General features: G+C 36.0%; 2 protein-coding genes across 3 annotated transcripts; both read left to right on the top strand.

The window, feature by feature from the left end:
• Positions 1-17235: 17235 nt before the first annotated feature.
• Positions 17236-28532, top strand: LOC139976028 (uncharacterized). Its single transcript, XM_071984418.1, has 15 exons — positions 17236-17472; positions 18565-18663; positions 19172-19252; positions 25254-25334; positions 25504-25584; positions 25755-25835; positions 25988-26068; positions 26238-26318; positions 26488-26568; positions 26738-26818; positions 26988-27068; positions 27238-27572; positions 27973-28053; positions 28206-28286; positions 28454-28532. Exons 1-12 carry the CDS (start codon positions 17397-17399, stop codon positions 27345-27347), a joined length of 1014 nt encoding a protein of 337 aa, XP_071840519.1. The 5' UTR covers positions 17236-17396; the 3' UTR covers positions 27348-27572; positions 27973-28053; positions 28206-28286; positions 28454-28532.
• A 619-nt stretch (positions 28533-29151) lies between these two features.
• LOC139976016 (uncharacterized) lies at positions 29152-37687 on the top strand. 2 transcript variants are annotated; one of them, XM_071984406.1, is made up of 12 exons: positions 29152-29284; positions 29684-29761; positions 29935-30015; positions 31346-31462; positions 31711-31875; positions 32092-32241; positions 32541-32657; positions 32908-33069; positions 33393-33467; positions 34280-34564; positions 35349-35482; positions 37004-37687. In XM_071984406.1, exons 1-12 carry the CDS (start codon positions 29167-29169, stop codon positions 37049-37051), a joined length of 1530 nt encoding a protein of 509 aa, XP_071840507.1. In that variant the 5' UTR covers positions 29152-29166; the 3' UTR covers positions 37052-37687. The 2 variants fall into 2 exon arrangements, with proteins under 2 accessions (XP_071840507.1, XP_071840500.1); XM_071984399.1 differs by having other exon boundaries at positions 32905-33069.
• The last annotated feature ends 13651 nt before the right edge of the window (positions 37688-51338 follow it).

Raw genomic sequence — 51338 nt, 5'->3', positions numbered from 1 at the left:
AAATTAATAAGACCTTTTTGCTAAATGAAAACTACCGTATGCCAGATATCAAATTAAAACAAGACGATAAGATTTTATTCCCATAATAAGGCTAAAGCAGGATCAAACTGACTATTATGGCCTTTCCTGGACAGTGAGTAAAAACTCACCAAACTTAGTGTACAGTAAGCTAAGTCCAAGCATTTTAGCCTATCTAGCCCAGCTTGTGCCAATTAGAGTAAATATCAATTCCTGACTTCACCAACATCCATAGTGCCACATCAGATCAGATTGTACAACATGTAGAATGATAATCCATAGTTGGTTTCATGGTTTCCTCCTCCTCTCCCATTAAATGGGCATTACATTAATACAAATTGTTACCTTTATAACATTATTTGTCATGCAGACCATTCAAGCTGCAGGAGGAAGCAGTACCCACGTACAGTTACAAATGTAAGCGGCATATATCCCTACGGTGCGGGATTTGCTGAAAAGAAAACTTGATGCTGAGCAGGTATTCGGTGTTTAGTTTGTGCTTACATGAAAAATGTTCCTTGTGAACTAAATGTGCAAGAACAAGTAATACTTTCTTTTCAAATATTTGTAAAGCACATGTCTCTCAAGATATACTTGCTAATAGAATTTTTAAATGTATTACAAAAATTGTTGGTGTTCTCTGTCATTTTCAGTTGGGTGTATCAAGAGAACCTACCAGTTTTATTTTTAAATCGATATATGGAAAGGCTAATTACCTTGTTTCAACTTATTTTTCTGATAGAAAACGTACAAAGCTTGTTAAAAAAGGGTCTTCATCTTGTACAATAGTTGTTTATGATGTATTTTACTTGATCTACTTTTCGCACATTCCATCGCTTTTCTAGCCCCAACTGGTTTCCAAAGGGAGAAAATTATCATAAATTTTAATATATTGTATAATTTCTTTTTGAGTTGTATGTTTCATTTCCATGCTCCAACTTGCTGCCTTCCATTACAATGTAAATTCTTGGAGATCACACGCTACCTCGAAGGAGGGGAAAGAAAGGTACGATATCAAGTCCTCAGTGATGCAACTTACGGTAGTTAGCTTATATCTATTATCCTTTGATCTGGCTTCATTGACAGAACTCTTTGTTTGCAGAACAGTGATCCCTTTTTGTATGCTATCCATATTATGACTGTGTTTAGTGTAAAAAGAATGTTACAATCGTGATATTTAAATCAAATCTTGCTTGCTTCACATTGTTTTACATTTAGTTTGAATATGTTAGAAGGTATCAGGTGTAATATCACAGTTGCATGACTCAGCTACCATTATTACTCATGAGTGGACAGAGTGTAAAATGTTTTTGCTTGAAGTAGCTCATAATCATCACAATAATTAAAGAACAAATTTCGTAGTTGGAATATATGTAGGTCTAGCCAGTTTTATGTGTGTATGTGTTTTATCACGAAGGAGTGGTTGTAAACCATGATCAATTGTTCTCATGTACTTGCTGGAAATCACATTTTGCTTTACACTCTAAAAACACTTGGGTTAAAATTGACCCAAATTGGGTCACTTTTTGACCCAAATGAAAGTCAGGAGGGAACCTAACACATTTGGGTCAAACTGACCCAGAAAATAAGGTCAGAATAAGTGACCCAATTTATGGGTTGAAAATTTGACCCAGAAATATTGGTAAATATTGACCCAGGCAAGGGTTATGATGGAAAATCAACCAAATTTGGGTCAGCTTGACTCTTATAGGAAAAAATACATAGATACAAAAGGCTTCATTTGACAGAGCAATTTATTGATATAACTCCTTCAAAGAAAGTGAACTGAAATGTAAAATTGCAACAAAACTGAATGTTTCATTAACATGGTACCATAGTACAAGATCTAAAGGAAGGAATTGTTTGTAGCATTACCAATGATTTAATATTTTTTTTACCCCATTGCAATTTTTACATAAACAATTTCAACATTTTATTAGACTTGTTTGGATAAAATACAATTTGCTGAATGTATGAACGAACACTTTCTAGCTAGACATGTGTGTGTCTTCATAGTGATAGTTATCAGCTAAAGCATAGACTAGCTCGCATGGGGAGGTATTTGCCTTACTTAAGATGTAATAACAAAAGAAGAAAATGACAATCAAAACATGGTTGCCACATTTTTAAAAGATGGGGTGATGGATGGTCAGGCTTGAAAATGTTCACTAAATTAGGCCTCGTAAAGAAAGATTCCCCCCCCCCCCCTTTTAACACTTATCCATGGCTTTCATTAAACGGCGGCAAGCCTATAAGTAATGAGTCCAAATATTATGTGTAATATTTATACTGCTGTTGTACATAACCCAGCACAGGTAAATATTATGTAAATATGTGTAGAATGGATACGCAGATTTCTGCATTCCAAGAGCCGTTCAATTGAAAATAGTCCAAGAAATTTATTTAGAGCAGATAACTGGGACTGGGACAATCCATATAATTTCCTTCTAAAATTTCATGACAGCAAAACAATTTGTGAGCTGCAACTTTGGAACTGGAATTTATGAGATGAAAACAAATATGATCATACAGGCTGAAAACGTTTTGCCAATTCTTCTTAGAATACAAAAATATCTTTGCTTTGTATATGAGGCAAGTATGCCTTGGTCCCATAAACGTGATTCAACTAACAGTTGAGATTTCAACTAAAATCACACAACTTCAGATGATCATAAAGGTTGCTCGGCATTGAACAAAATTGTGTCCAAATTCTTTCAACTGTTATGTAAAAAGGAATTGTAATGGACAGTTGAATCGATTGACAAGTTAATTCTAGTGTTGCACTGTGCGACTATTGTTTCAACTTTGTTGAAAGTTCTTGTTGAAGCATGAATATGGGACCCAGGTATGAAAATTTTCAGCCCTACTTCATTTTGATTTTCAAATATGTCTTCAATGACACAACTGATAATGAAATTTTCCCAGGTACATCAATGTCGTATACAACAGTCTGGAGGAACTGCCGGGAGTTGTATCATTGCCACTGATAATCCATATCAAAAACATGAAAACACTTAAAACATAAATCAATGGCATTAATCAGCGACTCCTGTGGAATGGCTTCTCTCTCTATGATTATGTAAGTTTGTTCCGGGCTAACCCTGCTGCTTCCAATAGCTAGAACGAATGGTTGCTTTTGTTTCACCCCTTCAAGGTAGTGTAGAAAATTGGTTCCAATCTGAAATGAAAAAGAAAAGGTTATGGAAGCAAACTTCTTAGATTTATTCGAATACTGCCTTCCATATAGAAAGGATCATATATTGTAGTACTCCCCAGAAGGTGGGGTATTGATAGAAGCAATCTTTGTTTTGATTAAGGATGTGCAATATTTAGCATTCACAACTTCAGTGATGAATAGTGCCACAATTTCATAGAGGGTTGTAGAGATGCCAGGTATTTTATGCATTGTACTGAAAACAAGTTTTTTTTTTACTAATTCAGATATAAAGAATTGTCGGGCCTCTGTAAGTTAATTTGAGGCTCATCGAGGAACCCTGGACAATTGATTTTGGATGAACACAGTGTTCAAAAGTTAACAAGACAATTATACTATCCCAGCATACTGCCTGGAATACCGCAATGTCCTATCCGATCGGTGTGAATTAGATTGTACACTCTTCCACTGCACACTCAACATATTCTGCATTCACATTTATATACATGTATTCATATATCATGTGTATACTGGACTGAGGAATCATTGTTACAACTCTACCTGTAATGAATTTGGTTTAGGGTTTGTACAATGCAACCTGGTGCAGTTGTCTGTGTGAGAACTTGCTAGTGGGTAATGTTTTCACAATTTCTGCGGGTGGTGAGGTTCTTCGGGCATTTGATTGGCACAGCTGCAGAGCATTAGTGACCGATGCTTTGATAGTCCCCTTCCACCATTCCCCTTGGGAAAGTGGCTGAATGCATCGTTCATGTCTTTCAGATGGGAACATAAAATGGTGGTTCTAGGAGCAGGGTGGGATTGTAATTGATGAATGTCTTGTCTCACCAATCGATGTACACTGCTCGAGAACAGAAGGCAAGCTCTTTGCCTGTTTCATCCATAATTGTATCGTCTGTCAATTTTCCTAGATGAACCTGTAACCGACGATGATCTGATAAAAGGAATTTTTCTACTTCAAATTTAGCTTTCAGCTCACCTTTTGCAAATCCACAAATGAAGTTAGGGCATCTTCAATTGTAGCCCGTTTTCCTTTGCCAATTAGTAAGATGCATGGAATGCACTGCAGTGCAATGTTGCATACTTCATCATCTGTAAAGAGGGAAAATAAGAACCTTGGGGAAAGATTCACAGACTTAACACTCATAGAGTCACTGATTATGCCTGTGTTATAAGCTAACACATTTGTGGTAATATATGATGATATATCAGTTACAAAAAGGCTTTCAGTGGAACATTATGCATTATATAGTGTGGATAGGATCTCTGACGGCTCTACAAATCCACCAATTTCTCAACAGCATCTCTGATTGTGATCCAAAGTTGGGTGGATGCCAGGCCAATGAATGTTCGTCGATGAAGCAAGACAATATTACCAGAATTCTGATGCGAGAATAGAAAACATTTGTAGCTTATAACAAATCCGATGTCATCTATGTTGAATGTGCAGGGTTGTGCCCATGCCAGACCTAAGACACTGTGTACTGACACATGGCAATCAAGCATAATACTTGACACTATTCTGTTATCTGACTGGCCACCTTAATCCCCTGACTGACCCCCTCCTCCAAATACACACCATTTTCATTATTTCCCCTGACTGAGTTGAAGCTCAGCCGGGGCCCAGTGACACATCACTGGCAGTGTCACATGAAAACAGTTCACATGCATTTTACCTGGGTTAAGTTATTGCACCTTAGTTACCTGATAGTTGACTGCTGTCTTGATCAATCCCCAGGTGTCAAGACCAACCATTTTGCTTGTCAGCATAATGCAGTAGGTTCCTAGCGAGTGCAGGTGTCCATAACAGGAACAATTTGTCCCCACACTTTGGCTTGATGACTTCAAAGTCAAGATTAATCTGAAAAAGGATGAAATATGTGACAAATCTGCACAGAAAGCATTTTTTTGTGCCCAGACTTGGACTGTGAAGATTTTTTCCTGTATAATTTTTTACACAATGATGATAAAAGGTATATACAATATACAGTATTGCTATGGAAAAGATTTACACATTGTTAGTGTGGGTGAAAACAACTTATCACAGATAAAAGCTTTCAAATTGGGAAATTTTGGTAGCCCATCGGACTACTGCTACTAAGTGTTCTGACAGTTGTGGTAGTCCAACGTATATTTGGTTGTCTAGGGCTACACTCTGCTACAGCCTACTGAACTACCACATATTTCGAACCCTGACGATTATGCCAGGCCCTATATAGATTGAGGTTTGTCTGGTGCTGGCATCATAATCTGAATATTTTCAATGAATGTTGAAGCAATTTAGCTGAAAAGTGCACAGTTACAGGCACCCCGTGCTACTTACAGTACTTGTTACAACACCCCCCCCCCCGCCCCTGCTTAACTGTACATACTTAATTTGTAGAATTTATATACAAGTATTTATCGTAGGGTATCATAAGGTGCCCGAATACTGCATATACACCTAGGCTACCTAACAATACGTTCCAATATTACCGTATAACAACGTGCTCAAAAAGCAATATGAACAAATAAGATCTGCTAGGGCTACTTATTTTTAACCATAATATATGCAAAACAGGCTGTTTTTTCACATCTTGACCAAATAGACCTAGCATAGGCCTATAACATTCTAGGCTAGGCCTAAATGTTATTTTGTATGATAATTCAAAATTTTCATTGCCAAGAAATTTTCAAATGAAATTGTTGTAAATTTATTCCAAGTTCTGCCTCTTTTTTGGTCTTCTTTGCCTTTCGTTCGGAAGTCAGATAGACTACAGTATGTTAGTACACTTACTGCTTAATCAGATGTAACATTAGCTATTTAACTAGGACTAGGCCTAAGCTATTTTTGTTATTTAGGCCTAACCCTAAAATTCTGGTAAAAACTCTTGTTCACAGGTGCTTGTTCCATATCTAACGTTAGACCTATAACACTATACGCAGTAGGGCCTAGGCCTAACGTTAGGCTAAATGCTTCACACTACAGTAGCTGCCCCTATGTGTACAAAAAAAAAACACCCCATTAGCCTGTCCAAATCTAGCCGTCATCCTCATGATCGCAAATAGGCCTAGCCTAGGGGCCTAATCATATTTACTCAGCAAACTTGGCACAACAATGCTTAATTATGCATCGTCAACAATGCTTACTTATGCAGAACTTTGTGCATCGTCATATTTATTTTAAATATACAGTTCGGCAAATGTAAGAATATGGAATAATGTTTGGTCTCCGTGCAAGTCCATGGGTCTATCCACGGGCGATCCTAACGGTAGTAATAGGCCTAGGCCCTATAGGATATATTGACATCTTACTTCTTAGTCCTATCGAAAACTTTGCATTTTTTGTACGTAGGCTAACTGGCAGCGACTAGGCTAAACGGGTCCGTTTAACAACTTGGACAGAACTTTCTGTAAATTAGCTCCATATTTTACAATTTCAACCATTAGGGGCCTAATATTCATATCAGGATTGTGGATTTGTATACCGGATACTAAAGCCTAGTAGAGGTTTCGTACATATATACATAATCTCAATATTTTAAAGAAACTACTTAGCCTAACCAGATAGTGTAATGTTTACAGGCCATGCCTACGTTAGGCCTAGCCTATGTTATGGCTTAACGTTAGGCCGTAGGCTAGTACGACTACGAATTCAGTCACCGACTTAGCCTTACGTTATGTCTTCGTATGCTACGTCAGCACTTCTTGAAATTTAATTACATATAAAAAAGAAATTTGCACATGATACCATACCTTGGAATGAATAAGCCCATTCCATCAAGCCCCATTCTTCTAATTTATCTTTCACAAACGAATCCATCTGTGCTTCTGATCATGTTCGCTCTGTCAGCAAACTTGTCCTACAGCCAAGTTGTCTATGGCGCGCGCGCAGGGCCAATATTATCAGACGGTCAATGTGTGTTCGTTAATTGGCTGATCTGAAATGATGCACTCATATTCCTATAATGTTGACCAATCATAGTGCAATATTATTTTGACTCATTGTTGAAAGTCAATTTCGGACTTAGCATTAGGTCAGCTTAGTGTATGGTACAACCCAAATTGGGTTATAAGACCATCGACCCTGCGTTTGGGTCATGAATATGACCCAGGTGTTTTAAGAGTGTATAACTTATGCAGCATTGCATTCTTCTTTCTGACTATGTAAAACTGTTTTGAATGAAATGGTGGATGTTCTGCTTCAGTCATGCTCAAAATGAGAGAAACTCTGACAAGATATTGGGCAAGTTTCTGAGCCTCCATCCCTAGCCATTGCTTACTTCCATCCAGATACGGAAGATTTTGTACAGCAATATAAGAGTCTTTCTTGATGAAAGCTACTACGGAAAAGTGGGATATGGGAGTTACTGTCTTGTGTATTACTGTGACTGTGTAATTCTGTGTAGCATGTGGACAATTTGGTGAATGAAGGACTTTTCATTGTGGGCAAAGCAGTTTTTAAACATAGCCACTTGTCAATTTGCTCGATATTGTAGCACAGGGGGTTTGTTTGAATGTACATTGTTAGTATCAGAGTTTGCAAACATTTGTCATTCATTTTAATTTGGCAGTTCAGAATGGTCCTATGATGGAACCTTGCGGCACGCTGCATTTGTATTTATTTATTATCTGCGAATGATTGTAAGAGGTAAAATGCGCTATTTCAGACAACGTAGCCCCTTAACATGCGATCCATGCCAGGACAGGTGCTCTTCAATTTTTATCTTTTTGCTATCAAGAGCTTCGCACAAGTCGTATTTAACATCTGACAGAGAAAATATTTTGCTTATATTGCTTATTTAATAACAATTTACTAAATAATTTAGGAGAAACATCACATCACAAACTGGTGGATAGTTTTCGTAGGAGGTAGGAACCACATTTTGTAATTTTTTGTTGTTGTTGTAATTTTGAGCTGATCTGAAACAACAATGACTTTCGTTCTTTCCCAAACATGGGTGAAATATTAGGCCTAGTCAGATTGACTTGCTATATATTACTTATTTTTTTGCTATGTTCTATTTTGCTATTGTTTAGACATATGTCTACCATACCTTACATTGAACATAGGAGTGAGGAACTTTAGAGTTTCTTACACTGTTGTTACACATATGGTTTGGCCACTCTGATTTAGTTGTAAGAAGTAAAAATCACTACACTAAATTACTTTGTCTATCGTTAAGATCAGACTTGCATTTCTTTCCAGTGACACATTTAATAAGATCAGGATTGGCTGATCTTTGCAACTAATAAAGTTAAGAAGAAACCTACAAAAAGGTAAGTTTAATTTTTTTAATTCATATACTAATATCTGTCATTAACTTTCTTATAATCAAAATGTCTTTTGATGAAAGTTTTAGGGAAAAGAAATAACAACAACACGTTGTCAGTTAAACATAGACTCATATGGTCGTTTGGATGGAATGGTATACAAGGTTTTCATTTAGTTGATGTATTTAGGGAGAGGAATCAAAAGAAGTATCTTATCACGTGGTTTTCTAATATTAATGATGGGCTTAGTTGTACCCTGATACATAATGTTTTGTTTTCCTTTAAAAGTTACGTATAATTAATACTTCACAATTGGATGCATTCATAATGTGAAAGTACCATGGGTATTGGTATTTTATAAATTTCACATCCCCTTTAGACAAACTAATAACCCTATACAAACCAAGGTCAAATCAATAGACTGAAAAAAGAAAAAGAAAAAAATATATTTGTCAGTGTGCAACTATGACATCACACCTGTTTGCTTCAAGTTCACTTTTGGTAGAGTATCAGATAATTTCAACTGTCAATAGGAATTCAATGCAAATTTCACCAGAATGCATAGATTATGTTGCTCTTTAACATATAAAAGAAATTTTGACCTGAATTATTCTTTTAAATTGTCCATGTATGCAGATGATACAACTATTTTTCTGAACAGTGACGGTTGTGTTTTAGAGAGAGTTGTTGAGATCCTAATCGAACTTAAAACAAGCTTCTGGTCCGAAGGTCAACTTCGGAAAGTCAAACATTCTTCCTATCGGTGCTCATAATCAGAATGTTCATGGTCAGAGTGCTTATATTATTCCCTTTATAGATGGTCCTATTAAGGTTCTTGGTATAAAACTTACAAGTAATAGAAGTGACCTTTTCCCCTTAAATTATTTACCAAAACTGTCACGTTTGAAACATATCCTGAATATGTGGTCTCCCCGTGATCTGAATCCCTATGGCAAAATTGTTCTTATAAAAAGTTTTGCTTTCTTTGTCACAACTTGTTTTCCTCTTCTCTGTTCTGCCTAACCCACCAGATTCTTTTCTAAAGGAATTAAACAGTGTACTGTCTGACTTTATTTGGAAAGGAAATGGCGGTAAGATATAAAACGGAAAATGTTAATGCAGCCACAGGAAGAAAGCGGCTTAAATATGATCAACGTGCACGATTTTATGAAAAGTATGAAAATCACTTGGATTAAAAGATACACAGATCATAATTTTGGCCATTGGAAAGTCCTTTTCGACTTCTTTTTGAAACACGTTGGTAAGGATTTTCTTTTTAGCTGTAATTTCAAGGGAAATGATATTTCTAAGAAGGTTAAACACGAGTTTATTCGCAACTGCTGTTGTGCCTGGCGCGATCTCACTTATGAAACCCCGTTGGCGAATTACGGTGATCAGATTATCTGGAACAACAGTTTATTAAGATTAATAATGAAGTAGTTTGGTACAGGAAGGGTTTTAATTCAAATGTGCTCTATGTCCGGAATTTGTATGACATGTCTGGCAGGCCTTTGTCTTATACTGCTTTTATTGCCAAATTTAATTGTCCAGGCTTACCCTTTACAAAGCTGAATGGGATTATACATTCTATCCCACGTACGTGGGTACCATCCAGATATTAATTGCAGCTGCCAAAGCAACCATGTAGTCAGCAGGTAATGTTAGCGCAATTGTTTCTTGTAGCAAGATTAGAGATACTTAATTAAGAAGCTTTCAGTACAAGTTTATCCATCGTATCATTGCTACAAATAGTTTTCTTAGTAAAATTAACATAATTGACGACCAAGTTGCACTTTTTGTGGCGAGTCTACTGAAACTTTAGACCACCTTTACTAATCTGGCGCTGTAGCGCATTTGGAGATATTTGGAATAAAATATATCTTGAAATCTTTAATTCAAAAGTTGTAGTTGAGTACGAACACGTGTGTTTTGGTAATGAGGTTATGATTAAGAGAACAAATGAAATGGTATAGCCTGACAATTTTTTATGCCAAATATTATATTTACCTTTGCAGAATTAACAAAAGCGTTCCAAGTTATGATATTTTCAAGCATAAGCTTTCATTTTTCTTGAGTATTGAAATGTATATACTTGTCAATAACAAAAAGCACAAAGAAATTAAACTGCTAAGAGATTCTTTGCATTATTGATAAAGGAAAGGTCCTTTTTGGTGTCATGAAACGAACATTTGTTTCTTTTTAACTTAATGTTATTATTATTATTATTATTTTTTCCATCTCATTTATTCACGATTATTAAACATGTATATGGTACATCGATTATATTTAGAGTTCTGATAACGACATAGGTATGTCATTTGAATGATACAAAGGAATTATTAACATAATGCAAAAATTGATTCTGAATTGAGTATTTCTTCTTCTCCTCTTATACCGAAATTTATGTATACACATCCAGAAAAACAAACCTTCAGTGAATACGAAACTCACGCTTACACACGTGCAAAAGGTACATAAACACATACAAATACCCACACATGCACATACAAAGGTACAAATACAGAGACACACATGCATACAAACACGTACGTACGAACATAAACACCCACACACAAGTAAAACAAAGCACAGTGAGGAATAAACCAGCGAAAAACAGCAGAGATTGTCAATGCTACTACATCAATGTAACAGTAAGGTCAATGAAAAGCAGAGGTAAAGTCAAGAGTTGCAAAGTTCATTGATTGAATGAGAAAACAAGTCCTTAATGCCATGTATTTTCTACGAGCAGAGCTAGTAGAGTTTCGCTTCGAGGCAATGTGCTTCTAAACGTTAAGAATGAATTTCATTTTATAGAAGAAATTGTCACAGTCAGGCTTAACATTGTTTTGTTTACAGTTGAAGATAAAGTATGTGATGTGAAGGATAACAAAATTCAATGGGTCGTAACCTGTTACCAGTTTACCGAAGAAAATATCTTATTTTGAGCAGATAGACTGTCTACCAAATAATTTCTGTTTGGAATCTAAAAGGAAATTAGACGTCACATGACAGGACCAGAATAAATGCTCAATAGTTTCCTCTTCAGTATTACAAAATGTACTGAGCGGAGAAGCCGATATTTTCATTAAATTTAAAAGCAGTTTGGTTCCTAAGATGCGGTGTAAGAATCTGAATTGGAAATATTGTATTTTTGCTTCAGAAAGCGTACGGGGAGGCACCTAAGATATAACTAACCAATCGTCATGAGAGAAGTCAAAGTAATGCTCCATTTACAGCAGGCTTTAGGTGGGAGTGAAATACAGTCTATAAGGCGAGGATAGTCCACTTGTGACAATTTACAATTGCTAGACAATTTACAATTGCTAGACGGACGAAGAGGTGAGAAAGATTATCATGTCTGGCAATTCCAAGACGAGCAGCTTAGACCCAATACCTACATCTCTATTAAAGGAAATACTAGACTGTATACTTCCCATACTCACTCGCCTAGTGAATATATCTCTTGGGTCATCATGTGTTCCTCTGTCGCTTAAGTCTGCCTCTGTTACACCAATTGTTAAGAAACCCACGCTCGATCGCGGGGATTACAAGAACTACCGACCGGTCAGCAATTTTCCTTACGTGTCTAAGCTAGTTGAGAAAGTGGTTGTGAGGCAACTATATGAACATATGGAGCGGAATGACTTGTATGTCACTATCTTGTATGAACAAAATCAGTCAGCATACAGGAAGCATCACAGTACTGAGACTGCACTTGTTAAAATAACCAATGACTTACAATGTGCCTTGGACAGAAATCATTGCGTGTTCTTAGTGATGCTTGATCAAAGTGCAGCGTTTGACACTATAAATCAAGATCTGTTACTACAACATATTACTGAATCGTTTACAGTCACAAGTACCGCCCATTCTTGGCTTGTGTCTTATTTGAAACAACGTACCCAGTGAGTTGAAATAAATGTCAAGTCTTCAGCTAGTAAGGACTTCTGTATTGGGCCCATACATGTATCCATTGTATACATCTCCAATGTTCGCAATTGTAGAGAAACACGGAATTAACATATATGCTGACGACACACAGTTATATGTTTCATGTGATCCAAAGGATGCGGATACTGTGCTACGTCGACTGGAGAGTGCGATCTCAGAAATACGAGAATGGATGACAGACAACCATCTAAAATTGAATGATGCTAAAACCGAATTTATAATTATCTGTAAAAGAAGTACAAAGAAGCTTCTGTCAAACATCACAAAAATTACGATAGGAACTACAAAGATTGCTGCAAGTGTATCAGCCCGTAACAGAGGAGCTGTTTTAGACTCAGAATTAGGCATGATTCCCATTATTAACAGTGTTGTTAGGACGTGCTACTAGCATCTCCGCCAGATATCACATATCCGCCCATTCCTGACTCGTGATGCCACTGCTACATTGGTCAACGCTATCATCACGTCCCGTCTGGATTATGTAAATAGCCTGCTGTTTGGACTCCCCATCTCTACAACTCGCAAGCTGGAAATGGTTAAAAAAAATGCTGCTCGTATAGTGTGTAAGAAAAGAAAAAGAGACCATGTCACACCACTACTGGAATCACTGCATTGGCTACCAATAGATTTTCGAGTGAAGTTTAAAATTAACCTAGACTCTCTTACAAAGCTCTGCACGGTCTCGCACCCTACTACCTGTCTTGTCTCCTTACACCGTACAAACCTAGCAGAACCATACGGTCATCATCACAAGAATTGCTCAAGAAGAAGAGAGCAAGATACAAGACCGGCGACAGAGCCTTCTCAGTCAGCGCTCCCAGATTATGGAATTCCTTACCGAACTCTGTGCGTGTATGCAGTTCTCTTACCACTTTTAAAACTGCTTTGAAAACATATTATTTTAGAGTGACTCGCTGACTAGCTTTTACTGTGTAATAGACTGTGTTTTAACTTTTATTATGCATAGATTTGGAACTACTTACTTAATTCTTAACATTTTTTTATAATTTATTTTTGGTATTTATTTACTACGTTTAGGGTTCTATTTTTTATCGTTTAGTATTGATTGTTTATTACTATCTGTTTTAGGCATTTACAAAAATTGTCTTACTGTACTATAGTTTCTCATACTTATTTATACTTAAACATAGACTATGATTTAATCTATTTTACTTTAACATACTTCTGAAATTGTTTCGGACTATATGCGTTTTAGTTTTTAGTATCGTTTAGTACGTGTGTTTTTCATTTTGTTGCTTTTGGCCTTTACATTTTTCTTGCCTTATTGGTTCTATATATTTAATATTTTGGTTTTTGTTACTATTTGTTTTTAGGTTTTACATTTGTAAAGCGCTTTGAGCAGCTTTGCTGATTATGCGCTATATAAATTTTACTTAATATTGACAGGGTGATCTTGTTGTTCCTCGACACCGTTTTCTAAACTGCTCATAGTTTAAGCGAAAGAGATCGTCACCATTGTGAGTAAAGTTGATACAGAGATACCTAATGGGAGCGTTAGTAATCAAAATATTAAATTCACTGACATGAGCTGGATTATTTGAAATGAAAAGACCCAGGGAAAGAAACTTGGACTTGTTGAAATTAATTTTGAGACCTGATGCTATTCAAAAATTCTCTAAGGTATTCAGCACCTTAACAGTGCTGTTGCGGGTACCCTCTAAGAAGATAGGGGTCGGCATACTGCAGTACTTTAATTTCCCGGCCAAATATTTTGATCACCAAGCTTGATTGAGTCAAAAATATTTGTTCTAGCTAAAATATCTGCACATAGAATAAAGAGGTACGGGCTAAGGGGACAACCTTGCCTTACTCCTCTCTGAATAGAGAAGAAACCTGTCGAATTACCATTTTTTAGAAAACAGGAAAAACTGCAAGTATAGAGTGAGAGTGTTTTGACCCACCATCGAAAACTGTTCCCAAAGTTGAAATAAATAAGAGTGTAGTCAATAAAATTCCAATCGATACAATCAAAAGCTTTTTCAAAATCAATAAAAAACAGAAGACCCGGAATGTTATTTGTGGTAATGTGATCGATCAGGTCCAGCACAAAAAGAATGTTTTCCACAATAAACTTATTTTCGTAAAACCAGTCTGGTTATCCCCAACAGTATTGTCGACGACCCGTTTTAACCGGTTAGCCAATACTGTTGCTCCTATCTTGTAGTCAATTTTAAGGAGACTAATAGGTCTATATAGTTCTAGACTTACAACTAGTAACTTATTACACAATCTCTTTTTTCTTGATACTGTCACAGAAAAATACAAAATATATATTAAATTAATTTTGACATATATATCTTCACATTGCAGCAACTTCCGATACATTTACTTGACAAGTTCCGATTTATCTAAAAACATCAAATAATTCTAGTAATTGACCTACTGTAACATACTCCTTCTTTTCTGTCCGTCTTTTCCATTGGATATGTTTAAGGAAACAAATTAAATGCATGTGTAATAACAAGAAAAGGCTCATACGAAATATCCCATCGATTCCAAAATTATCCATAGAGCGAATTGCATTCTTTCAAGTCGTACAGTGACAGTTGTATTTTGTATTAAGAAATATCATTTAATGGAGGATTAATTGGAAGTAAATCCCCTCATCATGCAGTCTTAGTTAACTGAGATGCAAAAAAATCACAACAAAGGAACGGCTGACAAGATCGAGGAAGCCTAAAATTGTTCTTTCCATTTACAAGCTACAGTGTAATGAAAATCCACCTAACTTTTTTCTTTCAAATGTTGGTTATTCAGGGCATGTCCTGACCGTTCTAATGCTTTATCTATATACATAGTTTGTAGAATAGCCGTCATCAAATGCCACAATCTATTCATAGTGTCTTTTTTTTTGGCCTGGAACCATGGCCATCCCAATGTACATGTATGACTATGAACGTACAAATGTTGGTTATTCAGGGCATGTTCTGACCGTTTAAATGCTCTATCTACATAGTTTGTAGTATAGCCGTCATCAAATGACACAATCTCTTCATAGTGTCCTTTTTTGGCCTGGAACCATGGCCTACCCAATGTACATGTATGACTATGAACGTACACAGTAATAGCCTAGTAGTAGTACAAGTCAATGAAACACAGTTGTTTAGCTAACGTAGCATAACTAGTACCAACGCATGTTACGTCGATCGAGCAGGAAACAATTTATGTCGAAATGGTAATCAGTGCAGATTGTCTATTGCAAAAGCTTGATAATCAAGTTTGGGAGGAACTCATAACTCAACGTATTGCAAAAGATTAGAGAAAGCGATGAGACCTACATATCGAGTTAATACTGTATCGTTTGGTACGTACCAGTACAAATTCTCCAAACGATTGGGTATTGCGTCATTGCCATCTCCTTCAGCTTCGTCTCTATCAACTCATATTCATATGTTTCTGGCTCAAACTTGTAGGGCTGAATATCTTCTGCGTGGGGAACTCGTCTTCATCGATGTCTTCTCCGTCACTTTTGCTAATCTCATCTGCTTCAGAGCTCTCTGCTTCAACTTCGAGCGGGAAATAGAGGACAGCTATGATTTCCTTAACAGTTGGCAAAAGATCGATGGTTAAACTACACTACGCAGTAGTGACAACTTGCATGTACTTCTGCGCTGAAACACTGCAAGTCATCAAAAATGAATAGGAAATGAGCCCGCAAATGAAGTTAGATTCTTTTAAATTTCAACTTGATTGATGTCAACAATGGCAACCTTCAAGGTTTGTGGAGAATGGTTATCGGTGGTCTAGCGATGTGTAGGTTTTGTGTATGTAGCTTATTCATCTATCTAGGCCGTCGGCCCCACCAACAGCAGTTATAAAGCGGCCTGTTCGATAACGTTCTTCAAGTGGCCCATGCAATGTTGAAGGCCCATTTCAATCATTAAATGGGCCCTACAATCGGAAGTCGGGCCCAATAAAACCAATTGGTAGTAAATGCCTCTGAGCAGGAATGTCATTATGTGTTACTCAAACTGGTAACATAGAAATAAAACAGGTCACCCTCAAACGTGAATGCCAAACATTTTATGAAAAGATTAATTTAGTTCACTTATTCGCTGCATATTTCACTGGAGTTCTACGTATTCTACGTTTAACGACGAAATCTTTAAAAAAACATTTTGTTGCACAATTCTTTCCGGGATTCAACCTCACAGTTTTACAAACAATACTTAAAGTAACGTGAGTCCAAACGAACAACAACTATTATCTAGGAACCCTGTGTGGGAACAGTAGGTAGGGTGAGATATTATACACTCACTTATATGTTTAATTTTATATACTTATTGTTATTGTATACAAATTCACAGCTATTGTCTTCGCCCTTTCACCCATCCAATATGTCTTACAAACATGACTTTGAGCCGATAAATGGTAAAAGAAGTAGCAGTACAGTTATTAAAGTTCTGCCTCGATAACCCATTAAAATAAGGAATTCAAACGTAACTTTGTTTTTAACAGAGAAAGCCCGATAGTGCCACACGAGGACCTCTAGAGATGTCAAATATCAAACATTGCTCTTCCAAGACAGAACAATGGTTGGGACAAAGTGCATTCAACTAAGTACAGTAACAGTGTAAAATCAGAAGGTAAACCAATACAAATTCAACCAAATACAAAAAAAAAAATAAAAATAGGTTGAGTGGGCGCTTATTCCTTTCAACCACGTTCAAAGAAAACAGTGTATATCTATACATATGATATGGCTGTGTTCCGAACAATTATCGTTAACCACGCATATAATTGTGTGCAGTAAACCATGAAGATCTTTTCTTTTGTCAAATGAAAGCTCAAGATGGGATAGTACTATGGATAGTATTGATAGTTGTAATGAAAACTCCCCCAATGTATGCGTAGGTTGTCATAGTTCGATGTTGTAAGTTCCATAATATCTTTACACCATTATAACAAACTAAAAGGAGATTCACATCCACAAGGATTCAATAGTCTTCTCTCTTAAACTCAGTAAGTTCGATTCAGAAGAATGAAATCGCGGAAAGCATGTTACCTCCCGTTCTTATGTCTCCTTGTTTACCAATGTGTATCCGGCCAAATTGTAGGTAAGTGCACTATTTTGAGAGTTTTGTTGTGGCAATGGCGGAGTATACTACAGTATTTTTTAGCTCGATCACAGACTCTCGTAATACGTCGTGATTCATGTCATTTACACATTTCAGTTGATACATTGACATATAGATTCAGATGTTTCAGCCGTTTCACACATAGATTACAGTAACTACTGTAAATCTTAAAGTATTGTACCACAGTAAATACTGGATCGTGCTGAAAAATCTGACAAATCGGTAGTATGTGCTATTAGGTTTACAGTAAGAACTGAGGATATGTGTCATCCCAATAAATCCCAACAACTGGATTTGTTGGAATTACACATATCCTCAGTTCTTAATGTAATCCTAATAGCACATGCTATCGATTTATAGCACGATCCAGTTTTAACTGCGGTACAAAACTTTAAGAATTACAGCAGTAACTGTGTTCTCTGTGTGTATCGGGTGGATGTTTTCAATTATAGTAACGTGAGGAGGCCCTGGGTAGATATGGAGAGGTCAATCTATAGATGAAAGAAGCAAACATAAATATCGTAAATTCGGTTATAGCTAGAGACCATTGCGAATATCAAAGTACGCAAAAGCTGTTTCGGATGATATATCAAAGTAGAAAGATCTGTTATGGGAACAAAATAGGTGCCATAATGCTATCAAGGCAAAACCTTTAACGTATTACCATTTGTCAATAGTTAATTTTACTAGTGAAATAAACATTAAACAACTTTGTATCTTAAGACATGAACAGGTCGTGTTATCTAGAAATGTCTGGAAATGTACTGTCGCTGAAGACTTTTAGGGTTTCGTTATTCCATAAATTGGACTGTGACAAACAAGAGAGTCAACTTTGAACATGGATGATTCAGGGCTACAGGGAAACTTCCAAGAGGCCCTACAAGACTTAACATTAAAAGGAGCTGAAACTAGTATAGAAATATCGTGTGGTGACTTCCATATTTATCGGACACTGGAACCATCACGAGCCTACTTTTGGTATAAATGAAAGACAGTGTAATTGCTCATAAGTCCATATTTATGTTATTGTGCTAAACAGTTAACTCTCTATTCTTTGTTCTTTTCATGCAGATTTGTGTGGATCTGGGAAATATTGCGAAAATGGAGGGACATGTGTGAACAACCCGCTGCATTGCATCTGTCCTGAGGGCGTCACAGGACTCCGATGTGGTGTGTGGTTACTATAATGTCAGCATAATCGTGTAGTATATAATCGTGTAGTATATCGCCCTTAATAAGGATTCAGTGAGAATCTCAAATAAGAAACACTTAAGAGCGGCACTGGTTAATATATAGTTATGTTCCTTTATCATTGTATTAAATCAATGGTCCTTAAAATGGAAACTTTGCAGATACAGTACGTTTGGAAGGTTGAAGAATCCCAAAATTATAGAAGCTCATAGAAGGTCATAGAAGCGTGTCTAGAGTGATATGTCTAGAGTGATATTACTTTCATCTACAGATTGCATACTGCAGGCTATGCAGGAAAGATTAAAGAAAGAATTTGTAGCATGTGACTTAATAAAGGATGATGCAAGATTCATATTCATGGTTTAAAATATAATAATAATTATAATTATAATTATAATAATAACAATAACAATAACCCGATTTAAAAATTTAACGTAATATATGATTTTAAAGGATGTTACAAGATATTTTTTTTTTAAACCAACAGAAGTTACCACCACTTCTCCTTTATCCAGCTCTGCTGCTACTACATTGTTTGATAGTTCTTCACAACCCCAGTCAACAACAGGTATTTGTTATTTTCAAAAAATGTTAAATGCAATTATGTCCACTAACAAAAACATTCCGGAATTTTTAAATTGAAATGTTCTGAAGTATCAAAGAAAGAAATTCCAATGAACTACGACTTCACGACAGTTGTTGCAAGGTATATTTATATATATATTTGTTTAAGCCAAGAGAAAGAACCACCACTTCTCCTTAATCCAGCAAGTCTGCAACAACAATGTTTGACAGTTTTTCAATATTCCAGTCAACAACAGGTATTTTAGCATTTTCTCGAGAAAAAAAATCCACTTACTTAGTTATTTCGAATATGACAGAATTGAAAATACATGTACAATTTCACCTTCGTAAGAATTGCGAGCATTGGCATTCGTATCTGATCATAATTAAAGGTCCTCAACATAAGGTCGTTGGATATGTTATCTTTGTTCTGATAATTCGGTATTGTGACACTGGAAAGGATTGTAATATAGCTCATTACTTAAACCTCTATGCTGAAATGTTCTTAGGTATCCAAATAGGAACCTTCAATAAATTACGAATAAAAGCTATGATTCAAGATATATTTTTCTTAAATTAACCTAAAGATATAGAGGTATTAACCATAAACAGAGGCATTGCGAATGTTTGCATTACTTTCATATCAGACAAAATTAATAAAATAATGTGTTATTCCGTATCTTTTGTTGTTCTCCTGTTTGTGTCTGTGTGTATGTTTGTGTGGGACTGGGTGTGCGTGTCTGTGTCTGTGGCAAGCATGTGTCATACCCCTTAACGTGAAACATATGTATGCTACAATGTAAATATTTCTATATTTGACTACTTGTATACATGCCTTTGTGGTCCTTTGAAGCGTGTCGATACCTATACCGGGTATTGTCAATGCCCACGCAACAGGAGTAATCCATTTTACAACTTGTCGTTATGCCATAACCTTAATTTTTGATGCTAACATTGAATTTGTCAATTTTCAGATTTATTGATACTTTAATTGCATATTTCATTCTGTTTTCTAAAGCATCTGGTCAAGGTAAGTGTTATAATACTAATAGAAAAATTTAAACGTCTCGTATCGGTAGACAATATCCTTCGTTAAATGATTATTGGTCACTGCCGAAGACCATTAACGAATGGTTGACCATGAAGTTTTATTGATTTTATTTTATTGGTGATAAAGTTTTTACTTATATACACGGAGTCGGTAGTTTGCATCTCATTCCTTGACAAAGCCTTAACCGGCGAAATATTGGAACATACAGCTTTGTATAATTCTTACTGTGCTTGTTGAAGTCTCATATTCTACAATTATATATATATATATATATATATATATATATATATATATATATATATATATATATATATATATATATATATATTGGTGTGTATTGGTGTTCAGTATCTAAATTAACGGAACAGAGCAAAAGATGTCAACGTTCATCTAGCCGGTCGAACATTTCCAGATATATCAATAATCGTTACTTTTCCCAAAGTTCACTTACATGAATTTGCGGATTTGTTTTCATTTGGAAAGTTATAAAGAATCCTAATCAGAAATTCAATGGACTATATGATTTTAAAGGATGTTACTATATAAATTCATATAGACGTTTAAACCACTAGAAAGGACCACCACTTTTCCTTTATTCAGCTCTGCTTTAATTACATTGTTTGACAGTTCTTCACAGTTCCAGTCAACAACAGGTGTCTATTATTTTCGAGAACACCATATGCAATTACAATATTTACTAACAGAGACATTTTAGATTGTTTACGTTGAAGTGTTATCGAGTATAACAGAGAGAAATTCCAATGATCTACGACTTTACCAGAGATGATGAAAGGTTTATTCATATTTTAGTTTAAACCAACAGAAAGAACCACCAACTCTCCTTTATCCAGCCCTGCTGCGACAATATTGTTTGACAGTTCTTCACAAATCCAGTCAACAACAGGTTTTCTTTTATTTTCTAAGAAAAAACCCATTTACAATGTCCACTCACAACATTGTGTTTGTTTAAACCAGCAGGGAGGGCCACCACTTCTCCTTTAACCAGCTCTGCTCCAACAACTTACACTGTAAAAAATAAAAGCGAATTTTACAGTATTTTACTGTAGAATGTTACAGCAAAACGCTGTTCCCAACAATTACAGTAAGCGCCTGTTAGTTCGACCATTATTAACGCGCGCTACTACTGTAACTTCGCGATCGTAACAGTAGAAACTGTATATTGCCTTCATATGGCTGCTCCCGGCGTACAGATTAGCGCATGTGCATTGCAGTATGAGGCTGTGCGCTTTTTCATTGGATTTTCAAGTGAACAAGTGTTGTCTGACACCTGTGTCACGTTCTTCTCTGACAAGATGTGTAACGTCGATTGTTATCGGGAATTGTACTGCACATGGTACACGTTAATGTATTACACGATCCAAAAAGGGCTACTACTACTTTTGCAAGCGGTAGGAGGTGAGAATTTAACAGCTTTCTGAAGTTGCTATGTGTGTATGATATGTTGCGAAAACTACTCAGATAATCAATATTATTTACGTGAACAAAAGACTATTCGTTTAAAGACTGCTTAAATCACCACAAGTCTACGCCTAGCTTAATTGATCGTAATAGCACTGTTGTTGGAAACTGTATGTCGGTAGCCTATCACCGTGCAGAACAGGTCAATGGGAAGGCCTAACCTAGGCATAAATGTAACGGTAACATGAAGCACTCAGTATCAGTTAACACTATCAGCTTAGTTTAAAGCTAGCTAAGGCATAGTAGAAAAAATCAGGAGTGGTAAAACAACTTCTACATTGCCAACGTTTTGGACGACATTTCAAGTGAGGAGGTAGAGGTCGGTTACACTAATCAGTAGGCATAAGCAGGGCATACGTTTCGTTTTGCCTACGCTACTCCATATAGGCCTAGTCAAACGATAGTTGTGACCAACATTACCCAGTAATTAGTATGATGGTTGTCACCAACTTCGTGCATTTCAGCCACAAAACTGACTATTATTGTCAGGCTACTTCGCGATTCCTTTACCTAGGCAAATGCTCTCGGCGAGGCAGAATGACATAGGCTAGCTAGAAGTAGAAGAGGCCTAAATTAGACCTGTAAGTTTAAGTAGGCCCTATTCAGTTCTTTCTTTCAAGGCAACAACCCATACAGTACTTAAAAAAAATTGGGAAACCGGTAAAAAAATATCAAAAACAAAAATTGTGGTACATTTTCCTGTATATTAGCTCCCATATGTTCATGAAATGTAGTTCATAAAAAGTAAAAGTGATTCTATGTAATATTTATAATTTCTGCACTTTTGATTTCTTGCTAAACGCCAAAGGAATCTATGTGATGGTGTTTGCATGTGTATGTTACACCTCCTTGTAAACATGATAACTCAAAAAGTAAACATTGCCTGAAATTCTAAGGTGGCACTGTATGTGCATTACTCTTATTGAGTACAAGAACCCTGTTTTTTTTTTGGTTTCAATGAAAATCGTAACCTTTGCATTCATGATGGCGTGTGTGTGCGCGCGCATGTGTAAGTGCATTTGTGACGCCCAGCTTGTAAACACGATATCTCAAAGAGAAGCATATCTCATATTTGGACCATGTGTAGTTGGACCCCATTAAGTACAAGAAGCCTTTTACCTTTGGTGGAGGTCAAAGGTCATTTGGTGTTACAAGGGGTCAAATTGTGGAAATCTTGCAAGCATATCTCAAGAAACGTAGCTTGGATTGATATTATATTTGGTATGTAGGTGTACCACATTGAGAAGCCTAAGATCCATGTTGTCTCTAGTAGAGGTCACTATAAGTGTCCTTTTCCGTCATCAGCTTTTTCCAATATTGTGTCTCACATCTCAATGCCTTTTGTTGTACTATTTAGATTGAAGTTCATCCAGGCTATACCTACAGTATTTCACATTCATATAATATTATGTAGGTAACACAATGCAGCTTTGCATTCCGGTTCATGGGGGTCAAAAGGTCATTCGAGGTCAACAGGAGTCTGAAAATCTTGTTAACATGTTAACATGATAACTTGATAACATGATCTAAAAAATTGAAAGTTGGTTTAATTTTGTTACTAGGTTACTCTTGGCACTAAGTAGATGATCATATTCTTTTTCATGGAGGTCAAAGGTCATTTGAGATCTACAGAGATCAAAGTCTGCAAAAGTTGTAAACACCGTATATTCACAATTGAAGAATAGATGATCCCTCTTGTTTTTCGTGACGGTTAAATGTCGTTTGAGGTCAGTCTTGAAAACGTAGTAAATAGATATTTAGAAGTACACCTTGGTTAAACAAAAGTGTAATATAGATTGTCATTGGTGAGTACATGATCCCTACCTTACATCATTGAGATCAATCAACATTTGAGGTCAGCAGAGGTCAAAGTCTAAAACCTCTTAGTCAGGACAGCTCAAGAAATGGAAGTGTGTCGAATATGTCAACTAGATAGTATTAAGATTGCCTTAGGTGAAAATATGATCCATACTGTTGTTCTGGAGACAAAGATGAAATAGTGAAAATCAAAAGTAAATGCTGCTTCACATTCTCGCAAGGGAATTATTGAGGCATGTGGGATTCTGGTTCTTAACCTTTAAAATGACGTCAACTATTGGTTGATTGCATAGAGCTATGCAGCAAAATTTCATAGGCTTCCTGAAGTTTCTTTGACAACAATTGTTTACCTTATGAAACATTGTGTTAGGTGTGTAAGCTTTTGTTTCATCTCTTCACCAGTGCACTGCTCTCTTCGCTTGCAGAAGTGAGCCGGGAGTTTATAAAGGGAATTAGAAGTTGAAAACATTCAAAGCCAATAGAAGATTTTAATTGAATTAGTTTCTTAGTTTTTAAGTAGGTTGTTTACTGTTACCTTTTACTGTTACTTTCAGATGTCTGTTCAACACCCACCCAGACAGAGGCAACAAGGCGCAAGCAACGTAGAGGAGAAGGCATTCTATTAATCCAAAAGTCCTCCATCTCATCAATGCAGTGCAGGATTATAACACACCACAGCTCTAATCAATAAACTTTTAATTTCCAACTACATAAAAGATTCGTGGTTTGATGTTTGAACTTCATACATTTGGATGTCAAAATATTTTACTGTTCTATTTCCCCTATTTTGCTTCAATCTTCTTCTACAAATTTGATCTTTATTTCACTATTGATGTTTTGGTATATGTACTGTAGAGAATGGTGTATTTGTACAGTGACATGTCAGAATGCCTCAGTGTATTGTTCAAAGATGAATTAATAATTATGATAATGTACTCATATTAACCATCAGTTTACAGTAAAAACAGTTATGGTACATTTCACAGTAAAAAGACTGGCGACAATTCTGCCAACAAAGGCCTGTTACATTTACGGATACATTTCAAATATTGAAAATTGTTTACAGTACACTCTAATTGTACGGTATGATGAAACTTTTACGATTAAAAATGGTAAATAATTTTACAGTAATTGGAATAATTACCGTAAATTGAACAGACATTTGTTGGCAGAATTGCTGCCAGTCTTTTAGCAGTAAAATTTACGTTATGTTTTCACAGTGTACAGTTCTTCACAATCCCATTGTTGACTTTTTAAATGCAATTACAATGTTTACTAACAAACACATTACGGAATTAAAAAAAATTGAAATGGTCTGAAGTATCAAGAAAGAAATCCAGGTGAACTATGACTTTTATGAGAGCTGATGTCAGGTATGTTCATATAATTGTAAAAACTAACAGAAAAGACAACTACGTCTCCTTTATCCAGCAGTGCTACAACTACATTGTTAGGTAGTTCTTCACAATCTCAGACAACAACAGGTGTTTAAGTAATTTCTCGAGAAAAATATATTTCCAATGTCCACTTAGTTAAAGACATTTGTGGATTGGTTTTATTTAGAATGTTCTGTAGTATCCGAATTAGACATTTTAATGTACCATCAGATTTTCGAGGATGTTACATAATAAATTTATATTTTTGTTTAAACCAACAGAAAGGAGCACCACTTCTCTTTTACCTAGCTCTGCTGCAACTACATTGTTTGGCAGTTCTTCACAATCCCAGACAACAACAGGTATTCAAGTACTTGCTCTAGAAAAGTTAATGTCCAATGTCTACTTAAAGACAATTGTGGATTGTCTTTATTTACAATGTTCTATAGTATCCGAATTAGACATTTAAATGGACCATAAGATTTTATAGGACGTTACATGATAAATTCATATTTTTGTTTTAACCAACAGAAAGGAGCACCACTTCTCTTTTACCTAGCTCTGCTGCAACTACATTGTTTGGCAGTTCTTCACAAGCTCGGACATCAACAGGTATTCAAGTACTTTCTGTAGGAAAATAAATATCCAATATCCACTTAAAGACATTTGTAGATTGGTTTAATTTAGAAAGTTCTGAAGTATCCGAATTAGACATTTTAATGGACCATAAGATTTTCGAGGATGTTACATGCTAAATTCATATTTTTTGTTTTAACCAACAGAAAGGAGCACCACTTCTCCTTTACCTAGCTTTGCTGCAACTACATTGTTTGGCCCTTCTTCACACCCCCAGACATCAACAGGTATTTAAGTATTTTCTCTAGAAAAATAAATTTCCATTCGTGGATTGTTTTAATTTAGAATATCTGTAGTATCCGAATTAGAAATTTTAATTGACCATAACATTTTAGAGGATATTACGTGATAAATTTCATATTTTTGTTTAAATCAACAGAAAGGAGCACCACTTCTCCCTTATCTAGCTCTGCTGCAACTACATTGTTTGGCAGTTCTTCACAATCTCAGACAACAACAGGTATTCAAGTACTTGCTCTAGAAAAGTTAATGTCCAATGTCTACTTAAAGACAATTGTGGATTGTCTTTATTTACAATGTTCTATAGTATCCGAATAAGACATTTAAATGGACCATAAGATTTTATAGGACGTTACATGATAAATTCATATTTTTGTTTTAACCAACAGAAAGGAGCACCACTTCTCTTTTACCTAGCTCTGCTGCAACTACATTGTTTGGCAGTTCTTCACAATCCCAGACAACAACAGGTATTCAAGTATTTTCTGTAGGAAAATACATTTCCAATGTCTACTTAAAGACATTTGTGGATTATATGTATTTAGAATGTTCTGAAGTATTCGAATTAGACATTTTAATGATCTATCAGATGTTAGAGGATGTTACATGATAAATTCATATTTTTGTTTAAATTAACAGAAAGGACCACCAGTTCTCCTTTACCTAGCTCTGCTGCAACTACATTGTTTGGCAGTTCTTCACAATCCCAGACAACAACAGGTATTCAAGTACTTTCTGTAGGAAAATAAATATCCAATGTCTACTTAAAGACATTTGTAGATTGGTTTAATTTAGAAAGTTCTGAAGTATCCGAATTAGACATTTTAATGGATCATAAGATTTTCGAGGATGTTACATAATAAATTCATATTTTTGTTTTAACCAACAGAAAGGAGCACCACTTCTCTTTTACCTAGCTCTGCTGCAACTACATTGTTTGGCAGTTCTTCACAATCCCAGACAACAACAGGTATTCAAGTACTTGCTCTAGAAAAGTTAATGTCCAATGTCTACTTAAAGACAATTGTGGATTGTCTTTATTTAGAATGTTCTATAGTATCCGAATTAGACATTTAAATGGACCATAAGATTTTATAGGACGTTACATGATAAATTCATATTTTTGTTTTAACCAACAGGAAGGAGCACCACTTCTCTTTTACCTAGCTCTGCTGCAACTACATTGTTTGGCAGTTCTTCACAATCCCAGACATCAACAGGTATTCAAGTACTTTCTGTAAGAAAATAAATATCCAATATCCACTTAAAGACATTTGTAGATTGATTTAATTTAGAAAGTTCTTAAGTATCCGAATTAGACATTTTAATGGACCATAAGATTTTTGAGGATGTTACATGATAAATTTATACTTTTGTTTAAACCAACAGAAAGGAGCACCACTTCTCCTTTATCTAGCTCTGCTGCAACTACATTGTTTGGCAGTTCTTCACAATCCCAGACAACAACAGGTATTCAAGTACTTTCTCTAGAAAAATAAATTTCCAACATCCACATAAAGACATTTGTGGATTGATTTCATTTAGATTGTTCTTAAGTATCCGGATTAGATATTTTAATGGACCATAAGATTTTAGAGGATGTTACATGATAACCCAATTCATATTTTTGTTTAAACCAACAGAAAGGACCACCACTTCTCTTTTATCTAGCTCTGCTGCAACGACATTGTTTGGCAGTTCTTCACAATCCCAGACAACAACAGGTATTTAAGTATTTTCTCTAGAAAATAAATTTCCAATATCCACATAAAGACATTTGTGGATTGGTTTCATTTAGAATGTTCTGAAGTATCTGAATTAGACATTTTAATGGACCATAATACTTTCGAGGATGTTACATGATAATTTCATATTTTGTATAAACCAACAGAAAGGACCACCACTTCTCCTTTACCTAGCTCTGCTGCAACTACATTGTTTGGCCCTTCTTTATAATCCCATATATCAACAGGTATTTAAGTATTTTCTCTAGAAAAATAAATTTCCATTCGTGGATTGTTTTTATTTAGAATATCTGAAGTATCCGAATTAGAAATTTTAATGGACCATAAGATTTTCGAGGATGTTACATGCTAAATTCATATTTTTTGTTTAAACCAACAGAAAGGAGCACCACTTCTCCTTTACCTAGCTTTGCTGCAACTACATTGTTTGGCCCTTCTTCACACCCCCAGACATCAACAGGTATTTAAGTATTTTCTCTAGAAAAATAAATTTCCATTCGTGGATTGTTTTAATTTAGAATATCTGTAGTATCCGAATTAGAAATTTTAATTGACCATAACATTTTAGAGGATATTACGTGATAAATTTCATATTTTTGTTTAAATCAACAGAAAGGAGCACCACTTCTCCCTTATCTAGCTCTGCTGCAACTACATTGTTTGGCAGTTCTTCACAATCCCAGACAACAACAGGTATTCAAGTACTTTCTCTAGAAATATAGATTTCCAATATCCACATAAAGACTTTTGTGGATTGATTTATTTAGATTTTTCTGAAGTATCCGAATAAGACATTTTATGGACCATAAGATTTTTGAGGATGTTACATGATAAATTTATACTTTTGTTTAAACCAACAGAAAGGGCCACCGCTTCTCCTTTATCTAGCTCTGCTGCAACTACATTGTTTGGCAGTTCTTCACAATCCCAGACAACAACAGGTATTCAAGTACTTTCTCTAGAAATATAAATTTCCAATATCCACATAAAGACTTTTGTGGATTGATTTATTTAGATTTTTCTGAAGTATCCGAATAAGACATTTTATGGACCATAAGATTTTCGAGGATGTTACATGATAAATTTATACTTTTGTTTAAACCAACAGAAAGGACCACCACTTCTCCTTTATCTAGCTCTGCTGCAACTACATTGTTTGGCAGTTCTTCACAATCCCAGACAACAACAGGTATTCAAGTACTTTCTCTAGAAATAAAAATTTCCAATATCCACATAAAGACTTTTGTGGATTGATTTATTTAGATTTTTCTGAAGTATCCGAATAAGACATTTTATGGACCATAAGATTTTTGAGGATGTTACATGATAAATTTATACTTTTGTTTAAACCAACAGAAAGGACCACCACTTCTCCTTTATCTAGCTCTGCTGCAACTACATTGTTTGGCAGTTCTTCACAATCTCAGACAACAACAGGTATTCAAGTACTTTCTCTAGAAAAATAAATTTCCAACATCCACATAAAGACATTTGTGGATTGATTTCATTTAGATTGTTCTTAAGTATCCGGATTAGATATTTTAATGGACCATAAGATTTTAGAGGATGTTACATGATAACCCAAATCATATTTTTGTTTAAACCAACAGAAAGGACCACCACTTCTCTTTTATCTAGCTCTGCTGCAACGACATTGTTTGGCAGTTCTTCACAATCCCAGACAACAACAGGTATTTAAGTATTTTCTCTAGAAAATAAATTTCCAATATCCACATAAAGACATTTGTGGATTGGTTTCATTTAGAATGTTCTGAAGTATCTGAATTAGACATTTTAATGGACCATAATACTTTCGAGGATGTTACATGATAATTTCATATTTTGTATAAACCAACAGAAAGGACCACCACTTCTCCTTTACCTAGCTCTGCTGCAACTACATTGTTTGGCCCTTCTTTACAATCCCATATATCAACAGGTATTTAAGTATTTTCTCTAGAAAAATAAATTTCCATTCGTGGATTGTTTTTATTTAGAATATCTGAAGTATCCGAATTAGAAATTTTAATGGACCATAAGATTTTCGATCATGTTACGTGATAAATTCATAGTTTTGTTTAAACCAACAGAAAGGAGCACTTCTCCGTTACCTAGCTCTGTTGCAACTACATTGTTTGACAGTTCTTCACAATCCCAGACAACAACAGGTATTTAAGTATTTTATCTAGAAAAATAAATTTCCAATGTCCACTTAAAAACATTTGTGGATTGGGTTAATTTAGAAAGTTCTGAAGTATTCGAGTTAGAAATTTTAATGGACCATAAGATTTTAGAGGATGTTACATGATAACCCAATTAATATTTTTGTTTAACCCAACAGAAAGGACCAACACTTCTCTTTTATCTAGCTCTTCTGCAACGACATTTTTTGGCAGTTCTTCACAATCCCAGACAACAACAGGTATTTAAGTATTTTATCTAGAAAAATAAATATCCAATGTCCACTCAAAGCCATTTGTGGATTGGTTTAGTTTAGAAAGTTCTGAAGTATCCGAATTCGAAATTTTAATGGACTACATTGTTTGACAGTCCTTCACACTCCCAGTCAACACCAGGTATGCAACTATGTTCACTCACAGAAACGTTTCGTAATTATTAATCCCAGTCTGCACAGGTATCCCGTTAACACATGTACAATTTGTCACACGTAAGAATTGCCAGCATAGGCTACCGTATCTGATCATAAATAAAGGTCCTGAAAGTAAGGTCCCTGGATGTGTTATCTTTGTTGTGATAATTCGGAATTTGTGATACTGGAAATGATTGTAATATATATAATTACTTTCATAGCTTATGCTAAAACGTTCTCAGATATCCAAATAAGAATCTACAAGGATTTGCGAATACAAACTATGATTCAAGAAAGATGTTTAATAAATAAACCGAAAGATTGAGGTAAAACCTCTCTTTACACATCAGTATTGCAACAACATGGTTTGGTAATCCTTCACAGTTCAAACTTTACAACAGATAATCTCAAACAGAGAAATAATGTAACTGCGTGTACTATGTCCATAAAAGGGAGGCATTGCGAATGTTTGCATTAAATTTGTATCCCAAATTTTTTTTTTTATTATGTTTAATAACTTATCATCATGACAAGAAGGATCGTCCTTTATTACTGACTGGCATAATTATCATTTATTTAACATAATTACTTTTGCCGTATACGTTTTCCACCTTCTGAAGTCATTAATGTTTGAATTTTATTTTTCAGTGCTAGTTGTATTATTCATATGATAGTGTTATTCCACCAACGCCTTTGCAGCATTCCATTAACTCAAATAACTATGTTGCTATCACAAAACGTCAGTGTCCATTAAAATTAAAGGCTTGAATATGTATACACTGTACTAGTGTCGATAGCAAGCTGTGTGTGTATTTTCTGGGATCGATTGTGGTGTCTAACACTTCTGTTACACCCCATCAAAAGTAGGTCAGATTACTCAGATTACCGGCATGAGACGTTTCTTTGTGCGCGAGTCTTCACACCCTATAAACAATTCATATCAATTGTACATGAATATTTTGTTTTCAAGTTCCTCAACCTACTTCATGAATATTATTAGAAACCATAGTTCAACCGATTTTTTCTTCTAAATTCATATTAATCCATAACAACGTATCATATCCATTGCCAGTTCATGCAAATAGCCAAACGTCCTGTACACATTTAAAATATAAACACAAGGTACTTGGCATTTCGTGATTGTTTATATTTGTATTTGCAGAAGCTCTAACCTGTTTCGCTTGTAGTGGTAAAGATTGTCAAACTGGACGGATTGGAACAGAGACTTGTAGTAACGGAGATATTTGCAGTTATGTCAACATTCAAATATTCATTGAAGGTACATGTTTTTTGTAGTATGTTCATTGTATTCATTACATTCTCCTTGCCGTTTGAGACCCAATGTAGACATGAACTATCTACAATTAAACATATCCATTATAAACGATAAAGATTATGGTTGCCTGTGATTAACTTTTACATTTCTATTTCATATGTATCCTTACTGAAACGAGCAGAACATGTAATGATGTCACTTTTCTATTTGCCTTTTACCTTCCTTTATATTAACGTTTTCTTGATTGGCAGAAGGTAACCCCGTATTCCTTTTGGAGAGAGGTTGCAAAAGTACTGATAAATTAAATGCAGACCCATGTGTTAAGTCAGAGGACTATGTGGGTCTTGATTTTCCGCTTAATACGACCGGTGAAGCATGTTTTTGTGATTACAGCTTTTGCAACAACCCGCTAGAAGGTAAGAGATTGCGTAACTACGCTCATCCCGAGCTTAGACAGTTGAATTTCCACCTATAGAATCTTTCTGTTATGAGCTTTCACTTCCTTCACTACCTATCATTTACGTCTTAAATGAATATGAGAACATTACACAGCTGTGAATAAGCTAAACATTAATCCATGCGGAAAAGAATTTGATTTATTCATCTGCAACCTGTTTCTCTCATTCCATCAGAAACGACTGTCATTACTGACTCATCACCAAACCTCCCTTCTACGAGTTCTGAACCAGCAGTTGTCTCTACAACAACTATGAACTCGTTACAAACTACCACATTTACTGATTCTAAAATCACCCTCCCATCTACGAGCTTCGAGGCACCAGGTATTCCTACCACGAATCTTTCTTTTGCAGCAACTACCAACATAACTGCTTCTTAAATAAGTTTCTGATCAAAACGTACAGCAATTAGTGATTCTTAAACCCGTAATTATCTCATTCTATGATTTATAGCCAACTTGTTACCTCGAATGAGACACTTGAGAAATTTATGTTACAAGATGATTTTACAACGTATCATATTAAATGCCAGTTCAAGAAAATAGCTAAACGTTCTGTATCCATTTAAAATATCGAGCACAAAGTACTTAAAATGTCGTGATTGTTTATATTTGTTTTCGCAGACACTCTAACCTGTTTCGCTTGTAGTGGTAAAGATTGTGAAACTGGACGGATTGGAACAGAGACTTGTAGTAACGGAGATATCTGCAGTTTTATCAACATACAAGTTTTCGATGAAGGTACATTTTTTGTAATATGTTCATTATATTTATGACATTCTCCTTGCCGTTTGAGACCAAATGTAGACATGAACTATCTACAATTTAACATATCCATGATAAACGGTAAAGGTTATCGTTGCTTTTGATTATCTTTCACATCTTTTTGTCCTATGTATCCGTACTGAAACGAGCAGAACATGTAATGATGTCACTTTTCTATTTGCCTTTTACCTTCCTTTATATTAACGTTTTCTTGATTTGGCAGTAGGTACGCCCGTATTCCTTTTGGAAAGAGGTTGCAAAAGTGCTAATCAATTTAATGCAGACCTATGTGTTACGTCAGCGGACTATGTGGGTCTTGATTTTCCGCTTAATACGACCGGTGAAGCATGTTTTTGTGATTACAGCTTTTGCAACAACCCGCTAGAAGGTAAGAGATTGCGTAACTACGCTCATCCCGAGCTTAGGCAGTTGAATTTCCACCTATAGAATCTTTCTGTTATGAGCTTTCACTTACATAACCCAATATTAGCATAGAAGTTAAGAAGGATTTTATTTAATGTAATCTATCCTCAATGTTCATATCTTCGTTTCTATTTAACTTCTTCTAAATTATTCACACATATATATATTTCTCATTAAGAGTCTTAATTGAATATGATAACATTGCACAGCTGTGATTGAGCGAATTATTTATCCATGCGAAAAAGAATTCGATCCGTCAACCGCAACCTGTTACTCTTATTCCACCAGAAACGACCATCATCACTGATTCATCACCAAACCTCACTGTAACAGCCCAAAGAAGTACCTCTACCCAAAAGAATGGCAAGACTATATTTCTTATCCTTTTATTGTCAGCTGAGATAATATTTCATGTTATTTTTTTGAAATTTCATTTCCTCTCACAGCTGAAGAATAATTACACTTCTTTTCGAGTTGAAGTTTGGAAGTATGAACAGAAACAAGCTTAAACTTGTCTCGTATATATGTACTACTTTTAGTATATCGCCAGCACTTGCAAGGAAGTATTTCCCCTCCTTTGATGGTTTCCCTTGTACTATTTGCTAATTGATATTAATGGTAAACGTACTTGAGTAATGAAATGTTCAGAATGATAATAATTATCGCACAAAACAATGACATCATTTAACAAATCCGTTATGTAATTATTCGAAACATAAACCCTTGGGATTTTAAAAATTCTTTCTGGTGGATAGGAGCACAGACAACAAACTTCGAATATTTGCTTTCACAAGCAATTACGTTTCTAAAGAATACTATGACTGAAACAGTTTCTTTCTTTCATTTTTGTTGGTGTTTTGTGTTTTTGTTGTGCAGTTTTTAATTTTAGATTTGCTGGTGAAACGATAAACTGTATCATGAAAAAGTGCGCGCGACAAGGTTGTAATAAAATCTGATATAATTAACGATTATTTGTTGAAACAATCCAGGAGTAATTCATAAATATAGTTTGATAAAATATAATGCCGTTTTCAGAAATCTACATTTGACTCCATAGGCCCTCAATTTGGATTGGATCATGTACAGTGTTGAATGAGGGATGTCTCACTGGTGTCATCATGGCTACTCCCTGGTTGTATACTGCAATATATCTTTTTTACTTTGTTCAATTTCAGTAACTACAATCTTGGTTTTCCAGTCTACATCGTTCCTTGACAATTTCACCCTCTCCTGGTATGTGGGTGGCAGAAATCCGATAGAGGGGTTATTTGTGCAGGTTCAATACCACGGAATGGATGATTGGTTTGATATATCACCAAAGCTCGAACCAAGCACAAGAAAGTTTTCTCTTTCCGCATTCGAGGTCATTAATGTGACAGCTGTGAGGGTTATTGCAATCGACAGAAGTGGCAACGAAATAGCCGAGAGTGTTCCTCACCCAATCAGACATTTGGAGTCAGGTAAGATATAGGGCGTATCTCTTGGAAGTTGAAGATGTAGAAGAGCGCCACGATGAGAAGCCCTTCACAAGCCATCTGATTTTAATGTTTCTCGTTCAGGGAATGCTGTTCGTTTAATTTCTTGTAAATACTTACATATTTGTAATGCACACTTTCGAAACTGTAACTTTATTTTCAATTTATTTAATGATGCATTTCAAATTTGGATAAACAAGACGTTCATAGCAAGCCACGTTTGGGTGCATACTTAGCCACATGTCGATGCCCCAATGACCTGAAACTCTCCATTCCCACCAACGACTATGACACGTAGAAGCTCTCAATAGGTTATAGCTACCTCTCAATTGATAGCTGCCACTTATTTGTCAAGTTACGACTATGCGATATTGGCAGCAACGAGAACCGAAGCACCGATACTCACTAGAAGGAACCTGGTACCATGCCTATTCTAAGCCCACAGTCGTGTAAATTGCATACCCTCCACATCTTTCTGCAGATTTAGAACCATTCGTGCATTTCGATATCCAAGACACAAATAAAGGGTAATTCTGTTTGATAAACATATCGAGAACCAACGTTTTCTTGTTGTAGACGCACTTTGGATCACGCATCACCCTCCCATTCAGATTTATTTAAACTTTTGCCCACCTACTGCTTTAAATGTGATTAGCAGATCATGTCTTCTTATGTCATATTCAAGTTTAATACTGAATGTTAACGGGGTTACTTTCATGCATTATACATTCAACTTTCAGTGGTATCATCCATATATTTTTTATCTCAGGTACACGACAGAATTCTCAAGCAGGCGGTGGTTCCGTCATATTCTTCGTAATTGTCATCATCGCCACAATAGCCATTAGTTTGGTCCTTATAATAATTGTTGTAAACCAACACAAAAACAAGAAGTTACGCCAGGTAAGAAAATAGTGTATAATATTAGCATAGGAACAGTGATGTGCGAAAATGGGGTGGGCAGGGGCATGCGCGCCCCCTCCTCTTCTACATCGTCAATTGGACAAAAGATTCAGCCGCGAAAACACGTTTATTTTGCTTAACATTCAAATTATTAGCACAACCTTAGGTGTCATCGCCAAATGTGCCAATGTCAAAAGGTAGATGAGAGCGCAATAAAAAAGTCAATAATCGCGAATAATTAAAAAGTGGTAAAAAACTGAAAAGGGCGCCAGCAGTCCATTTGAATCCGTCAGGGGGCATCCGCCTCCCTGACTGTATGGACGCTCCGCCACTGGGGCTCTCAAAGACTCTATGATACACGAGAGAATTCAAAATCGCCTCTGCCCGTCCATAAAGGTTCTTGCATGTTTTATTCGTCGCCAAGTGTTATAACTTTCAATACGCACTACGAATTGCTGGATCACTTAACTGGATATTTTGAATTAACAACATGATGATGCCATGAATGATTTTTTAAACCTGCTAACATATCTTGGAAAATTCAATAAAACTGTTGGATAATACACAACAAGTTATTAAAAACGTTACTAGCCGACAAGAAATTACCCGCTTTTTTGGCCTGTTTGGCACAAATAAAACGAGAATATATATATATATATATATATATATACACACACACACACACACATATATATATATATATATATTCACAAGATCGCTCAATTTCAAATCGCTTTGTGATATATTTAACCTTGAAAATAATAAGTTACATGCCATTTTTGTTAATATGTTATTTGTAAAAATGACCTGTCAAATAAACTCGGTTTTAAAAAAGAAATAATGACGTATTTTGTGCAGTACTGATCCCTGATTGATATCACTACACGCAAGGTATAATTATTCAAAGATACTGGACTGAAAGAGCAGTCAGATAGGTGAGGATTAAAAGGGCCCATGCGTAGAAAACTCGTGTTTCGTTCAGTTATGCAGACTGCGTGGTTCTACGTACCTCCTTGCAAGTTCTTTGGAGCATTTGTATAAAACGTTGGTTTCGTGTACAAACAGACATTACTGAAAGTGGGCATTTTCAATCATTATCGAAAGAATCTTTCAACTTAAGTCTGAAAAGCAGCAAATGTTTGTAGCTATAACATATTCTGACACCTCAGAATTCTCAGCTTTTCAACGTCTGACATGGTAAGAGTCGTAAGTGGTACTACGTGGGACGGGTAAGAAGGCACTTGCCCCCCCCCCCCCTCCTAATTTTATCCCAGACCTTTCACCTTGAGGTTTCAATAAACAGCTAGTACTGGGAAATAACCTAATAAATATCACACCAAAAAGTTCCTTTCTTATTTATGGATTTTCTGATACATATTTCTAGAGTAGATTTCACCACAAGAGATTTGGACCATGCATGGTCAAAAGTAAGGAGTAACTTACAAGTCTTGGTTACACCAAAAACAGAACAATAAATGTTTCTATGAAGAAACTGATATTTAATTCCTCCTTTCCCACTAGGAAACTGTGTACAGTGACATTGAGACTAACGGGAAACCAGAACCTTAGCTTCTTGGTGTAAAGCAATGATGTGGAGAATACAGCGATTACGGCATAATGAAAATAGAGGGCGCCGATACGAAGACGTATTGGTGAACTTATTTCAACATTGATAGCCCTTAGAAATGTACTTTTAATATATTATTACTTTTTAAGGGTTTATTAAAATAATACATACTCTTATAAAATACATTTTTTTAAGTTTATGAAAGACTTTGTATATTTCAAGTTTAACGTTTGGTGTAATGATGTTTACCACATGTTACGAGCAGCTGAATGGTTTAGTCACTTGCATCCCTCAGAGTGAGGGCCGCTCATTTCTGTATAAATATCATACAGCTTGGTAAAAGTAGGACAAAGTTACAACCTAACGTAAAATGCAGCTTTGATTATTGATTATTTCCCAATAAGCTTGTTACAAGTAACTTTTAATTTAAGTGATATGGTGTTTGCTTTCATATATTATCATGCTATGACATTGCATGCAACGAAGATGTTTTAACGATAGTGGTTGGTTTACGTGTAAAACCCGCGATAAAATGGTCGTAGATTAGATCATGACCGGGGTCTTTAGGTTGATTGGTGGAAGGGTGCTAATTCTAAAATTTGTGTAAAGTGAATATAAGCATGGCTTGGTCAAAATGACGAGTCCAATGTTTTTCGGTTCGTAATTATTGTTGTAATGAAGTTATGGTTTACGTTATTTTATGACATTGGCATTTTCTTTGTCTTCCCCGATCTTCCCTTTCAACATTTGTAATCCTATATGCTGTAAAGACCCACCTATTCAATTTATGCTTTAAAGGATTATTATGTCTACTTTTAATATTACATAATTGTCCTTATTACAGATGTGATTCTCGATGTGATCTTTAGTTATAGATTAAACAACATTTTAAGTTTCTATTAATCTTTTGTAATGTCATCGTTGATGTTAACGTTTTCTTACTGAAGAAAGTTTCGGATTGTATGCTGATATATATGACATTTTCATTTTGTAGCTGCCCAAGCGTGGCACAAAACAGTGCTGACTGAAAGATAGTTGAGACTAGTTCGGACGAATGACTTTTTAATTATAGTTGATGTTGTAATCTTGACGTCACATCTGTTAGGGTGAGAAGATCCTGCAGAGGCTGATACAAAATGTAGCAAATGGGAAGAACACATGTTTAACCCACTATAGTAATGACAAACATGTAGCTTATATATATATTATATAAAATTACAAAATATTTCGAGCGTTAACACGGCTCTTCTTCAGTTGCAGTAATGAAACGGGAGAAACTAGACCTTATTGGTATTTAGCTTAGCATGTATAGTCATCAAAGAGAGATCTCTGTTGGGCCCATTGCTGTGTGTGTAGAGGCGTAAGATGGTTTTTAGTTCCCGGTTGCTTCTTCCATGAGCAGTTTTGAAGAAGCCGTAGAGAATGGCAAATTTGAGGTCAGATAAGCTGTGATTTTGGGAGATTAGAGTGTTCAGCAACAGGGAAACCTGGGTTATTTTTGCGGATACTTAGTTTGTGGTTATTGAACCGGAGTGCATGGGCGGCGATCCGTATTTCCGAGTGGGGGGGGGGGGGGGATATGACCTTGTTGACTATCTAAGCGTACCGCCACCATGAGTTGGCGCGAAGCGTACAAGAAAATTTTGGGATTTACAAACCCTCTAGATGGCCGGAAACGGCACTTACCGAGGTTTCCAAGCGGCATATACCCAACTTTAAAATAGGGATATCATATCCGAAATATCTCATAATCAGGATCCAAAATACTTTTTTTTTAAATTTTGGGTGTTATTTTGGGAAACTTGCCCCTGTCAATCTTGTTTCAGGCGCTACGATAGAATGTTCGAGATCTCTTTTATATTATTCGATGAAGAAAAGGGCCTCATGCAGGCTATTATAGGCCTATACACATGCAATACACAATTACACATAGTTACATTCCTAGGTACCGATTGCTAAGGCATCCAGGTGAAACGTGTATTAATCATTACCCTGGTAACATGAAATTCTCAGCTGTTCGAGGGAACATGTACGTGTGTAGGCCTACTATAGGGTCTATAATGAATCATCGAGGTACCTGTAAAGGAATCTGGGTAAACTATCACACAGTAAATACGCGTGAACGCGCGTACCATGCATAGAGGGTCATGTGATGTGTTCCAGGGCGGTACTAATATTTTACTCTCCCCTTTAAGCATGATGATTTCACCCAACTAGTACGTAAATGTGTATGCGTGCTTAGAGCAGCAGACGACACCCGTTACCTATCAATAACCGTGCCTGTAGCCTAACGTGATAGCTATATTCCGGCTGAGCAGCACTAGGCTCTGTTCCATGGAGAATTCCGTGGTTGCACTGAACTAAACTTTTCCCCACAGCACCAAACGCTCACCCTTGAAATACAATTCAGATATCGGCATTTCCCAATGTATCTGTACTTGTTCTGTGCCAGCATGTCTAACGTTAGCATATTAGCACTATTTCGTAGGCCTGAAGTACCAGTACCTTCTTACACCGTTACTTCCCATGTTCGATCCGTCTTGGTGCAAATCTTTCACGAAGTCACTAACACTATTTTCGCACTGCTACAGAGAAATATCAGTTTGGTACCACCTGGAACACATCACATGACCCTCCATGCATGGTACGCGCGCCCAATTGACATGAATCCTCCAGATTCATTTAACTCGTTGATATGAATACTATGAGGGTGCGTATATGTACTATATCAATACCGTGAGCGCAATAATACATTTTGTTGTCATAGACCCAATGAAGCCTACAGTCAACTATTCTTGCTTTATAAAGACGCTTTATTTGAAAAGATCGCTTATGGTAGGCGAGAAATGAAGCTAAAAAAGAGCCGTACATTCACGATGATGCATAAATGTAGGCATGAAAATATTATTATCCTGGCATTTGGTGGGGGGGATATGGTGTATTACATCCCCTCCACCCATTTTCATGGGGGGGGATATATTCCCCCATCCCCCCCCCCCAGGATCGCCGCCCATGCCGGAGTGTGAACTTAGTGCTGGTTTCGCCAATATAGGTGACCTGGGGGCACTTGCAAGTATACAGGAGGTAGGTGACATTGGCTGAGTCGCAACCAAATCTACCAGGTCTCAGAGTGGTTCCTGAGGCCCGGTGGAGTAAAGCGGGGGAGGGGTCGAGTTGTGTGCACACCAAGCATCTAGGTTTGTTACAGGGGATGTTGCCACTATCAGGCCCATACTGGGTGGGGCGAGATTAGCCGAACCAGCACTGATCGGATGTTACGTGGTTGTCTATAGGCTATGACAGGGGGGGGGGGGGCTTTGAAAAGTTTAGCTATTGTGGGTTCGGAACCTAGAGTGCCCCAAGCATGTTTGATTTCATTGAAAAGGGGCGAAGGGAGGGGTGGTAAGTGACGAAGAGGGGTAGTCTATCATAATCAGATTTGCAACGATAGGTTAGGAGACTAGATCGTTGTAGAGACAGAACCCGTTTGAGGTGGTAGTTCAGTATTCGGTGCGGGTATCCCCTTTTGAGGAAGAAATCAAGCAGTTCAACGGCCTTATTAAGAAAAGTTTGGTCACGTGAGCAGATACGCCGAATGGGTTTGGTTTCACCAACATACCTGATGCCGCAAACTCTACAAGAGATCAGAAAGATGACATTAGAGGTTGTGCAACTGATGTGACCCTTGTATCTCGAAGTACGATCATATTTGAAAGTACCATGCTGAATGGGTGTAGGGTAAGAAGTTAGAGGTGCAACAGCAGCATGCACAAGAAAGTCTCAGTGCTTGTTTGCCAAATTTAAACTATGACCTTTCCAGCTTACTGCACTAAGAGCTCAGTGAAAATGACACAGTTCTATGCAATTTTCATATCTATATTCCTTATTTTTATTGAGTTATCTGTCGTTAAAAAATTTGAGCAGAATAAATTTCGTCAGAGCTTTTAACGAGTCCATAGATTCTACAAACTTCAATCAAAATTTGCAAGCCCCGCCAGACAGATTGTGCGCCAATTGTTTTCCGAAATTCATCAGCAAACAGGTATCAAGACTTTGAAATATTTTGTAATTTGATATGAAACCGGCACCCCAGCACCCCCAGAAACTTCTCATAGATCTTCCAGTACCGGAGGACCTCCACATGCCATAACAATATAACAATATATCAGTTTAACTTCTAAAAGTATTTTGATTTTATGAAGTTTTATTATTACTATAGCCCTCTGTCAGAAAATGCTGCCCCTGTCATGGAGGAATCACCCATATTGTTGAGGAGGAAACATCAATAGTTACATCATAAAGTGCTTATGGCCTTTTAATTTAGAGGCTCCCTCTTGCAAACCCCTAAAATTACATTCCTCAACAAAAATGATTGGACAAATAGGCATTAGCTAGCAAACCGACAAATAGACAACCCTTGCCCCCCCCCCTGCCTGCCGTCCATTAAATGTTGTACTGCAACATTGATATGGGGAGCAAGGTACGTCCTGTGTACTTTAACGTGTTATATAAACTGACCTGTCTTGGGAGCTTTGTAGGCTTTGGCCTTAGATGTAGCTGCAAAAACAAAACAAAAACAAATACAAGCAATTTGAACACAAAATGATTGCTGTGGAATTCACAAACCTTTCCTTCACCTTCTTGTATTTAGTGGAGCCCTTGGCTCCAGTGTTAAAGAGCAGTGCCTTGTGAGTTGAGACAAACTCCACCAAAGTCAGTGTTTCGACCTCTGAGAAATCAGGGCACCTTTTTTGCTTTTCCTGAAGAGGAATATTTGTTTGTGAAAATGAGGGCAACACGATACAGTGAGTGCTCTTCTGATTTGACCACTAACTGTTACACTGACACATGACATCTTAGTCCTAGTACTAGCACAGTGAGCAGCGGTGTAATGTCAGTATGATTGTAAATGTCAGATTGGGTCTGTGCAACTAGGTTAGACTTAACATCTCATAGGACTGGCGTTCAACAACCTTCACCGTACTACATCATTACTATCAATACGCTAGACATATGATAACTTTCATGGCGGCCAAAGGAAAGTAGGTCTAGGCTACTAGGCCTACATCGCAGGCGCAGTATCCCCCCGGGCGCTGACGCCATAGCCTACCTAGGCGTAGGTAACTAGGTCTAAAGACTAGTTGTTGGCTTTGTAAAGTAGTATATTAAATTAATTTTGACTCAGATTAATTTGTTTCTGGCTCAAACTTGTAGGGCTGAATAACTTCGACATGGAGAACTCGTCTTCATCAATGTCTTCTCTGTCACTTCTGCTTCAGAGCGCTCTGTTTCAGCTTTGGGCGGGTATAGGGGACAGATATGATTTTCTTAACAGTTGGCAAGAGATCGATGGTTAAACTACACTGCGCAGAAGTGACAACTTTCATGTACTTATGCGCTGAAACACTGCAAGTCATCAAAAATGAATACGACATGAGCCCGCAATGAGGAGTAGAAATGACGTTTTATTCTTTCAAATTTCAACTTGATTGATGTTAACAATCTTCAAGGCAATCTTCAAGGTTTGTATAGGATTGTTATCGGTGGTCTAGCGATGTGTACTTGTTGTGTTTGCGTGTCACCAGTACTTTAATAGTCAATAGCTTATTCATCTATCTCGGCCGTCGGCCCCACCAACAGCAGTAATAAAGCGGCCAGTTCAACAAAGTTCTTCAAATGGCCCATGCAATGTTGAAGGCCTATTTAAATCATCAAATATGGGCCCTATAATCGGAAGTCGGGGCAATAAAACCAATTTGTAGTAAATACCTTCGAGCAAGAAATGTCATTATGCGTTACTCAAACTGGTTACATAGAAATCAAACAAGTCACCCTCAAACGTAAAAGCCAATAATTTTATGGAAAGATTCATTTAGTTCACTAATTCGCTGCATATTTCTCTTCAGTTCTACGTATTCTACGTTAACGACGAAATCTTTACAAATAGTGATTCTTGCACAATTATTTCCGGGATTCCCCCTCAAATTTTTGCAAACAATACTTAAGTTACGTGAGTCCAAACAAACAACAACCATTATATACGTAGGAACCCTGTGTGGGTACAGTAGATAGGGTAATATAGTATACACTCACTGTATGTTTTTAATTTTCTATACTTATTGTTATTGTATACAAATTTTTAGTTTGGTTAAAAAAGTAATATATATATATATATATATATATATATATATATATATATATATATATATATATATATATATATATATATATATATATATAAATATATATATATATATAAATATATATAAATAAAATATATATATATATATATATATATATATATATATATATATAATACGTTAGGCAATAGGGCTTTTGCCTACAAAGGACCTCGGTTGTGGAATTCACTTCCGGTGGAATTGATGTGTATCGACTCCTTGACCCTGGATGCTTTCAAGAAAGAGTTAAAAACATATCTGTATAAGCTAGCTTATTTTGATTGACCCAACTGGTTGGATTTTTCCTTGATAAGCGCTTTTGAATGTTAAAAATTAGGGCTATATAAATGCATATATTATTATTATTAATATATATATATATATATATATATATATATATATATATATATATATATATACATATATATATATATAAAAATTGTCGTAACCATGCATATAATTTTGTTCAGTAAACCATGAAGATCTTTTATTTTGTCAAATGAAGGTCAAAATTGGATAGTACTATGGATAGTATTGATAGTTATAATGAAAACTCCGATATATGCGAAGGTTGTCATAGTTCGGTGTTGTAAATGCCATTATATGTTTACACCATTATAACAAACTAAAAGCAGGTTCACATCCACAAGGATTCACTATTCTTCTCTCTTAAACTCAGTAAGTTCGATCTAGAAGAATGAAATCGCGGAAAGCATGTTACCTCCCGTTCTTATGTCTCCTTGTTTACCAATGTGTATCCGGCCAAATTATAGGTAAGTGCACTATTTTGAGAGTTTTGTTGTGGCAATGGCGGAGTATACTACAGTCTTTTTTAGCTCGATCACAGACTCTCGTAATACGTCGTGATTCATGTTATTTACACATGTCAGTTGTTACATTGACATAGAGATTCAGATGTTTCAGCCGTTTCACACATAGATTACAGTAACTACTGTAAATCTTAAAGTTTTGTACCACAGTAAATACTGGATCGTGCTGAAAAATCTGATAAATCGGTAGCATGTGCTATTAGGTTTACAGTAAGAACTGAGGATATGTATCATCCCAATAAATCCCAACAACTGGATTTGTTGGAAGTACACATATCCTCAGTTCTTATTGTAATCCTAATAGCACATGCTATCGATTTATAGCACGATCCAGTTCTTACTGCGGTACAAAACTTTAAGAGTAACAGCAGTTACTGTGTTCTCTGTGTGTATCGGTGGATGTTTTCAATTATAGTAATGTGAGGACAGGGGCGGCGATCTGTTTCAAATATTGGGGGGGGGGGACATTTGCTTGGATGCAGGCGAATTACTATCAAAGCGGAGCGCCACCATTGGTTGGCGCGCAGCGTACAAGAAATTTTTTGGTTTTGATAGCCCCCCAGATCACTGGAAATGGCACTTCTCGGGCTTGAAAATGACCAACCAGATGTACACTTTTGCCTGAGAACCAAGTTTTACCTAATAGATTTTTTTCTTCATTCATCATACCTTTTTTCAAGATTGTCACCAGTCACATATCATGTTCGACCTCATTGCATCTCCTGTGGATCATTGCTTTTGTAGGTATTCTACGTAACGCCCCTTAATACCCGTCAGCCCCACTTTTCAAGGTTTTAAGCCCAATATTTGTTCAGAATTTGAATAATAAATTCACTTCAAAACATACCCATAATGTTGCACAAAATTTAATCTATGGACAACCAATATAGAAAACCCCCCTCAACCTAAGGGCGGCGGAAGCACTTTCAATCTGGGGGGGGGGGCACCGACATCAAAGGGCACTTTGCAGAAATTCGATTGGACTGATGCAGCCTTATATTTAGTACCCTTTATAACTCTTATTTATTTGCGTATACACATCACTCCATCAAATTCCATCCCCCCCCCCCCAATGAAAATATCCATACTAGCACTGCAATATCCAATGTGCAAATTGGGAAACAAGGAACAAGTTTTCTTTTGAGACAAAATTAGGTGAAATCATGCTAGTTGCTAATGTAGGAATCTTCCGAATTAGAGTTTATTTCTTGTTAATATCTTCACAATTTTTTTCCATTCGAAATAGCGAGCGGAGCGCCACCATTGGTTGGCGCGGAGCGTCCAAGAAAATTTTTGGTTTTACAAACCCCTCAGATGGCCGGAAACGGCCCTTCCCGAGTGTTCATTCTGGTTCCCTGGCCTCTTGCTAACTTGAGACACCTCAATTTTTATGTAGAAAAGGGCACATTTTTAACCTGAGGAAAAGTGGGGGGGGGCACGTGCCCCCTGTGCCCCCCGGTTCCGCCGCCCTTGCCTCAACCCCTAACAGACCGGTCAAAATTGCACGAGTAGAGGGAAGAATGATGAAGAATGTTGTTCAAAGAATTTTCGAAAATGCAGACACAGTTAAATTATTGGTGTAAAAATATTGAAACCTCTTATAACGGCTACTATAAAACTTTGATATCATAGAAAATACCCAAAAAATATGCTCTAGGGGGAGGGCGGTCTCCACCCTTCACCCCCCCCCCCCTCCCTTGGCTAAGCACCTGCGGTTAGAAATCTTGTAGGAAACAGGCCAAATGGAAACCCAGTGAACCCATATCGATGTGGATCATATGTGTGATTGTACGTACTTACACTCATACACAAGATTCCAACCAACTTTCATTACGGATGCGGTCCGTCTAGCTATTCATTTCGAAAAAAAGTAAAAACTACTTTCGGTCATATATAGTAACAAATTGTGACACGGTTAAACAGGCGCCTTGTGAGGAATTTGCCAAGGGAGGGGCAAAGCTTGTACCCAGACCATCTAAGCGTAGCGCCACCATAAGTTGGCGCGAAGCGCAAAAGAAAATTTTGGCCGAAAATGCCTCCCAGATTGCTGGAAATGGCACTTCCCAGGCCTTTTAAGTTGCATCTAAGCATTTTCTATTTTGAAATTACTAGCGATATCATAAAAAAATACAAAACATATGCTTAAAAAAAAACTATGCCACCAAATATTGGGGGGGATATTAGATACTATATCCCCCCCAACAAAAATATTGGGGGGGACATGTCCCCCCCGTCCCCCCCCCCATGATCGCCGCCCATGTGTGAGGAGGCCCTGGGTAGATATGGAGAGGTCAACCTATAGATTGAAGAAACAAACACAAATATCGTCAATTCGGTTATAGCTAGAGAACACTGCGAATATCAAAGTACGCAAAAGCTGTTTCGGATGATACACCAAAGTAGAAAGATCTGTTATTGGAACAAAACATGTGCCATAGTGCTATCAATAGGCAAAACCCTTAACGTATTACCATTTGTCTATAGTTATATTTTACTAGTGAAATTAAACATTAAACAACATTGTATCTTAAGACATGAAGACAGGTCGTGTTATCAAGTCAACTTTGAACATGGATGACTTCAGGGCTACAGGAAAACTTCCAAGAGGCCCCAAAAGACTTAACTTTAAAAGGAGCTGAAACCAGTATAGAAATATCGTGTGGTGTGACTTCTATCTTTATCGGACACTGGAATCATCACGAGACTACTTTTGGTATAAATGAGAGACAGTGTAATTGCCCATTAGTCAATATTTATGTTATTGTGCTAAATGGTTAAAATGACTGAGGAACTCTCTATTCTTTGTTCTTTTCATGCAGATTTTTGTCGAATTGATCCCGACATTTGCCAAAATGGAGGGACATGTATTAGCAACCCGCTGCATTGCATCTGTCCTGAGGGCTTCACAGGACCCAACTGTGGTGTGTATAGTGACTATAATGTCAGCCTAAGCGTGTAATATGTCGCCATCAAGACGGTTTAAGTGAGAATCTCAAATGAAAAACATTTTAGAGCGGTACTGCTTATAATAATAAATAATAATAATAATAAAAATGATCCGAATTATTAATTTAATGTACTATATGATTTTAAAGGATGTTAAAGGATAAATTCATTTTTTTAAACCAACAGAAAATACCACCGCTTCTCCTTTATCCAGCTCTGCTGCTACTACATTGTTTGACAGTTCTTCACAACCCCAGACAACAACAGGTATTTAAGTATTTTCTCTATAAAAATATCTTTTCAATGTCCACTTAAAGTCATTTGTGGATTGTTTTTACTTAGAAAGTTCTGAAGTATCCGATTTAGAATATTCAATGGGCTATAAAATTTTCGAGCATGTTACATGATAAATTGATATTTTTGTTTAAACCAACAGAGAGAATCACCACATCTCCTTTACCTAGCTCTGCTGCAACTACATTGTTTGACAGTTCTTCACAATCCCATACAACAAAAGGTATAAAGTATTTTCTCTAGAAAAATAAATTTCCAATGTCCAATTAAAGACAACAAAAGGTATTAAAGTATTTTCTGTAGGAAAATAAATATCCACTTATTTAGAAAGTTCTGAAGTATCCGAATAAGAAATTGTCATGGACCATAAGGACTTAAGTGTCCCTCCTGATCCTTTTTTCTACTAAACTAACCTGATAAGATTTTAGGGGATTTTACATATGATAAATTCATATTTTTGTTTAAACCAACAGAAAGGACCACCACTTCTCCTTTACCTAGCTCTGCTGCAACTACATTGTTTGACAGTTCTTCACAATCCCATACAACAAAAGGTATAAAGTATTTTCTCGAGAAAAATAAATTTCCAATGTCCAATTAAAGACAACAAAAGGTATTAAATTATATTCTCTAGGAAAATAAATATCCACTTATTTAGAAAGTTCTGAAGTATCCGAATAAGAAATTGTCATGTACCATAAGATTTTAGAGGATTTTACATATGATAAATTCATATTTTTGTTTAAACCAACAGAAAGGACCACCACTTCTCCTTTACCTAGCTCTGCTGCAACTACATTGTTTGACAGTTCTTCACAATCCCAGACAACAAAAGGTATTAAAGAATTTTCTCTAGGAAAATAAATATCCACTTATTTAGAAAGTTCTGAAGTATCCGAATAAGAAATTGTCATGGACCATCAGATTTTAGAGGATTTTACATATGATAAATTCATATTTTTGTTTAAACCAACGGAAAGGACCACCACTTCTCCTTTACCTAGCTCTGCTGCAACTACATTGTTTGACAGTTCTTCACAATCCCATACAACAAAAGGTACAAAGTATTTTCTCTAGAAAAATAAATTTCCAATGTCCAATTAAAGACAACAAAAGGTATTAAAGTATTTTCAGTAGGAAAATAAATATCCACTTATTTAGAAAGTTCTGAAGTTTCCGAATAAGAAATTGTCATGTACCATAAGATTTTAGAGGATTTTACATATGATAAATTCATATTTTTGTTTAAACCAACAGAAAGGACCACCACTTCTCCTTTACCTAGCTCTGCTGCAACTACATTGTATGACAGTTCTTCACAATCCCTGACAACAACAGGTATAAAGTATTTTCTTAATAAAAACATCTTTTCAATGTCCACTTAAAGTCATTTGTGGATTGTTTTTATTTAGGAAGTTCTGAAGTATCCGATTTAGAATATTCAATGGGCTATAAAATTTTCGAGCATGTTACATGATAAATTGATATTTTTGTTTAATCCAACAGAGAGAACCACCGCTTCTCCTTTACCTAGCTCTGCTGCAACTACATTGTTTGACAGTTCTTCACAATCCCATACAACAAAAGGTATAAAGTATTTTCTCTATAAAAATATCTTTTCAATGTTCACTTAAAGTCATTTGTGGATTGTTTTTACTTAGAAAGTTCTGAAGTATCCGATTTAGAATATTCAATGGGCTATAAAATTTTCGAGCATGTTACATGATAAATTGAAATTTTTGTTTAAACCAACAGAAAGGAGCACCACTTCTCTTTTACCTAGCTCTGCTGCAACTACATTGTTTGACAGTTCTTCACAATCCCAGACAACAAAAGGTATTAAAGTATTTTCTCTAGGAAAATTAATAGCCACTTATTTAGAAAGTTCTGAAGTATCCGAATAAGAAATTGTCATGGACCATAAGATTTGAGAGGATTTTACATATGATAAATTCATATTTTTGTTTAAACCAACAGAAAGGACCACCACTTCTCCTTTACCTAGCTCTGCTGCAACTACATTGTATGACAGTTCTTCACAATCCCTGACAACAAAAGGTATAAAGTATTTTCTCGAGAAAAATAGATTTCCAATGTCCACATAAAGACATTTGTGAATTGTTTTTATTTAGGAAGTTCTGAAGTATCCGAATTAGAAATTTTAATGGACCATAAGCATTTAGAGGATGTTTTATGATAAATTCATATTTTGTTCAAACCAACAGAAAGGACCACCACTTCTCCTTTACCTAGCTCTGCTGCAGCTAAATTGTTTGACAGTTCTTCACAATCCCAGACAACAAAAGGTATTAAAGTATTTTCTCTAGGAAAATAAATATCCACTTATTTAGAAAGTTCTGAAGTATCCGAATAAGAAATTGTCATGGACCATAAGATTTGAGAGGATTTTACATATGATAAATTCATATTTTTGTTTAAACCAACAGAAAGGACCACCACTTCTCCTTTACCTAGCTCTGCTGCAACTACATTGTTTGACAGTTCTTCACAATCCCTGACAACAAAAGGTATAAAGTATTTTCTTAATAAAAACATCTTTTCAATGTCCACTTAAAGTCATTTGTGGATTGTTTTTATTTAGGAAGTTCTGAAGTATCCGATTTAGAATATTCAATGGGCTATAAAATTTTCGAGCATGTTACATGATAAATTGATATTTTTGTTTAATCCAACAGAGAGAACCACCGCTTCTCCTTTACCTAGCTCTGCTGCAACTACATTGTTTGACAGTTCTTCACAATCCCATACAACAAAAGGTATAAAGTATTTTCTCTATAAAAATATCTTTTCAATGTCCACTTAAAGTCATTTGTGGATTGTTTTTACTTAGAAAGTTCTGAAGTATCCGATTTAGAATATTCAATGGGCTATAAAATTTTCGAGCATGTTACATGATAAATTGAAATTTTTGTTTAAACCAACAGAAAGGACCACCACTTCTCTTTTTCCTAGCTCTGCTGCAACTACATTGTTTGACAGTTCTTCACCATACCAGAAAACAACAGGTATTTAAGTATTTTCTCTTGAAAAATAAATATCCACTTATTTAGTAGGTTCTGAAGTATCCGAATTAGAAATTGTAATTGACCATAGGATTTTGGAAGATGTTACATGATAAATTCATATTTTTTTTAAACCAACAGAAAGGACCACCACTTCTCCTTTATCCAGCTCTGCTGTAACTACATTGTTTGACAGTTCTTCACAATCCCAGACAACAAAAGGTATTAAAGAATTTTCTCTAGGAAAATAAATATCCACTTATTTAGAAAGTTCTGAAGTATCCGAATAAGAAATTGTCATGGACCATCAGATTTTAGAGGATTTTACATATGATAAATTCATATTTTTGTTTAAACCAACGGAAAGGACCACCACTTCTCCTTTACCTAGCTCTGCTGCAACTACATTGTTTGACAGTTCTTCACAATCCCATACAACAAAAGGTACAAAGTATTTTCTCGAGAAAAATAAATTTCCAATGTCCAATTAAAGACAACAAAAGGTATTAAAGTATTTTCTCTAGGAAAATAAATATCCACTTATTTAGGAAGTTCTAAAGTATCCGATTTAGAATATTCAATGGGCTATAAAATTTTCGAGCATGTTACATGATAAATTGATATTTTTGTTTAATCCAACAGAGAGAACCACCGCTTCTCCTTTACCTAGCTCTGCTGCAACTACATTGTTTGACAGTTCTTCACAATCCCATACAACAAAAGGTATAAAGTATTTTCTCTATAAAAATATCTTTTCAATGTTCACTTAAAGTCATTTGTGGATTGTTTTTACTTAGAAAGTTCTGAAGTATCCGAATTAGAATATTCAATGGGCTATAAAATTTTCGAGCATGTTACATGATAAATTGAAATTTTTGTTTAAACCAACAGAAAGGAGCACCACTTCTCTTTTACCTAGCTCTGCTGCAACTACATTGTTTGACAGTTCTTCACAATCCCAGACAACAAAAGGTATTAAAGTATTTTCTCTAGGAAAATTAATAGCCACTTATTTAG

This window comes from Apostichopus japonicus, chromosome 2 (assembly GCF_037975245.1).
Source record: "Apostichopus japonicus isolate 1M-3 chromosome 2, ASM3797524v1, whole genome shotgun sequence".
Classification (NCBI taxonomy): Eukaryota; Metazoa; Echinodermata; class Holothuroidea; order Aspidochirotida; family Stichopodidae; genus Apostichopus; species Apostichopus japonicus.
Note: the sequence above shows the minus strand (reverse complement) of the source record. Positions and strands in the feature narration are given on the sequence as shown.

What these genes read in the sequence shown, in the direction of transcription:
- LOC139976028 (XM_071984418.1), top strand. Translation starts at nt 17,397, where the DNA reads ATGAAATCGCGGAAAGCATGTTACCTCCCGTTCTTATGTCTCCTTGTT. An exon ending in TGTATCCGGCCAAATTGTAG is followed by an intron (nt 17,473 to 18,564) that starts GTAAGTGCACTA and finishes CTTTTCATGCAG; the next exon opens with ATTTGTGTGGATCTGGGAAA. An exon ending in ACAATCCCAGACAACAACAG is followed by an intron (nt 26,819 to 26,987) that starts GTATTCAAGTAC and finishes TTTAACCAACAG; the next exon opens with GAAGGAGCACCACTTCTCTT.
- LOC139976016 (XM_071984399.1), top strand. Translation starts at nt 29,167, where the DNA reads ATGATAACCCAAATCATATTTTTGTTTAAACCAACAGAAAGGACCACC. An exon ending in ACAATCCCAGACAACAACAG is followed by an intron (nt 30,016 to 31,345) that starts GTATTTAAGTAT and finishes TTGTATTTGCAG; the next exon opens with AAGCTCTAACCTGTTTCGCT. An exon ending in AAAACAAGAAGTTACGCCAG is followed by an intron (nt 35,483 to 37,003) that starts GTAAGAAAATAG and finishes CTTTCCCACTAG; the next exon opens with GAAACTGTGTACAGTGACAT.